This window comes from Sus scrofa, chromosome 5, assembly GCF_000003025.6.
Source record: "Sus scrofa isolate TJ Tabasco breed Duroc chromosome 5, Sscrofa11.1, whole genome shotgun sequence".
Taxonomy (NCBI): domain Eukaryota; kingdom Metazoa; phylum Chordata; class Mammalia; order Artiodactyla; family Suidae; genus Sus; species Sus scrofa.
In genome coordinates this window covers 94,608,320-94,680,408 of record NC_010447.5, presented here as the reverse complement: position 1 = coordinate 94,680,408, position 72,089 = coordinate 94,608,320, and positions in this window count along the sequence as shown.

Below are 72,089 nucleotides of genomic sequence, written 5' to 3'. Positions count from 1 at the left end.
TTCTAATGGAGGGAAAATAACATTGAACAAGTAAATACATAGTGGAAATTGGTTAGGAAGAAATAAAGTAAGGACAGATTTTAAGGAGCAATGGATCTGTTTGGATACTAAGGCAGACATGATGGCCAGGGAAGACTGCTGTGATGAAGGTCTTTCAAAGTAGAAATCAGATTGAAATGAGAGTGTGCGCAATTCAACCTTATGGAGGAAAAATATTTCAGGCAGCAAAGACTGCAATCTCGGAGTGAGGAAGAAGATTGGACTTCTCAAGAAATAGCAAGAAGGGCAGCATAACCAGCATTGAATCCATTAGAAGGAGAATACGTGAAGGCGGAATCACTTAGGTCGCCAGAGACTAGACTTTAAGTCGTGATTAGGATACCAGGTTTTGCTCTAAGTATGATAAGAGAAGTCTTTGCAGAGCTTTTTGGAGGTGAATGAATTCAAATTGAGTTTTTTATTTTTAAAAGATTACCCTGGATACTGTGTGGCGCATAAATTCCAGGAAAAGAATGGATAAAAGAAGACCAGTTAAAAGAAGATTTGGGGAAAATATGAGGGTGACTTGGATTAGGATTTAGAGAATTGCTCTTAGAAAGAATGAAATCTACAGAATAGATAGAAGAAACAAGCAGTTAACATACAAAGTGAGGCAGGTCTACGGGGGAAGTATAGGGTTCAAAAAGATACCTAGGAAGGCAATGCCTTTAGACTCAACTCCTAGGTTTCCATTTTTAGACCCCTACCTGCTGGATTATAAAATCCTTTATTTTCTAACTTAAAATCTTCTAGCATTTTCAACAAGCTCTGTTTCCCATCACAGAATACCACTGCACTTGACCCAAGTGAGTTTCCTTCTTTTTCTCAGAATAGGTCAAAAATTACCATTGGTTTTGGAGCCTTGACCATTTAAGAAGTTAAGGGGTTATGCTATAAGGGGTCTCCAAATCTATTTTTTATACTAAGCAATGTCTATAGACTGAAGAAATACTGTATCCTCTCTATATGTAAGGCTAAAATGCAGCTTCCATACTCATTAGTTGCAACCTTTGTAATAATGCTCACTAAATATTTTGAATATCACCCCTGCTTACAAAATCTATGTGAATGCAACTGTAATCATCCCATAGGAAATCATGTAAAAAGCATTCATAAAGTCACAACGGCTTCTTGAAAGCATGTGGTAATTCAGTAAAAAGGATGTTCAAATGGCAAGTATTGATTCTACAGTTGCATCCTTCATCTCTCTAGTCTAGTCTCCCCTATGGCAGCTAAAGCAAACATGTTAGAACTAAATCCAGATCTCCCATTCCGTTCAAAAAATTCCAATGACATCCCATCTCACTTAATGGCCTGCAAGTTCCTACATAGTCTGTTCTCACCCCCCTGCATTCTTTGTCACCTTCCATTCTGCCTGGTTCACATGATTCAAATCATGCCACACATGATGCCATTTCCTCAAGCCAGCCAAGTTCCAGTATCAAGGTCTTTGGCAAAACTGCACCCTAGCACTTCTGGAGTCATTGTTCTCTCTCCCTGGAATGTTCTTTTCCAAGATCGTGAGCTACCTTTCTCCCTTATGTTCCCATCACCTTTTCAGATATGTGAATGGATATGGTTGAAGTCCCAGTTAGATCCTTTTTATAGCCTGGTGCTTCCATCCCTCGCTGCTTCTAGTGTTTGCTTAATGAGACCTCAGCTGGGTCTCCTTTATTCAGATAACCTTAGACAAAAAGGCGTGCTTCTTCCCCAGGACATTCCATACCACTTCAGCCAAAAACTAAGTGACAGAGCTATAAAAAGCCAACTCTGCAGTGCAATTTGTGCTCCAGATCTCCCTGGGGTCTACCTGAAAGTCTCCAGCTGAGACCACATTCTTACTGAGCTTTTTACCCAGTTCTATCCTGCATATCTCACTTCCTTACTCTTGAGAACACCTCCCTCTCGCTCAAATAAATCCTTCAAACAAGAATCCTCATCCCAGGCTGTCATTCTAGGGGACCAGCCTAAGAGAGAAGACTTCCCGGACCACCATGCCCTCAGGCACTAACTGTCGCCTTTATCTTGCTTTACTTTTTACATAGCGTTATAACCATATCGAATAATACATTTTTAAATTTCCTTTTGTTTATTCCACTTTTCTTCCAGTGGCATATAAAATCTACAAGAGTGAGAATTTTTTTGTCCATTACTCTACTCCCAAACCTCCAAAACAACATAGTTCATTGTAGTTATCAATAAATATGCATTAATAAATGCATACATAAATAAAATAGGACAGTGAATTTATTTTATTATTTTTTAGTGCAGCCCTCTTCTTGAAAACTTGGAAACCAATAACCTGGATTAACATCACCTGCAATCAAGAATGATTCTGTTGGGACCATGTCTTCTACGTCCTTTCAAACTCTCAACACTGACTGTGATTATAATATTTGCTCACCAACTGAGAGTTGTTTCAATGACTCATTCTTCCCAAGACTTGCAGATTTTAAACTCAAAGTCTATAATCTTGTATCCTCTTAGTCATTCAAATGTCCTTCTGGATTCCTTAATTAACCTTTTTTTCTTAAATAATAATTTATGTTTTCAATCATCAATATTGCAATCAGACCTTAAAAGCCCTTCTTGAAAACATCTGAATAAAGTGTTTTTAATGAAGAAAATCATTAAATAATAAAGATACATTGTAACTATAGAATGGTCAATATAAGCACCACTTATATTCAGTCAGAAACAATCCCTAAAAGGATTCCAGAGGAGTTTCTTGAAAATTGATTTTAAAATAAGGTCCTAGCTGCTTCAGTACATAGACCCTATTTGGCTATAAATTTAGCCAGCAAAGAAATTGAGTTTACATCTGAGCTCCTTCATTAAAGAAACACTGCAGCCAGATATGACACATCAAAAATATTCAAATATCCAATTATGGAGACTGGCTGATTTTTAGCCCCTTCAGCTCACAGGCTCTCTAATAGAACTCAGCCTTGATGAGTATTTGCAGAAAACTGTCTACATTGTCAACCACACTCCACAAAAATGACTTGGATATAATTTGACTCTTACATATTTTTAAAGTCGGAAAGGATGTGAGTGAGGTTGCATGCCAACTCTGCAGAAGTCTTTTCATTAAGCAATAAATAAAGTTTGATTTCATTTTTTTCATAAAGAGACTTTGTGGTCATGAAAGCCCACTGTCTGCCCTATTAAAAATAAAGAAATCTTCTGGAGAGAATCTCAAACATATTCAAACAAAGGCCTTGCAAAGAAATTTCATTCTAATTTGGGAGTACATAATGAATGTACTTCTCTGCAACTAGCATTTAACGCCAGTGCTTTTATGGTTTATGATAAAACGTTTGTTTCTTTTCATTCAACAGAAAAGGTCAATGTGACTAATAATTAGAACTATGACTCTGAAAGCAGAAGACTGTAATTAGACTATTTTTCAACAAATAATAAAGTGTCAGAAAAAAAGAAAGTGAATCCTTGGTGTCAGCAAAACTAGTTTACATACAGACAGGGAAAGTAATTCTTTCTAGCATACTTCCAATCATCTAACTCAAATAATAAATATACATAACAAGCATAGGGTAGATATTCAAACTAAAGCAATGGTTTTCATCCAAGGGTAATTTTGCATGCGAGGTGATATTTGCCAAATTGGGGGAACATATTTGTTGCTATAACTGGAGGAATGCCCCTGACATTAGAGGGTAAAAGCCAGGAATGGTGCTAAACATCTTACCTGCATAGGACAGTGAACCACATCAATGAATTATCCAGACCCAAATATCAGGTCAATTTTAAAAAACATTGAGGTTACATCAAAAACCTTTCTGATTCTTGGAGTTCCCCTTGTGGCACGGCTGAAATGAATCCAACTAGGAACCACGAGGTTGTGGGTTCAAACCCTGGCTTCACTCAGTGGGTTAAAGATCCGCCTTCCCCTGAGCTGTGGTGTGGGTCACAGATGTGGCTCGGATCTGGTGGTGTTGTGGTTGTGGCGTAAGCCGGCGGCTACAGCTTCGAGTAGATCCCTAGCCTGGGAACCTCCATATGCCATGGGTGCAGCCCTAAAAAGACAAAAAGACAAAAACAAACAAGGGAAAAAACCCTTTCTGATTCTGAAATTAATAAGGTTTTAAATGGCCCACATTAATTACAGCCTTGGAGTGGAGTGATTGTCTACTGACGTTTCATTGTGAGAGACATTTGTAGCTGTCGTAGATTTAAAAAAAAATTAGGGGGTAGTAGACGCCTTAGAACACAGCACTCTGTGATAATATGGGATTCAGAACTATTAGATGTTATGACACTGTCCCTTAGGGCTGGATTCGTTTCTTAAGGCTGCCGCAAAAGTGCCACAGATAGGGGGGTTTAAACAACAGAAATTTACTTTCTCACTGTTAAAGCCTAAAAGACCAAGTCTGCAGGGCTTTTTCTTCTGAGACCTCTCCTCTGTGCTTATAAATTGCTGGCTTTTCCCTGTGTCTCCACAGGGTCTTCCTCCTGTGCCTGAGTCCATGTTCTAATCTCCTCTTCTTGAAAGGACGTCGGTCGTACTGAATCAAGGCCCGTGCCGAAGAATTTCCTTAAATGTAATTGCCCATCTCAAGCTTCTATCCCAAAATGCAGTCACATTCTGAGGTACTGGGGTTAGGACTTCACGACATGAATTTTGAGTGGGACGCAATTCAGCCCCTAACAAGGACTTTGGCCTATCTTTATCCTCTAGAGATAGAAAACATCCAAAAGTCAGTGTGAAAGCTTTCCAGCCTTTTCACTGCACTGAAGAGCAGGAAAGCATACAAAGGGAAAAATGAGAATTTTCTGAATCAATCCTTGCTTTTCATAAAATGACTCTGAATTTGCCCCAGGAAATAGTTATAGGAACTCAAAAGTAGCAAAAGCAATAACTTTCGATCATGGAACTAATTTTTATATAGCAAAAAATATTGCTTAAAAAATGAGTTTTATGCAAAGATCGTGTTGACCATGTTGGCTGAAACACCACAAATAGTGCCCAGAAGAGCATAAGACATCAATAATATTTGCTCATTGACTATGTGACTGGGTCAATGATGATTCTTTCTCTAAAACTCCACTACGTTTTGGATGGTAGTGTGCTTCTAACCTGCCTCCTACCCAAGCTTCAATCTTATCTCTTATCACTTGGTATGACGAATTTAAGATATAGTAACAACAAGTTGTCACATGCTCAGTTCAGGCTGTTTTCCTTCTTGCTACAATGCTCTGCTCTTTTCTTGAGAGGGATGAAACTTTCCTCTACCCTTCTAGGTTCTTTTGGATGGGCCTAGAATTAGATTGGCATGAGACAGATTAACAGGAAAAAAAATCAAACAAAAGTGTAATAACATGTATACATCCTGGAAAATGGAGTAACCCATGAAAATGGCCAAAGCCCACAACTTAAATACCATCTTCAGCCAAAAACAAGAGAATGTCAGTGGTTTGGGACTTCAAAGGGAAGGAAGACTATTTATATGAAGATGGAAAAGCAGATACCTGGCAAACAAATATTTGCTAGGCCATGCAGAAATGGTAATAAGAATATAATCGTGGGTTAAGCATTAATCTATCAATATAAGAAATTAATAATTTGTAAATTATTAAAATATATGAACTTCACTAGATTGTATGCTAAGATTGCAACAATTTCCAAATATGTTCTATGACCAATGAAAGAGTTTTGTCTGCCAGATAGATTAATATACTGAATTAAAACATGGGAGAAATTTTCAGGCAGTTTAATCTTTGTTTTTCTCTGTTTCATTGTATCCCAAACTATGTACTCTTTATGCAGACTAGAAATAATTAGAAGAGGAACAGCTGATACCCCTTCCTCAGCAGAACTTGACCAACTCATTAAATAAAATTGTTAAGTAAAGCAAATTTATAAAAGGAATAGGACAAAAAAAGGGAAGATTGCAAAAGGTGGTAAAAACTAATGATACTTGAATTAGTAGAAAACAAAAATAAACAAGACAGTATGTGATGAAAGGAACTGAGGAAAATAGGTATACTTTCAAATTACCTTACCCACAATTAACAGCAAACATTCTGGTCATTAACTTTAAATATGCAGAAATTAAAAGATGTACCTGCATAATATTTTCTACTAAAGTCATGAAATTTAAATGAATGTCATATTTTGGATCTTGACTCTATCCAGGGGAGGGGAAACAATATAAAAAAAAAAATCATTGGCCCCAAAAGCAAAACCATCTGGTAAAGTCATGAATGACTGAGTTGAACAGCAGGGGAGCCTACTGTTAATCATTTTTGCAGTCAATCGAGAATTCTGTAGAGAATACATCAAAGAGTAGTATAAAAAGTGCAGTGACCCAAATAAATTGCTTTAGAAAAATAGTCAAACTCAGTTAACAGATATTGTATTCCTATAAAACTGAATATTTTTAAGAATTCATAGAGAAAAATGTTTTAGTGCTATGATAGGGCTATTTCCTCCAGATTTTAAGAATTATCTATTTGATTATGTTTTTGATATTCCAAGAGGAGGGAAAATTTTTCTATGTCCTACTTCTAGTAACTACCAAGAGATATTTGTTATTAATGCTTCAATTCTGAAACATAGGACAAAACTGATCCTTAGTAAAAGATAAAAAAATCTTTGAAATTAAATACAATAAAACTCTTTTAAAATTAATATTTTATGTTGCTAAATGTCCTCAAGAATGCTTTTATTTTCTTTGCTTTCTTCCTTTTTATAGATAATAGAACCCTGTTAGTTTGGCTCACACAGAGTTGGGACTCCCTACTACTCACTTGGTTTCCCATCTTCATAGCAGCTATGTATAACCATGGGATTAAGTTTGGATCCAATGGGCTGTGAGTACAAGAGACAGGTGCAACTTCAAAGACAATGTCTTCAGAGTCGTTTACTCTGAATGTTCTCTTTTTTCTGCCTCCAATCCACATAGAAGTGAACAATATGCCCTACCATCAACGAGAATATTATCCTATGAGCAAACCTATATTCATAAATTATTCTCTGTAGTAGACCTATTCTAGCAGCCTTGACCTCTCTCCTCTGATAGAATATGAGAAAATAAATGTCAATATAATTTAAAGTAACAATCATTTGAGGTCATCTGTTATAGAGATTTACCTTGTACCTCATCTCAAGTAAAAATTTGGCATGAGATGTGAGATATTAAAATAATAAGTACTCAAAATCTGTGTTTTTTGTTTAACAAATAGGTAAATGATGATGAGGAAATAAATATTGACTCTTGAGAAGTTAGTGATCTACTTTATTGCCAAGAAAACCATTATAAAAAAATACAGTCTGCAACGGATTGAATATTTGTATCCCCTGAAAATTAATGTGCTGAAGCCCTGATTCCCAGTGTGATGGTATTTGGAGGTGAGGCCTTCAAGGGCTAATTAAATCATGGTGATGGAGGCTTCGTGGATTGGATTAGTTCCCTTATAAAAGGAGACACAAGAAAGATGCTCTCTCTCTGCTCTAGGAAGATACAGGAAGAGAACCATCTGCAAACCAAGAACAGGTCTCTCACTAGCACCCGACCATGCTAGCACCCTGGTCTCAGATCTCTAGTCTCTAGAACTGTGAGGAATATAAACTGATTGTTTAAGCTACCTAGTTTATGTTGTCCTACTATAGCACTCCAAACTAAGACACAACCTGGGAAAAACTGAAAGGCAGACAACATACTGGCTGAGCCTATTAGTGCTCTGGAAAACTCAGAATATTTATGAGGGATGTTCTTTCAGAAAATCCTATAAGAAAAAAAGGAGCTCATGTATGAATAGGCCAGTGTGAAACTCAAGATTAAAGAAAGGAGACTCCTTAATGGAGACATTTTTTGCCTTTGGCATTCTATCTGTTCTGACAGAGAGGTGTATGACCACACAGGGCTGGCAAGTGAATAGCTTTTGTGCTCTAAACAGCAAAACCTTTCTTTAAATTCCTTCTGAAAATCAAACTTTTTAGTCAAACATTGAATGTAGCCAGGGACAAAGGCCAAATTAACTAAGTATTCGATGCCTGTATTTTAAGACCTTACACTAGCTAGTATTAAATTGAAAGGAAGAAGGAGAGTTCAAGCATAGATACAGTAAAAATAAATACGTGAGAGACTTAAGGAGTCTTCATCAAATAACCTGAGTGTGGTGACTTTTACATGAATTTATTAGAAGCCCATAATTGCCCTTAAAACAGTGCTCATGAAGAGTGTACTCTCAAATTCCATTTTAGTTGCATTGCACACACACACACACACACACACACAAAGTAAGGGACATAAAAAAATTCCCAACCCTACCCCAGAGAGAAGAGTCAGGATATTTTAAGGAAAATAGACCAGAAATTTCCCCCCAGAGATCCAGACAAAGGTCTAGCTGAACCATTTACTCGAGGACTAGAGTAAGTATCTTAAAATTATTCATATCATATTTTTGTCGTGGCTATGGAGCAGTGACTGCTCCCATTCTTCCTACTTCACTAATAGGCAATTATCATGGTTACTCTGTTCCAGATCCACCTTGGTATAATGGGTGTCAGAGACACACGTCACTTTCACATGATGAGTTAGTTTAGATGGCAAAGGGCCAAGTTCACACTTGACAAGGAGAAAGACGCACCACTTAGTTTGGTCTCGATTTTTACGTAGATGGAATAACCTAAATGTTGAATGGAATGTTGACTGCCCCATTTGGAAAGAGTGTGGTCTACCTGTGGGAAGCAGGCAATCGTGGAGGGGCCAGAGAAACAGACTGAGTCAGACTGTCCACTGATATCTGTTCCCTATAGTAAATTTTAATAACAGAATTGTTGGGGTTTTAGCGGGTTGACTCTTCATGAAGCTTATAGATATACACCCAGGTTTTTTGGTTTTGATTTTGGTTTTGGTTTGGCTGTTTGTTTGCTTGTTTGCAGCTAAGCATAGCATTGTGTCTAAGTTTGGCCAACAGGATGGGAGAGGAATTTATGTTAAGTAACTTCTAAGTTGTCTCCCTAAAAACAATGATCTTTGGAGTTCCCATCATGGCACAGCAGAAACAAATCTGAGTAGGAACCATGGGGTTGCGGGTTCAATCCCTGGCCTCGCTCAGGGGGTTAAGGATCTGGCATTGCCATGAGCTGTGGTGTAGGTCACAGACATGGCTGGGATGTGGCGTTGCTATGACTGTGGTGTAGGCCCGCAGCAACAGCTCCAATTAGACCCCTAGCCTGGGAACCTCCATATGCCGTGGGTGCAGCCCTAAAAGGACAAAAGACAAAACAAAAAAAAAGCAAAAATAAACAAACAAAAAAAGCAATTCTCAATTTTTTTTCAGCTAGATTGTGGACAAAGGGTGGGCCAGCTTTGACAAAATAGACAAGTACAACACACTAGGGGATGATGGTGTACCATGGAAGGAATGAGACTGGGTCCCTGAATGACCTAGGAAACCAGAGCCTCCTCAACAAACCTGCACTGCTCGCTTCTGCCTATTACATACGAGAAAAATAAATTTAGATTTAAGCCCTTGTGTGTTGGAATATTTTGTTGTAGCAGCTTAGTCTATATCCTAACATAATATATAATTGAACCTAATAAACTCATGGCGGTAAAGGGCACTTACAATTGTAACATAAAGCCAAAACTATAAAGATATATCTCTGAAATAAAATAACAAACTTTTATAGAACAGACACGGTAGAATATTCTTTCTAGTGGAAGCAATGACAGTATCAAATGGTTTCTGGGAGACGTGCTGTGATGATGCCTTCAACACAGATGTTAGACTCAGGCACTTTTCATTTAATTTCAAAAGGTGCACCATATGTACATCTGTCTCAATAAATGATCATATTTTATAATTATAAGACTCTTTAAATTATCTGTCAAACAAATCCAGATGCCAAATAAGTGAAATTCTTCAGTGTTCAAAATACTACTCAAAAATAATTTATATACCTGGGAAATCAAAGTTAATGATTTGAAAAGTAATTCTGAATGTTCCATTATATGGCCAAGATGGTACAAAGTCTTGAGGACATAGAAAAAGACATTGTACCTACAATTAAAGATATTTTGCCTTTGTTGAAAATACAAAACTAACCTACTTTAAGCAATTAAAGAAACTTTTGCTATTAAAAATGAATGCTTCTGGTTATAATCCAATTAAAATTATTAGTGATAATACGTGATATTCTGCTGAGTTAAAAATAAGACATAGTTCCTCTCATTAAAGAACTTATAATGTGGGTAGGGTGGGGGATTGGTCATAGAATTGAGAAAGGAGAGATTCAAATATGGTCTCACACGTAGACGACATAAGTATACAGATAAACAATATAAGGCAGATGTCAAAAAAGAATGAAGAAAATGTTGTGTCTGGTCCTTGTATGTACTGGTAAATGATAGGCACCAAGACTAGTGTTTGGAGAAGGGCTAAGACTAGAAAACATATACTCATTCATTCATTCAACCCGTTTTTATAAAAAGCTCTGTGTGTGTGTGTGTGTGTGTGTGTGTGTGTAGCTAGAAAGCCCGGCTACCACCGTAATTGGGCTAAAACAAACATGATAGAGGGTCCTCAGTTTCCTCCTGGCCTTTAATACTTCTCTTTCCCCACTTTATGAACCTTGACTAACCGACAAAACTTAAGCCTTGCAAAAACAGTTCTCAGAAAGTCATATTCTAACAGTTATCAAGATAAGATTGTACCAACAATCCCAACATCCCAAGTCAATGGCAAAAAAAAAAAAAAAAGAAAGAAAAAAATAAGAGTATAGACTTTTGCTGCAAGTTTTGTAGAATTTAAATACAAAAAACCGTTAACCATAGCCAAACTATAAGGACACACAATTCCCTCTTCTCTCTCAATAATACTCCAATCTTTTTACAACTTAGATGTTACCTTTGATGTTCACTTCTAATCTGCATCAGCTGAGTAAAGCCTATAGCCTCTCTTTGAGCCACTTAAGTGATATTCTTTTTCACCAACAGTGAAGGAGGGTACCCTTTTCTCCATATCCTCTCCAGCACCTTCCTTCACTGTTGGTGGGAATGTAAATTGGTACAAGCACTGTGGAAACAGTACGAAGTTACCTCAGAAAAGTAAATATAGAACTACCATATAACCCAGAACTACCATATGACCCAGCAATCCCACTCCTGGGCATATATATCCAGACAAAACTTTTATTGAAAAAGACACATGCACCCCTATGTTCATAGCAGCACTATTCACAATAGCCAAGACATGGAAACAACCTATGTCCATCGACAGATGAATGGATTAAGAAGATGTGGTATATGTACACCATGGAATACTACTCAGCCATAAAAAAGAACAAAATAATGCCATTTGCACAACATGGATGGAACTACAGACTCTCATACTGAGTGAAGTAAGTCAGAAAGAGAAAGACAAATACCACAAATACCACTTATATCTGGAATCTAATACACAGCCCAAATGAACCTTTTTACAGAAAAGAAACAAAGTCATGGACTTGGAGAAGAGACTTGTGGTTGCCAAGGGGGAGGGGGAGGGAGTGGGATGGACGGGGAGTTTGGGATTAGTAGATGCAAACTATTGCATTTGGAGTGGATAAGCAATGAGATCCTGCTGTATAGCACTGGGAACTTGTCTAGTCACTTGTGATGCAAAACGATGGAGGGAAACATGACAAAAAGAATGTGTGTGTGTGTATATATACACATTCTTTATATATATGTATATGACTAACCTTGCTGTATAGTACAAATTGACAGAACATTGTAAATCAACTATAATAGAAAAAATTAAAATCTTACCAAAAATTTTTTTAAAACTTATATTCTTTTGATAGCACAGAAATATATTGATAAGCTTCACCCCCAAAAAAGTATAACATTGAACATGAGATCAGGAGCTGACAGATGCAAATCATTCACCTAGTAAGCAAGTCAGTCACTTGAAGTATCTAAAGATGAGGAGAATTAAGGCAACCTGCTTCTAAATTTGTGAACTACAATCTCCTGTAAGACTTACCTTCCTGGTGCCAGTACATGCTGGAGACATTATAGGCTTACGGCAAAATTCAGACATTATAGGCTTATGGCAAATTTCAGTTGCATTCAGAGTTTTATGGGTATTTGCAAATCCCTGGCACCACAGTCAGGGTCTTCTCCAGAGTCACAACAGGGATCTCGGAACGTACTTTCATTATTCTTCTAGTCTGTTGGAAATTTTCCCTTGTTTCCTAAGAACCTTTCTCCTTTATCTCCAGAGGATAATCTATAGTTTCTCTGGGGTGATTATTTTCACGCTTAATCAGAGGTGAACCTTATATTCTTATCAGATTATATATTTAATGAATATTTCCAAAAGTCTCCTATCATTTGCATCATAGAAGATCAGGCACTGTGAGGTTAATGGCGGATTTACACCTGAGGAATTTCAGGGGAAGAAAATGGTAAGGCAGAAATGATGACATCCTGACACACACACACACACACACACACACACACACACACACACACACTCTTAGCTAAAGTACCAGGACTTAAAAGCCAGCAGCATCCTTATTGGCAAAGCACTCAGCTTTGGCCATTCCAATGAGTATTCGTTGATATAAGGGGAGGGTAAAACAGCAAAAGTAAGTTTGCAAGAGTCCTTAAGTAAGACTGAGAAGTTCTCATGCACTTTTTTTTTTTTTTTTTTTTTTTTTTTTTGTCTTTTTTGCTATTTCTTGGGCCGCTCCCGTGGCATATGCAGGTTCCCAGGCTAGGGGTCCAATCGGAGCTGTAGCCACCGGCCTACGCCAGAGCCACAGCAACATGGGATCCGAGCCGCGTCTGCAACCTACACCGCAGCTCACGGCAACGCTGGATCATTAACCCACTGAGCAAGGCCAGGGACCGAACCCGCAACCTCATGGTTCCTAGTCGGATTCGTTAACCACTGCGCCACGACGGGAACTCCTCTCATGTACTTTAGTAGATAATGATGACATGTTGAAGGTTTTTGAGAAGTGTGTAATAGGTAGGAGTAGAGTCTTTATTTAAGAAAGTTAATCTAGAAATTATTCGCAAAAAGGGCTGGAAGAGAGATGATCATGAGGAACAGAGACCAGGTAGGAAGCTCCTGAAGTAGAAAAGGGGGAGAAACCAAAGGAATGTCCGAAATGTAAGATCTGTCCAAGTTTGCAACTGAGATGTTGAGGGGAAGGACAAACAGAATTAAAGATGATTCTGGAGTTTGCTGCTGAATAACATCAGTGCTATTGGAAGGGATGAGGAAGACAGGAAGAAAAGTCAGTCGTGATAAAATCATGAGATATGTGTAGTCATGTTGCCACATTCCTGTACTAAAAGGTTTATACTGAAAAAACGATTTTGATTTTTTTCTCTGTAATCTGGCCCTTTTCCAGAGACACATTCATTTCAAATTAGTAAGAGGGAAAAAAGACAATAACTAAATATGCTTTCTAGTTTAAGATTCGTTTGGAAACAGAGTCTCCCAGATAAAATATGCTCATAAAACTGACCACGTGCTTCTGGGGGAGGAGTACGGCTTATTACCATTAGGATATAGGAGAGCAAACATTAAACCCTCTGAGGTCTCACTCTTTCTTCTCCAGGGGTTCAAGAGTACTTTTGCCCTCCTGGGTTCTGGTTGGTCTGCTCCCTTCTGATGCTGAAGTCTATGGTTAATGTACCGCAGACACCATGCTTTGGGCGCAAACACTGTGCTCGTGGTATAACCACAACCTACCTTGACCTCAGATCTTGCTATAGAAACCTGGGTTTTGCTTGCAACTCTCTTCTGGCCGTGGTTAGGGTGGTCCTCCTTACAGGTTTCTCTTCCTCCCAACAATGGTGACCCTTTTCTGGCAAGAACCACAGAGGTACCATCCTCAGAACCATGTTTCACCTTAATAGGCTATACTGGCTATCTCACTCTCAAGTGGCTTTATACCAATTGCTTACTGGACCCCCTACAAGTATCCTCTCCATAAGTCTCAAATAGGAAACAGGAGCTTCCTCCCAACGTTGCTAGTATTTTCTCTTTTGCAATTCTCATTGGGGCAAAGCCCAGAGAAGGGGAAGTGGGGAACCACTTCTGGTGGCCTTAATTTCTTCTATCTTTCTTCTGTCCAAAATCCACCGGGCCCAGACTTCATTGAGGGCAGGGTCATGTTATGCAAGCTACAGAAAAGCTCCAAAACGGCCACTCCAGGATGTGTTGTTTATTTGAACACATGGGAGATATAGAAACAATGGAAATCTCCTCTCTAGAAAAGCTAATCACTGATTATCATTTGGAAACAATGGAAATCTCTCTAGAAAAGCTAATGGCTGATTATCATTTGGGGAGAAAATTATCAGCACGAACCTCAACTCCAGAAACCTTTTTTAAAACACACTTCTTTATTATTTCACATTTTTATTTTTAGGGCACTTTTTCTTTGGATTCCTTCTCTAACAAATCTAATCTCCCCCAGGCACACTGTTGCCTCAGGCAAACTAAGACAGTGGTCTTGTACTCTGAAAGGCAAAATCAAAAAGCACGTCAATAATCTTCAAAACGTTACTCCATTGCAATGTTTAGTTTAACCTACCCATAGAACATCTAGGGAAGTAAATCCCTTTGGTTTTCACTTGCCCTCGTTATGATTAATCATCACCAATGGCGTTTGACTATCAACCAGGAGGAATTTTATACCTTTAAAACCATGTAGTTTAAAGAATACACTCTGTTTCCTAGAAAATATAGTAAGAATTTGATATATCCAACCATAATTTTTAGAACCAAAAGTCCCGGGATTCACCTTTGTGTTTTAACAGTGCTAATTATTTTATTGTGCCAAATATAAATATCAGTGAAAACCACAGACAGATGGGTTATCAAACCTGGAAAGTCAAGGAAGGGATCAGAGGAAAGAAATAAGATGATCAGACCACAGGTAGGGGTCAACTAACTCATAGATAACCAAGGTCAAGGCAAACAGGCCCAGAACCAGACACAACAAAATCAGAGCCAAAGGCAGCAGAAGAGAGGACAAATTGTTCACAAAAGCAGTTGGGAAATGTTCAGGTTAGCAAAAAGACAATAGCAGCCAAAGGCCACCAGGCATAAGGGTAAATTAGTTTTAGGGAGCCATAGGGACAAGAGAAGGATTTAGGATTGATATTATAATCTTTTTTTCTCATAGGGACTGATGTGAGATGGGCCAGTGGATCACGTGAGACAATGATCTCTTTCCCTGCGCTAAGGATACTGTTGCCTCCCACAGCAATTGGAGATTCTGATACCCACCTGAGTGCATACGGCTGGAATTGAGAAAAGAAAAAATCAAGATCCACATATCAAACAGTTCAAGTGTCTTCAGGTGGGGTGACTGTTGGGGTGGCAGTACTTTGAGGGGCAAGTAGAGATGGACTCAGAATTCAGTAAAGCATGAGGGGATCTTGGGTGAATTGCCTGCGGATCAGAAGATTCAAGTCGTAAGCTGGACAGTGTTCATGCTGGAGCAGTGGGAATCAGGAATCCAGCGAAAACAGTGAGAAGCTGCTAGGTAGCCTCAGTCTAAGGATATTTCTATTATTAAGCAGTTTATTTTTCATTGAGAGAAATGCATAATAGTAAAAGTCTAAGTTCCATGTGATATCAGGACAACACAGGTTTCATCTGTCTAATCATTTTCCAACTTATAAATAAAAACACTGGTGACTCATTAAACTCTTTTTTAGTAACAGTTAACGTGAATTCAAATATCATCAGAAAGCACCTAAAATTCCATACGTTAGCAGGAACTGAGTTCTTAATAACACATTATAAGTGTTCTAAAGTATTTCAACATTTACATTAATTCTACTTTTTCTGAGTTTTGGTCAAGGATAAGAAGTCATATGCCTTCCTCTTCATACTTGTTACTTTTTCTTTTCTTAAGCCATAATTTCACATAGAATATAATATTTAACGCACCTCCTCATTCAACAAACACCTCTCAGTACCTCCTATTGATAGGCATTAGCTTCATGCTGTGAAGACTGTAAAGATATATGACATTTCGTCTGTGGCCTCAGAACTTTGGAATAAATATAACTGGAGTTGGGAGAGGATTATATGGTGATATTCCTGAATTCCATTTCTTCTGAAAAAGCAGACATTTGTCGGGACTAACAGCAGGTTTTAACAATAAAAAGCACACATCCTCAATAGTAGTATTTAAAATTTCAGAGTGACAAAACTGCATGTTGACAGGAAAAGGTAGACTAAATACAGGGAAGTTAAGATCTTTTATTTGCTTCAAAATGGGGTTTTTCAAACTGCCAAAGTTATCAGCCTGAGTTCCTTTAGGTGAGGTGAGGAGCTACAGAAAGAACTTCATTATTTATTATATCTTATTAGATCGTTCATAAAAGAATTTCATAAGTCGCAATGATCATTTTTCATCTATTTGGTTGTTTATGTAATCACCTGCTTTTTCAGTCTGACTACAAGCTTCTTTAGTATAAGGACATTTGTGTGATAACATGATTCGTCATGGCACCCCCAATCCTGGAAGAATCTTAAGCATGGGAGATAGCTAGTAAATATTTATTGACTGAATAGAATTTGGGTTAAATTCCAGGACTTTGAAAACAGCTTGAAGCTGGCTCAGATGAGCTCTCCACATCCACTGTAGTTAGGATTGCATTAAGGGCAATGCAATATCTCACTGAGTTCAAGGTCATCTTCATTTTGAGAGATGTCAAGAGATCAGATCGGTTGCAAGGTCTCGGCAAGATCTTCATCCTTTCCAGGTCATTCATGCAGTAAGCACACAGACATTTTTTTGAGGCCCCTTTGAGATAAAGAATGCTTTGGAGAGCAGAGGGTCACCCTTGACATTCTGCCTCGTGACACAGTAACAAAGCCATTTAACCAGCCGGCTTTGTAGAAGGTCCAGGCTGTTTTCTACGTTGTGTCAGATTGAGCAGTTCCCAAAATCAGCATATTCAGGTCGAGGTACGCTGACCTTCCGCCTTTGAAGCATGTTCTAATCCAGTCTTCCTGGGGATATACGTGATTCATTTCATCTTGAATTAGTTTTCTCATTGTCTTTTAGTACTGAGTTTTTATGTAATAGTCTAGAATAAACTCCAGAGATCCCAGCAAGGGATTGTATAACACAGAAAATCATTGCTTAACTGACACTCATTCTGGACCCCTGCCATTTGTGTATAACTGCTTGTTTTTGCCCTTCACATGAACTGTATATAAATAGACTCAAAATAAACTCATTATGGAGTTGGAAGTTGAACATATGTCTGAAATGTCACAGCATTCTTTGCAGCCCATGTAAGATTGTCTATAGATTACCCCTTTTAGTTTCAATAATAAAAGTTTTTCCTTTGAAGCAAAGTTCTAGGGTTTAAAGCACAGCTCAACATTTTTTTCATATAGAAACAACATTTTTTAAAGTCTTATTTCCTGCCAATGTGGTACCACTGGGAATTTTATAATAGTTAAATCACAAAAATATATGCCATAACTCTCTTAGCACAAACAGTTTTTTTAGGAGTTTAGCACCAATCTTTGGCTTCTTTTTGCCCATACTGCAGAGTGTCAATGGTAACATAAATCAAATCTTTTCTAAATATGTGTGTGTATATAGTCCTCAGTATAAATGTATTCAGCAAATAATTGTGAATGGAATTTAATTTTCTAGGAAAGAAAAACAACTATATATGTCAAATAAAACTTTGGGTTAAGACTGTATTTTTCAGGTTCAGACTACTGACTATCTTGTGATCTCTGTATTTACATTCAAAGCTGCTTTGGAAATTGAAGAAACATATTAATCAGAAGTGCCTATATTTTGCTTTGATGACACATAACACCAAAATCATACTGGTAAGATGTAACAAAAGCTTATTTCTCACTAAGATAAGGTCCACTATCCAGGCCACCTTGATGTTGTCATCGTTCCTTCTCAGTTGCTGTGTTTAGGCTTCGCCAGAATAGAGGTGGACATGGACACCACCCTACCTGCTCTAAAGTAGTTAAGCCCTGAAGTAATTCCCATCATTCTCAGTCACAGGCTATTGGGAGAGACGAGTCACACAGCCCCACTCAGTGCAAATGCCGTTTTTCATTAAGTGCAAAAAAGGAGAGGAGAACTGGTGATATTGGTGAACGCTAATATTGTTCGCCTCAAAACTCTATCATAATAAGACAGATTTGACTTGAAGATACCCCTCTCTGCACTGAGCTGACGAATGTCCCCTCAAATTAAGTCCACTAGGAACCTCAGAATGAAACTTTAAGAAAAATCTTTACAGATGTAATAAGTTAATATGAGGTCACACTGGATAAGGATGGGCTCTAAATTCAGTGCCTGGGGTCCTTATAAGAAGGTCTTTTGAAGACACAGAGGGACGCATAGAGAGAATGCCATTTGAAAACAGAAATAGAGATTAGAATGATGCATTGACAAATCGAGGAATGCCATGGATTGCCAGCAAGCACCAGAAACTAGGCATGGAACAGAGTCTTCCTCGGAGCTTCAAAAATGAAACAGTCTTGATGACACCTCGATTTCAGACTTTAGCCTGCACAACTATGAGCGAATAAAGGTGTTATTATAAGCCACCTAGTTTATAGTAATCTGTTAAGCCAGCCCCAGGAAATGAATATCCGACCTCCAACACAAGGTGGTATGTAGAGTTCCATCACCACACTGTCATGCTTCTCACACACTGTCACACCAACTCCTTTGTTTCTCACACACTGTCACACCAACTCCTCTAAGAGGCTCGACCCTATTTTAACCACGTAGGATATTCATCTTGAAGGAACAGTCATAAACTATCTGGCACTGCCTTACTTAAACTCAAGAGAACATCATTTAATCATCAACCAAAGGCTCAGTCTGCTTTCCTTATGTTAATATTCCATTGTATTTGCTCTGGAACTCTGGGAATTCATGTAGAATTTGAAGTCTCCTAGGAAGCTAAGAACAATCAGAATAGTAGTAATATTCTGCACATTTTCTTATACGTTTACTGGTTCACTGATGAGGAAGAGCTTAGGTATATTGAGCTGGGGATTAGATTCCAGCTAAATACTTACAAGAATATAAGAATTTCTGTCCCAAGGTCACTACTTAGCAATTTCACAAAAAGCTAAATGGGATGTCAATGTAGGTTATAATAAAAGTCAGATTAATGGGAAGATAGAAGCAAAATACTCAAATTATTCCTTCTTTCAAAGATATACTAGACACCCTATAAGACATCATCTCTTTCTTACTAAGAATATTCGTATTCTTTACTGAAGTTGCAATCTTCCAGCCATACATAAAATCATGTCATTTCCAAAATGTTTTTAGAATATTTTCCCTTTCTAGGAATATTTTTCTCTTACTGTTTGCAATGAATCAGAAAGAAACCGCAAAACACTGCAGTTTCTATTGCATCAATTAAGTGACATTACTAGTTAGCGTCACTTTACCAATGCAGTCACCTCTGAAGCATGCTTATTGTTCTTTGCTGCATCTTATTTCAAACTCATTTCTTTCAATGTCAGCATCTGAGCCTTTGTAGTCTATCTAGTCATGTGGGAGAAAAATCATTGAGATGGTCTCCTGCAATACTGAAATATATCCGGACACTTTTATCTCCAAAGTACTGTCATGACAGCCATTTACATAGTAACTCTAAGGGTTTAATGCACTTCAACAATGTCCTCTGATGGGCAAAGGCTGATGTATAAGCTCCATATTGAGAATTACAATCAAATATATCATTTTAAAGTACCCAAGTGGATGCATGTGTTATTCTGAAATCCATAACAAGTGTCATCACACCACAATAGCTAGAATTTTCATGCCTATATTCCCACTAAGCCCACGTGGTTTCCCTAATAGTGTACTTGTTTTTAACATGACACTACCGAGACTGAAATAGACTGAAATTATTCTTTGCCATGATTGCTATTAGGTGAAACCAGAGCATTAAAATTAGTAGCCACGGGAGAGGGAGACTAGCCTTTTGATCTCTCTGTGGAATACAGTGCTTTCTTGCTTTAAAATGTGGAGACAAGAATCAACCCCAGTTTTCTTTATATAATTCATGTAACTAGGTGATTCATTTCTTTCTCCAATTCGTGGAAAACTCAGCTTTCTTCCATGTTTTTCCAATATTTCATTCAAGTATACATGTTGAGTATTCTTTTTACTATTTAAGAGAGTTTAATTTTTTACAACTCCTGTATATTTTTCTTAAAATGAATGTGTTTTCTTAAAAAAGATTTTCTTTATATATTATGTGCAAAGTTTACTCCTACATTTGGTTTATACTGTGAGCTTTTAACTCTTGATTTTCATGTAATGGATTTGTATACTGTCTACTTGATTATGTCTGTCTCATGTTCCCACAATAAAGAAAAGCCCTTAAGGTCAGGAAGGAATAATGTAATAGACTCCATGCCTCAGCATTATCGGACTTTTTTTTTTTTTTACTCTCATGATCCTAGTAACAGCAGTTGGGAATGATAATGTTAAAAAAATATGACTTGTCTGGCTCCTAGTTTGCAGTTTTACAGGACTGTAAGACAGGAGGAAATACATATATGTTTGAGTGACTTCTGTACACACTTAGCAAAGGTAATCCATGAAGAAGGCACACAAAACACCTTCCTGCCTAGAACTTACAAATAGGAAAAAAATTTTAAACAAAAAAAAAATTTTTTTTTGAGCTTGCGTGCAAAATTGGCCTGTTTATGTCATCCCATTCCTTATCCATCTATGTCACTTTGAAGTTATTTCCAAATGTTTAATAATGACAATTAAGTGTTCTTTGGGATTAAGTAATACATGACAGTAAATAAAATATATACTATACTATTTATTTTGTATTTATTTTTAATGATTTCTATTTTTCCATCATAGCTGGTTTAAAGTATTCTCTCAATTTTCTCCTGTACAGAAGAGTGACCAGTCACACATACATATATATACATCCTTTTTCTCAGATTATCCTCCATCACACTCCATCATAAGTGACTGGATACAGTTTCCAGTGCTATACAGCAGGATCTCATTGCTAATCCATTCCAAAGGCAATAGTCTGAATCTATTAACCCCAATTTCCCAGTCCATCCTACTCCCCCCCTCCTTGGCAACCACACATCTATTCTCCAAGTCCATGATTTTCTTTTCTGTGGAAAGGTTCCTTTGTGCCATACATTAGATTCCAGATATAAGTGATATCATATGGTATTTGTCTTTCTGCTTTTGACTTACTTTACTTAGTATGAGTCTTTAGTTCCATTCATGTTGCTGCAAATGGCATTATTTTGTTCTTTTTTATGGCTGAGTAGTATTCCATTGTGTATATATACCACATCTTCCTAATCCAATCATCTGTCAATGGACATTTAGGTTGTTTCCATGCCTTGGCTATTGTGAATACTGCTGCAAAGAACATGTGGGCACATGTGTCTTTTTCAAGGAAAATTTTGTCTAGATATATGCCTAAGAGTGGGACTGCTGTGTCATATGGTAGTTCTATATATAGTTTTCTAAGGTACCGCCATACTGTTTTCCATGTAGTTTTGCCAATTTACATTCCCACCAACAATGCAGGAGGGTTCCCTTTTCTCCCACACTCTCTCCAGCACTTGTTATTTGCGGACTTATTAATGATGGCCATTCTGACTAGTGTGAGGTGGTACCTCATAGTAGTTTTGATTTGCATTTCTCTAATCATCAGGGATGTTGAGCATTTTTTTTCATGTGCTTATTGGCCATCTGTATATCTTCTTTGGAGAAATGTCTATTCAGGTCTTTTGCCCATTTTTCAATTGGGTTGTTGGCTTTTTTGCTGTTGAGTTGTATAAGTTGGTATATGAAAATATATATTATACTATTTAATTTCTAACCTATCTATACTAGTTGATTTTGATTTTCTCTAAGGCACTCTTAGGCAAATAATAAACCACCTACCATTTAAATTATATTCCAACTTTCAAATGTAATTAAGAGGAAATCAAGAACAAGATTTTATTTTCCCAGAGCCCTGAGCAAAATGAGCAATGTTAATATTAACCAATGTTAAATATGATGTGAAATTATTATCATTTACTACTTCATACTATGTGTATGTGGCCAGCCTATGTACATAATTTATTATGCTGCAATTATCAATGCAAAACCCTTTTGCATGACCTCTTTAAAATTCAAATCCAAACCATCAAATATTATATTTAATAGTGTTTACCTGTTCTTAATCTGCAGAATGACAATTAAAAACCATAAAATAGTGATATAAAATCTATAATGAAAAGAATTGTTTCCCTCTGAGATTTGATTAATATTATGACAATCTGTTTTCTTGTTACCATACATTTTAAATGAAGCAAGTGATGTGTCTTGTGCCAATTTTTAAAAACTATCTTTTGAATTCTTACCAAAAATAATAATTCTGGCGAAAACTCAAAGACAAAAATATTTAGTAGATTTATTGAAACAGATTTTAATATTTATATTAGTTGAGACTTTTTTGATAGGTGATGCGATTCTAATATGACATCTGCAATAAAAGGGCATAGCATCTGAGAATATGCCTTAGGAGCTTCATGGAATATAGGACTTTAAAAAAATATTTTTGAAGATTATAGGAATCCTCATTTTAATGTTGGATGAGATGTGAAAAGGAGCTAGTAATATTCTTAGCAATGAAATAGAGAAATATGTATTTTTTTCAATTTCTGTGGTAAGAAATTTAAAGGTAGGAAAGGAAAGATGGGTTAAAAACATTCTAAAAGTTTAAAAAAATGAATTTTATTATGTGATTAAGTTCAGTTCTTAACTGTCTGTAATATTAAGCATATATGTCTCCTTTCAAATAATACAACTTCTAATTACTGAAGTTATTGTCCTAAATTTTTTTTAAGAAAATCAGTATTTTTCCATTTGGGTGGATTAAAATATGTAGAGAGAAACTGGGCTAACAAGGAAGTTGACAGGAATATAAGCTTTCAGGATGTTAGGACCACTGCAGAAAGCTTGGCTAAATCTTCCCCTTTCCCATAAGGACAGAGAAAATGAGAAAGCGGTATAATTGTTCATATCACCAGTCAGATAATTGAAGGTAGAGCCCGGGGACAAGAACCCCAAAATCATGCATATTCACAGCAAGTCTTCTAGAATATCAGCAATTAAAATTTTTAAGAGCTTACACTTGTTATTCTTCTCTTAGGAAGTTAATCTTTTACTTGGCAGAGAGTGGAACTTGCGAGAAAATCCTCCTTTCGGTAGGTATATGTATAACTCACAACTAGAACCCAGATGTTAAAATTAGTTGCCCAATTTTGTTTTATAAATACAACTGAAGCATTTCTATGTGGAAATGACAGCATGCCTACCAAGGTTGCCCAGGACCCTAATCATGCAAAACTTAAATTTGTCGTTCCTTGTTCAAATTTACTACTTTGGCTACAAAGATGATACAAGTTCATGGTGAGTGAATTGAACTCTTAAAATAAATGTAAACATGGATGCCCTTAACTATTGAATAAAGATCATTAATCTATATTGCAAAAAGGCAACTCTGAAAGAGAGATTCTGGTCATATCTATAATAGCATCCAACTAAATTAAAATAAATAAAAGCAAACTTTAAAATAGCTAAACAAATGAGATTCTGGGCATATTGAAAACAAATAATGAGAATATTTTCCTAAGTACATAGCTCTAGAGAGAATAAAGAACTTGACTAAATAACTGAATTTCGAACATGAATAGAAAAGGGAAGCATTATATATAACACACTTACACTATTATTGTGAACTATCAGCCAAGTCCAGCCCACTAAGTTCAGCACATCCTTTGGTCTGACCCATCCTTACTCACTTTTATAAATCTGGCTAGCCCAACCCACAAAAGTATAAAACAATTACTCACAAGCTTAGCCATGTCAGCCTCTCTGGAATTTCCCCCCTCCTACTTCTTCTATTCTGGCTCGTTTTCATCACCCCTGGCTTTTCGATTGCTCCGGATTCACTCCAACCCCCACTCATCTTTTGACAATACAAACTGGTCAAGAAGAACTATGTTCAGCCTCAGATTTCTCTCAAAGATGATCCTGGATCTCCTCATTCCCACAACCACAGCGACGCACAATGTCTACCCAGCAATTCTATGAAACTAACTGCCTGGAAATCTTCCTCACCTAGAACAAACAAAAAAAAAAAAGAAGGCTATGTCCATGGGTCAAGCTGACCCCAAGAGTCTCTCCTCTCTGGGAGCAAAGACTGACACTTCTTTGGGGCTGGTTCACATCATTCTGTGAGATGCAAACAAGAAGGTTTTATTTTTGTTTTTGTATTCTGTCTTAAAACTTGGCTTGAAAGATATAAAGCATGAATTGACAAGAAGGAGGATCTATGCCATTACACTAAAGCTTCTCTTGTGAGAAATAACAAGTAGAAGAAACATTAGATTGTTAGTTTCAAAAGGAAAATGGGCAATTTTGTCATAAATGGGAAAAGGTAATATAAGCATGCCAATATATCTGTTTCATGTTGATTTATATGTTTTGTAATTGTGACCTTCAAAAATTAATGAGCAGTGTTATATTAACTCAACATAATTTCGATCACCTAGATTATATCTTATACTTGTGGTTCATTTAGCCTAGTATCTCAAAATATTAGGCATATGCTTAGAGCATTTCACAATAACTAATGTCATAAATGATAACTACCAGTTACTAAAAATTTTTGTAAAGTGTTACACTATCTTACCATGAAAATTAAATTTTAAAGTAACGAATTATCCTTTTGGCTATATAGTATGATTAATCACCTGGATAAACTCATCCTTATAAGTTTTAAATAGGTTAAGTCATGTTTTAACATGAGTCTCCAAATACTTGAAAACACATGTGACTAGATCACGTAAGGGAACACTGATCCGGGGGAGAAAACATCAATTCTAGTGCTGCACCGACCACGTTAAAAGTATGTGAACTTGGGCAAAACTCCTAAATTCTCTGGAACTCAGATTTCTTAAGTATAAAAATGGGATAACACTTCACATGTAGTTTCACAGGATTACATTGTGAGAATCCAATGTAAACACTGATACAAAGATGTTTATAAAACCTTAAAGAATAACATAATTACTGATTTTTAATGGCTTTTATTTAGTTTCCAATCTTTATGTAATTATCTTTATTCAAATGGACAATTCCACCTCTCTCTTCATCTTTATTCACCTGTGTTTCACATCTTGACCCCTTGCTCATGTACAAATCAGTAATCATTACCTTTGTTCCCATTTTTCTATTGAGACTCTCCAGTAATCTCTCTCTACAGCTTTCCTCCTGACAAAGAATAAAGCCAAAGCATTTAAATTGTTGCTATTCTTTCTATTTCTCATCATCCTGCTCAGGTAATCACCAGCATACTCTCAAATATATCTTATAAAAAAACTGCATTTTCAGTGACTCTCTTTTAAGTAATCATATATGAAAAAAATGTCAAAAGTATTTAGAGTCTTGGTAGTTTCCTTTCACACTTCCCTTCGTTGCTTTCTGCTTCAGCAAAATTATTAACTTCTAAATCATTTGGGAAATAAAAGAGCTGAGAATCATTTAAATGGAAAACTCAAGGAAAGACTCATGGAATAAAAGTAAATTGGTTTATTGTCCAAAAGTAATTCTTGGTTGCATTAATGAAACTCTTCTAAACTTTGAATAAGCAAATGTAAACTCAGTGAAGTCATACAGACTTAACATCTTTGTTTCATATATTTTTTTAGTAGAGCTATGAAAATTAAAATTGGATGCAGCAAGTGGAAATGGACTTTTTTAAATCAGACCAACAATAAGAAGCTACCATGAGAATCTCAGAAAACAGAGTACTAACGGTAAGAAAAATTAAACTACTAAAATCAATTCTAAAGCATATTTGTGGATGTGATTACGAGGCAGGGCCAAGAGCCTGTGGCACTTTTAAATACAAAACTGTGTGGGAGCACTGACATGAATGATTATGAGTAAACATCTACATCTCCACCTCTCCAGACCAATTTATAGGTAAAACAGAAAAAATATCTGATAATCATCATGTTTTCGTGTACCTAATGCCTCCCAGACAGACTGAATATTTAACATGGAAGATGGCGTTGAAGACAGTCAAACCCACAGGAGTTATCAATTAATATCGAGTAATAAAAAGGAATTTCTAATCACATATGCTATAAGTATGGCGATACTCAAGACTGTGGAATAGCTGGTAATATCTCATTTTCTTCATAATAAGATTTATTTAAACTTTTCTCCAGTAGTATATATATCTAATTAAAACAAAGTTCGTTAAAATAGATTTTTCTCTAATTTGAAAGAAAAGCTCTTTTCCCGACTTAGAATAATAAAGCCTGGAATAATAAATACAAAGAACATTGTAATTATTTAGTATATCTGTTGTTTCATAGATAATAAAGAAAAAAAGGATACAAGCTGATTTAATGATCCATTAGACCCCAGTAGAAAGCCAGATCTAAGAATCACATGACTTCCGGAGTTCGGTGCTGCTTCCATTACAATTTGCTGCTTTGAATGTCTTCTGTTTGCTTTGTGATTTACTGTTTAAATAAGTAATGATATTTAATTATACAATTAATGAAAAATTCTCCTACAGACTAAGATAGGATTTCCATTTCTTATTTCTAAATTGGTTGATTTATTTTTACAAGCAAACTGTTTGTTTCTTTTCTTTTCTTTTCACCTCAGCATTAAAAACTGTTAAAAGCCCACTGAAATACTTTCCCAGAATGTTTTGACTTTCCAATTTTATTTCCCTACCAGTACTACATACTTTCAATAAATTTTCCCTTCAATTCTAAGATTAATGATTGTAACAAGTGGATTAAATATCTTTAAGACAGGTTTTTGTCTTAAATATGCAGAAATAGAATATAAGCTAAAAATGATGTCACTTTCTAAGCCTCTTTACAGCAACTATTTCATGTTATCAGTTCAGCCTCTTTTTTTCCCTGATATGCGTGGCAGATACTATGATAGACATATCCCCACAGATATTTGCAAAATCATCCAAATTCACAAAGTTGTACATTTATCCTTCTCTTATCAACTTAATGAAACACATAAGAATGTGAGTGATATCATTAAACATAAACCTTAAATTCCATTTAATTTACTAAAAGAAAAACATATTCACTAATATGCCTGCTTAAGTATTTTTAGCTACAAAAAACTTTCAATACACCACATACCAATTGTGATATCGCAGGATATTTTGGCATGTATACACATAATTATCCTCTAGAATGATAGTAATTTGATAAGAGAAATAGGAAAGATGACAATAAAATTAGATTAGCGTTGAATACTTAAGTATTTATCTCAGAAAAGGTAATTACTAAGTAACAAAACAGAGGCTCTTGCTTCTGGCCATGATGAAGCAACTGGTACCAGACTTCCCTCAGACTGTAAATAATTTTCAAGTGCACAATCTGTATGCCACAACTATTTGGAGGAATAGGAAATCAGCCAGTGCAGAACTGTAACCAATGTGAATGAGGAAGCATGGCAGGTGATCCCTATGTTTGATCTAGGTTTATTCCAGGAAAACTTTTTGGACCATAGTATAGAACAAAAGAGTCCAGGCAGAGCACGACGATTTAGCTATGGTGAGAAGGCAAAGATTAAATTTAGGACAAGAATCCACAAGGTCTAGCAGAGCGTATCTGTTACAGAGTTGTTAACTGAATGGAAGTATTAGAGGTCCTACCGTATTGAGACATATTCTAACCCCAGCCAAGCAAGAATAAAGAAAGCTCAGAAAGTACTTTGGGCATCTGATGGAGAACTCTGGAAGGCTATGTTTTAGAATAAAGGCTCAAAACCTAGTGTAAGAACAACATACTAGGACAAAGTACAAAACCAAAGTAGATCAGCTCTAGTAAAGAATAGCCCAAATCTATCTGAATCAAAAATGCTTTCCATCATTAGTCCACAAGGAGATGTCAATGAAAAGCCCTGAGTGAAAATACCTCTTCACTCACTAGAGCAGTTAAACTTAAAATGATCGTCAGAACCAAATGTTGGCAAGGATGTAGAGCAGCTCTCACACATTGCCGGTGGGGGGATGAAGTGGAACAGCTACCTTGGAAAACCGTTTGGCGTTTTCCGTAAAGTAAACACACAGCTACCCTGTGACTCGGCTTTCCCACTCTTATGTGTATATCAAAGACAAATGAAAACATGTGTCCCCAAAAGCCTTCTGTTACGCTAAGAGAAATAAGTCAGAGAAGGACACATACCATGTAATTTCACCCCTTTGTGGAATATAAAAAAAATCAAAACAAAATAAATGAACAAACCAAACCAAACAAAAACTAAAACATAAATACTAAGAATGGAGTAGTGGTTACTGAAGGGGAAGGGACAAAGACACGTGGGGGAGAACAAAATGGGTAAAGGAATCAATCCTAAGGTGAGGAAGGGAAATAAATTTTTAGGGATGAGGACGTTGTAGCATATACCGAAGTGAAATATAATAGTGTACCCTTGAAACACATATAATAACGTTACCTCCACTATGAGGACAATTTTTCAATTTAAAAATAAATTCCTTTAATTTTAAATAATTCAATAAGGGTGTGTATGGGAAATAAGAGATATAAAAATAGTACATTTGTTAAAAACTAAAAATGTAGAAAAGAAAGATTACATGAGACAACATAAATTAATTACATTGGGCAAAAGAAGCTAGAAATAAGTGAGTACATACTGTATGACTGATTCCATGTATGTGAATTTCAAAAATAGACAAAATTAATCTGATATAAAAATCATAATCTTTCTTATCCATGACTATAGGACTTGCCTGGGATGTTAACACAAGGGAACCTTCTGAGATAATGGAAATATTCTACATCTGGATACAATATTCATGGTTTAATCATTTGTTACAACTCACCAATACGCACATGTAAGATCTGTTCATCTCAGTGTATGTATATTTTACCTTAATTTTAATAGGGAGAATTTAAGAGGATCATAGAGGAAATTTTCATGAGTCCAAAAAAGCCCTAAAGGGACCTAATTTGTTTTCAAAATACTCTTCTGTCTTACTACTGAACAAAATTAGAATGAAAGAAAATTAATGGGATACAAGCTAACTGAGATGGAGAAAGACTTCCTTAAGAAAAATGTTGAGCTCACAGAGGATAGATTATACACCCATGAAAGCAAAAATGAGAGCTTGGAGGCCAGAAGAAAGAGAGAAAAACAGCTGATCCTTTTCTATGAAGGAGAAAAACAAGGGAAATGAAATGCTACAGGTGTATCTCATTGGATAAACATATAGAAGAAAGAAATTCTTCTCACAGTCTAGAAATTCAAAAGCTGAAGAGAGATAGATGATCTTGAAGGTAGTTGAAAAACTTAGAGTTCTCACTCAGGTCTTGGTACATAGGTTCCAAAAACATCAAGAGCAGCTTCAGCTTAGAAATCTGCTGAGGATGATTCCAGTAAAATACAAAAATGAGGGAAATTTTTTTTTCTTTTTAGAAAACAAGTTTATATACATAATTGTAGAGCAAGGTGCAGTGACAGCAGCCAGTAAAAATGACAAATGGTGATGTACACTGGGTGTAAAAACTATGTCACTAGACAGAGTTCACATCTGTTGGCAACTTCAGGGTATCAATAATAAAATTCAAAGAGGCAGTAAGAAAACAAGAATTTAAACATGCTATTTAGGAAAGAAAGACACTCAATAAGACCTAACACAGAAGGCTTACATAATTACAAATGCATGAAGCCCCCAAGTGCTCCTGTCTGTGAGAAGCGGTATTTTTTTCCCCTTAGATGTGGTAAATGCAAAGTGCCATTCAGTTTCCTAGACACCATGTGACCTAAAACCGAGAACACGTTCTCTGCTTTCTTTCCCTTAGACGCAATTAACTCCCTCCTGTACTCTTTGGCCATAGAAATGCATCAGCTCTTTTCTTGCTTTCTTCTCACAGACCATTGGCAGGACTGGTCCCATGGTCCATACTAACTTTGAGTGGTTATATAATTCTCCCAGAAGTCCCAAGAGTCCGGAGGCAAAATTAATTCTAGCCAATGGAATATTTTCACAATGCCTAGGAACATGGAATATGGAGAATACTTGTGGTTAAGAAATCAACCTCTAAGGTCAGAGTGCCTAGGGTGGAATCTTGACTCCATTACTCATCAACCAAGCAACTTGGGGGCAAATTACTTAATTTCCATGTGCCTCTGTTCCTCGTCTGTAAAACATGGATAATAATATACCTGTTAGGTACAAATGTCAAAAGGATTCAGAGAAATAATACCTGTAAGCATTTACCACAGATCCAGGCCCATAGAAAACATGCAATACAAATGTTGAATACAACGATTTGACTGTCCTCTAGCTGGACGACGCTCTACCAAGTGGAGATGAATAATAAGCACTGTGCTAACTTGTTCTGAGCCTTCAACTTGACTTCACTTCTCAAACTGAGAAATATTGACCCATTTTTTAACATTCAAGAAGAATAGGGAGATCTTGCTAACTCACTTCTCTGAGTTTGAAGAAGTTTCGGCTAATAAAACGGAATGATTTGAGAAAGCAGGTATTTCTCAAATTCAATTTAAATTCATTTCAATTTAAAAAAATAATAGCAGGGAGATGGGATTAAGATGGTGGAATAGAAGGACTGGAGCTCAACCTCACTCCTAAAAACAACAAAATTCACAACTAAAGACTGAGGACTCTCCACCCAAATGGACCGGAAACCTTAAAAAAGCTATCCTACTCCAGAAGAAAAAGAGGAGGACACAAAAAGAGGTAGGAGGGGCGATTTCACGATATAAGCAACCCCATACCTCCTGGGTGGAAAGCTCCACAGACTGAAAACTAACTGGTTCACAGAGACTCACCTACAGGAGTGAGAGTTCTGAGCCACACATCAAACTCTCATGTGTGGGGATCTGGCACAAGGAGAAAGAGCCCCAGAGCATCTGGAATTGAAGGCCAGTGGGGCTTGTGCACAAGCCAACTAATCTATGACAAAGGAGGCAAGAATATACAATGGAGAAAGGACAGCTTGTTCTATAAGTGGTGCTGGGAAAACTGGACAGCCACATGGAAAAGAATGAAATTAGAACACTCCCTAACACCATACACAGAAATAAACTCCAAATGGATTAAAGACCTAGGTAGAAGACCAGACACTATCAAACTCCTAGAGGAAAACATAGGCCAAACACTCTCTGACATAAATGACAGCAACATCTTCTCAGATCCACCTATCAGAGTATTGACAATAAAAACAAAAATAAACAAATGGGATCTAATCAAACTTCAAAGTTTCTGCACAGCAAAGGAAACCCTAAAACAACACAAAAAGACAACCCACAGAATGGGAGAAAATCTTTGCAAGTGAATCGACTGACAAGGGATTCATCTCCAAAATTTATAAACACCTTCTGCAGCTCAATAACAAAAAAACAAACAACCCCATCCAAAAACGGGCAGAAGATCTAAACAGACAATTCTCCAAAGAAGACATACAGATGGCCAAGAAACACATGAAAAATTTTCAACCTCACTCATTATTAGAGAGATGCAAATCAAAACCTCTCTGAGGTAACACCTTACACCAGCCAGAATGGCCATCATCCAAAAGTCTACAAACAATAAGTGCTGGAGAGGATATGGAGAAAAAGGAACCCTAGTACACTGTTGGTGGGATTGTAAATTGGTACAACCACTGTGGAAAGCAGTATGGAGATGCCTCAGAAAACTAAACATAGAACTACCATTTGATCCAGCAATCCCACTCCTGGGCATCTATCCAGAGAAAACCATGACTTGCAAACACACATGTACTCCAATGTTCACTGCAGCACTATTTACAATAGCCAAGACATGGAAACAACCTAAATGTCCATTGACAGAGGAGTGGATCCAGAAGATGTGGTACATTTACACAATGGAATATTACTCAGCCATTAAAAGGAACAAAATACCAGCATTTTTTGCAACATGGATGGGCCTAGAAACTATCATGCTAAGTGAGGTCAGCCATACAATGAGACACCAACATCAAATGCTTTCACTGACATGTGGAATCTGAAAAAAGGACAGACGGAACTTCTTTGCAGAACAGATGCTGACTCACAGACATTGAAAAACTTATGGTCCCCGGAGGAGACAGTATGGGGGGTGGGGGATGTGCTTGGGCTGTGGGATGGAAATCCCGTGAAATGAGATTGTTATGATCATTATACAACTACAGATGTGATAAATTTATTTGAGTAATAAAAAAATTAAAAATAATAATAATAGCAGTCACCAATTACATAGTTGCCATTTGGTATACACTTGACATAAATTATTTCATTCAATCTTCACCACAGCTAAAGGAAACAAGCACTCTTAGTAAATGCATTCCATGGATAAGGACATCTTTGGCTGAAAGAGATTATAAAACAAATTTCTGGGTCACAGAGGCAGCAAGTAGCTAACCAGGGTATAAAATGGATCTACTGACTCCATGAAGCCTTGAGTAAACTACTTAACTGTTCTGTACCTCCAGTCTTCCCATATGCAGAACAGTTAATCTCATCCTTATAGAATTTTCTCAAGGAGTGAGTGAGTTAGTATATACAAACTACTAGAAGAGTGCCTGGCACTGTGGTAATTCTGGTCAAGTTGAGAGCATCAGTGACCAAGACGACATTTCTACTAAAGAAATGGCTACCAGAAATGGTAGTAATGATATGGGAAGACTCCTATTTTACCTAATTTTATTAGTAATAACATTACAAGTTAGTAGCATAGAGTTTACACTCATCATAAGACAAGCATAAAAATCAGAGAATAAAAAATAAAAATCAGAATAAAAATCAGAGCTTATTTTGGGAGTTCCCATTGTGGCTCAGCAGGTACCTGACATAGTGATTTCAATCCCTGGCCTTGCTCTGTGGGTTAAGGAACCAGCATTGCTGCAAGTTGCAATGTAGGTCACAGATGTGGCTCAGAACTGGTGTTGCTGTGGTTGTGGCATAGGCCCGCAGCTGCAGTCCCATGTAGACCCCTGGCCCAGGAACAGGTGCAGCCATAAAAGAAAGAAAAGAAGAAGAAGAGGAAGAGGAGGAGGAGGAGACAGCAGTGGCAGAGGAAGAAGAAGAAAAAAGAACATATTCGTAAGTTAATATAAGAGATCCCTTTGGGACTCCTAAAAAACCTGGCAGTGGCTAGGAAAGGGGAGGTGAGGAACCAGGTATATTTTCAATAGACTGGAATTTGAACCAATGAAATTTAGGTTTATAAAGGATCCATGCCAAGGATCTGGTTCATGGATATTTTATGACAACTTAATCAGTCCTACTAATGAAGAATCCACATACCTACTGCATGTAAGCTAATTGCCAGAGTATGCCAGCCATCCAAATGAAGAATTAAGAAACACACTCCCAAGCAATAGTAGAACATTACTCAACCTGGTGTATGTAGCCCAAAAAGCCAGCAGCATTGCTTAATAGGATTATGTTTAATCTGAAAGGACACCACTAGAGATAATGTAAAACACTGAATGGCCTGAAGTGGCAATGAAATTATTCAGCTCCTGGACTGGAGGAGCTCTTAATCAGGGCCCCTGGAATGCTGCAGCAATTTAATAAGTTTAAATTGGTTTCACTTGGATAGATCCAGATTTGTGTTACAGACGTTATCCCACTCTGATCTCCTGTCCAGGTTCATCAAAAGGGGGATCATGCCTAAGCAATCTGGAAATTTAAAAAGAAATAAACTCCAAAGCTTGAATCTGAAAAGAGAGATATGTCAGACAGAAAGGCTTACCAAAGCATAAGCCTGTGGATGTGCTGGTTTTAGACAAAAACAAAAACATCGCTAATGCTAAAGATTATTGGATTTTTTTTGTTTCATTTTACTGAATTATAACATTTTAAGATAAAGATGTTAAGTATATATATTTGAGACGCAGCTATAAAAATCAATACATTCAAAATTAGTAAATTCAAGTGGATCCAATAGAGATGCATACACAATAAGTATATAAAGCATCAATATAAATGCAATATTTTTAGGGGGTCAGAAGTTCTACACAAGCAATCTCTGCTCTTAAGCTGTAGAGTGAAAAAAGTCATATCTATACTGCTGAACTGAAATAGGATTTTAAATGCCTATCATCATATATAAAGGAAGCCATCTCACTTCCAAGTGGAGAACACTGAACGGAGCTACAATTAGTTGATTAATTATTCATCAGTGTTACCAACTCTCTTACAAAGTGTGAAATACACTAAACAATTGCCCACATCGTCTCACTTTCACAAGGGCATCTGCTAAGTGCCTATTAAATGAATGTAACTAATCATGGTATGTGTGTGTAAATTGTGCATAAAAGTATCAAAATTCAAATCACCACTCCATTTTACCCATTAAATCAAGCAGGTGGTCTGAAGAACATTTTAGAACAATGAATCTACTAAGCAACCTCTATTACCAGCTAAATAATTTTCAGCAAAAGTCTTAATTATGTGCAGGTGCAGATGACTGTACCCATAATACAGTTAAATGGCCACATCTAAAGTATTAAGTGTATGTAATTTTGGAGCTGGGGATAGAAAGAAAGAAAACTAAATTTATTTACCCAAGTCTCTGAGATGCAATAACTTACTCCACATCATAAATGTCCATGATAGTTGGAGTTTTAACCTAATTCACTATGACACTTTCTCTACCTCACTATGTCTTTCTATTGTACATAACCCATTGAATCTATTTTAATATGCCCCTCCTTGAATTTTGACTTGCTTCTTTCTTCTGGGTGCCCAGTTCAAATACTTTACATTCTAGTTGTTCTCAGTAAGTATACTCTCTTTTAAAAATATAGCCATGCATCTTCCAGATTAATGATGGTATAATACAAAAATATCTACTTCCTTCTCTCTCAAAAACAAGAAAATTGAAAACCTAGGACAGAAATGCAAATCCATCTTTGAAAAAAACTTAAATGGCACCTGTGAACCCAAACCACAAACTATGAAGAATATGGGAAGAATATGTGAGAGAGAGAAAATTACTTGCCATAAAGGAAGAGGAGCAATCCTACACACACGGAGAATGGGTGCTTCAGTGGGCTTGACTCTGCAAGCTTCAATGTTTCCTCAACTATAAAATGGGAAAGGTAATAGCACATAGCATAGCACTGGAATAAGAATAAAATGAGAAAAGAAATATGGTGTGGGGTGTAGAAATACCTACAGAAAATATCATTGGATAAATTCACTAGAGAGTGTGTTAGATAATAGTTCTACCAGGAGCAGAGAAAGGCAGAGAAGAGATTTGGGGCAAGGTAAATGAAAAAGAACAAGCATGCCTAGCAAGCAAAAGGCCTTGCCTTGAGTCCATCAGAAATCACTGGTGAATGACAGACATGGCTCTTCTCTCCCTGTGGCTCATCCACTGCCAAGGAAAATGACTGATTCAAGAAGCGAGGCCAGAAGATAGTTTAACCACCAGCATCAAAAGCATCTCTTGGAGTTCCCGTCGTGGCGCAGTGGTTAACGAATCCGACTAAGAACCATGAGGTTGCGGGTTCGATCCCTGCCCTTGCTCAGTGGGTTAACAATCCGGCGTTGCCGTGAGCTGTGGTGTAGGTTGCAGACGCGGCTCGGATCCTGCGTTGCTGTGGCTCTGGCGTAGGCCGGTGGCTACAGCTCCGATTCGACCCCTAGCCTGGGAACCTCCATATGCCGCGGGAGCGGCCCAAGAAATAGCAAAAAGACAAAAAAAAAAAAAAAACAAACAAAAGCATCTCTTGCCAATCCCTAGCCAGTATCCCAAAAAAGACTGTTCATTTCAACACTTTCTCTCAGGAAAATTGAAGCCACAACAAAGATACTACATCCTCCATTAGCAAGAATAACAAACAAAATCTAAATACTTTCTAAAAAGAGAGAGAGAGAATCTACTACTCTCTCATCTTTCTTTTGGGAATTGAGTAAGTCAACTGAGGAAAATATAGTAGAAAGAAGAACTAGCCAGCACATTGTCAGTCCTTGCCTCAACTTAGGTCAAGAGAGTTAAGCCCGAAAGTTAGACAAAATGAGATGACAGAAAAATATACTGGAGATGAACGAACAAGATAAAACCCACAAGAACAAAACACTGAAGAGGATACAGGCAATCTACCTAAAAATAAGCCACAGTAATGATAGTAAAGATTACCCAAGATCTCAGAAAAAGAATAGAGGCAGAGACCAAGAAAATAAATGTTTAACAAAGAGTTAAAAAGTTTAGAGAACAGAAATGAACAGTACATAAACTAAAATGAAAAATAGGAGTTCCTGTCATGGCTCAGTGGTTAACGAATCCAACTAGGAACCATGAAGTTGCAGGTTTGATCCCTGGCCTCGCTCAGTAGGTTAAGGATCCGGCATTGCCATGAGCTGTGGTGTAGGTTGCAGACATGGCTTGGATCCTGCATTGCTGTGGCTCTGGCGTAGGCCAGCGGCTACAGCTCCAATTAGACCCCTAGCCTGGGAACCTCCATATGTGGTGGGAAGCAGCCCTAGAAAAGGCAAAAAGACAATAAATAAATAAATAAATAAATAAGAAATGAAAAATACACTAGAAAGAATAAATAGCAGAATAACCGAGGCATAGGAATGAATAAGTAAACTGGAAGACAAATTGGTGAAAATCATTGCCATAGAACAAAGAGTGAAAAGGAATGAGGACAGCCTAAGAGACCTCTGGGACAACTTAAACACACCAACATTCACCTTATAGAGTCCCAAAAGGATAAAAGAAGGGACAAAGGACCTGAGAAAATATTTGAGAAGATAACAGTGAAAAATTTTCCTAACATGAGAAAGGAAACACTCAAGTCCAGGAAGTACAGCATCTCATACATGAAAAAACCAAGGAGGAACACTGCTGAGATATATATTAACCAAACTGACCAACATTAGAGACAAAGAAAAAATATTAAAAACAATGGAAAAGCTTCAAATAATACACAAGGGAATCCCCATAAGGTTATTAGATTATTTTTCAGCAGAGACTATGCAGGCCAGAAGGGAATGGCTATAGATTTAAAGGGATGAAAGGGAAAAACTTATAACCAAGAATACTCTACCAAGCAAGACTCTCATTCAGATTGAAAAGAGAAATCAAATGCTTTACAGACACATAAAATCTAAATGATTTCATTACCATCAAATCAGTTCTACAATAAATGCTAAAGGCAATTCTCTAGGAGGAAAAAGAAAGGCCACAACTAGAAACAAGAGAATTATGAATGAGAAACCTCACTGGTAAAGGCAAATATACATAAAGGTAGGAAATCACTGGCACAGAAATATATCAAAACCAACAAATGTGAGGAGAAAATACAAATAGAGGATTTCGGAAATGCATTTGAAATGAAGAGACCAGCAACTTATTTCCCACATTATCATGCTCTAGCATAAGTGACTAGACAGGGTTCCCAGTGCTACACAGCAGGATCTCATTGCTAATCCATGCCAAAGGCAATAGTTTGCATCTATTAACCCAAAGCCCCTCATTCATCCCACATCCTACCCCTCCCCCTTGGCAACCAAAAATCTATTCTCCAAGTCATGTAACTGGGTCACCACGCTGTACAATTTTTAAAAAAATTTTAATAAATAGTTAAAAAAAAAGAGAGAGCAGCAGCTTAAAACGATCTTAGATATATAGACTGCTTTATCAAAACATCATTAGAACTGCAAACGAAAAAATCTGCAATAGATAAACACAATAAAAAAGAAAAAGCAATTCAACACAACATTAAAGACAGTCATCAAATCACAAAAGAAGAGAACAAAAGAGGAAGGGAAGAAAAAAGACCTACAAAAACAAATCCAAAACAATGAAAAAAAATGGCAATAGGAACATACATGTCGAGGGGGAGGCAGGATCAAGATGGCAAAGGAGTAAGATGTGGTGCTTACCTTCTCCAACAAACACATGAATATGTAGAGTGATTCACACAGAACACCTACTGAATGCTGGTAGAAGGCCTTAAGTTCCAGAAATGGCAAGAAACCCTCCACATAAGTGGGCAGAACAAAAGGAGGAAAAAGAGAGAGAGAGAAGAAGGAAAGGAAAGGAATCAGGATGGGACCAGCACTACTGGAAGGGAGCAGTGAAAGGAAAGGAATCTGCAGTCTGGGAGGCCACCTAAATGACAGGGAAATCAGCTGAGACAGAGAGGGAACATCAACGCCTCAGAGAAAAGCACAGCAGCCAGACTGAGGAGGGCAAAGCAGAGAAAGAGAGCCACACAAACTGCTGGTACCACTCTCCGTGGACACCACAGCCTGAGACACTCAGGTGGGTGCTGGGTATTGAGACTGAGGCTCCAGAGGTCAGTTCCAGGGAGAGGACTAGCACTGGTGGTGTAGAGACAGCCTGAGGGGCTGGGGAATGGAGGGCTACAGTCAAGTGATCACAGAAGGGGGCCTAGGCCTGCAGGAGCAGCAAGGCACATTGATGGAGAGGGCAAGAGGAGAAGAGAAGGGGCAGGACTGCGGTAGGAAGATCTGTGAACATGTAGGCTCTTATCTTTTTTTTTTTTTTTTTTTTAAGAGTCACACCCACAGCATATGGAGTTTCCCAGACTAGGGGTCTAATCAGAGCTGTTGCTGCCTACCTCTGCCACAGCCACAGCAATGTCAGATCCAAGCCACATCTACAGCCTACACCACAGCTCACTGCAATGCTGAATCTTTAACCCACTGAGCAAGGGCAGGGATCAAACTTGCAACCTCATGGTTCCCAGTCAGATTCATTTCTGCTGTGCCATGACGGGAACTCCCACATGCAGGCTCTTGGACATAGGCTCTCAGACACGGGCTCTCGGGTGGTGGAAGTCTCTTGCACAGGCTACAGGTGGCTAAGAAGGACAATATTAATGATAAAAGGATCAATTAAAAAGAGGATATTATAATCATGAATATATACCCCCTAATATAGGAACATGCAAATACATACAACAAAGACTAACATAATAAAAGGAGAAACTGATGGGAATACAAGAACAGTAGGAGATTTTAACACCCCATTCACATTAATGGACAGATCCTCTAGAAAAATAATAAATAAGGGAACAGAGATACTAAATGACACAATAAAACAGATTTAATTGATTTGTCAGACATTATATCCAAAAAAAAAAACAGAATATACATTCATGTGTGCACAGAACATTCACTAGGATTGATCACATATTGGGCAAAGAACTAACCTCAAAAAATTCAAGAGTATAGAAATTATTTCAAGCATATTCTTTGACCATAATGGCATGAAACTTGAAATCAACCACAGGAAAAGAAATGAGAAAAAGCTGATTACATGGAGACTAAACAACATGCCACTAAAAATCCAGTGGGTCAATGAGGAAATCGAAAGGGAAATTTAAAAATACCTCAAGACATATGATACTGAAAAAAACACAACCATTTAAAATCTATGGGATGCTGCAAAAGCAGTTCTTAGAGAGAAGTTACTAGCAATACAGGCCTTCCTCAAAAAAAGAAGAAACATCTCAAATCATCAAGTTAAGCTAACACCTAATAGAATTAGAAAAAGAACAAACAAACCTAATGTCTGCAGAAGGAAGTAAATCTGAAAGATCAGAGAGGAAATCAATAAAATAGATGTTCAAGAAACCATAGGAAAAAAACATAGTAAAACCAAGAGTTGGTTCACTGAAAGGGTAAACAAAATTGACAAACCTCTAGCCAGACTCACCAAGAAGAAGAAAGAACCCAAATAAACAAAATAAGAAATGAAAAAAGAGAAATCTCAACAGATACTGTAGAAATGTAAAAACCATAAGAAAATAGCAAATTTGACAACCTAGAAGAAATGGACAACTTTCTAGAGAAATACAGCCAACCAAAAGTGAATCAAGAAGAAATAGATCAATTGAACAGACTGATAACAAGAAGTGAAATTGAATATGTAAAAAACAACCAAAAAAAAAAAAAAAAACTCCCTACAAACAATAAGGAAGCCAGGAATAGATAGCTTCACAGGCAAATTCTACCAAACATAAAAAGAAGAATTTATATCCATACTTCTTCAACTTTTCCAAAAGGTTGAAGAAGGAACAATCCCAAAGATTTTCTATGAAGCCAACATCACCTTATTCCAAAACCAAAGATACTACCAAAAAGAAAATCATAGGCCAATATATTTGATGAATATAGATGTAAAAAATCTCAACAAAATTTTAGCCAAATGAATCTAACAGCACATAAAAAAGATCACACAGCACAACCAAGTGGGATTCATCCCAAGTTCACAAGGATGGTTCAAAATGAGCAAATCAATCAATGTCATACACCACATTAACAAAACAGAAGTCATAAGGCACATGATCATCTCAACCGATACAGAAAAAGAATTTGACCAAATCCAACATCCATTCACAATAAAAATTCTTACCAAAGTGGGTATAGAGGGAACATTCTTTAACATAATAAAAGCCTTTATGACAAACCCACAGCCAATATAATACTCAATGGAGAGAAGCTGAAAGCCTTCTCACTAAAATATGGAACAAGAAAAAGATGCCCATTCTTGCCACTTTTATTCGACATAGGATTAGAAGTTCTAGCCACAGCAATCAGACAAACAAAAGAAATAAAATGTATCCAAATTGGAAGAGGAAAGGTAAAATTTCCACTGTATGCAGATGACATGATACTATATATATAGAAAACCCTAAGGACTCCACACAAAAACAACTTGAACTGATTAATGAATTCAGCCAAGTAGCAGGATAAAAGATTAACATTCAGAAATCAATTACACGTCTGTATACAAACAATGAAATATTAGAAAAGGAATATAAAAATGCAGTACCCTTTAAAATCACACCCCAAAAATTAAATACCTGGGAATACACCTGACCAAGGAGGTGAGAGACTTATACTCTGAGAATTATAAAATGTTAATCAAGGAAATTAAAGAGGATTCAAAGAAATGGAAAGATACTCCATGCTCCCGGTTTGGAAGAATTAATATTGTAAAAATGGCCATACCACCCAAAGCAATCTACAGATTTAATGCAATACTTATCAAATTACCCATGACATTTTTCACAGAACTATAACGAACCACACAAAAACGTATATGGAGTCATAAAAGACCCAAAATTGCCTAAGTAATCCTGAGGGGAGAAAAACAAGCAAGGGGTATTAACTCTCCCAGACTTCAGACAATATTACAAAGCTATAGTAATCAAGACACTGTCATACTGGTACAAAAACAGACATACAGACCAATGGAACAGAATAGAGAATCCAGAAATAAACGCAGACACCTATGGTCAATCAATCTTTGACAAAGGAGGCTATACTATAAAGTGGGGAAAAAGAGAGTCTTTTTCAGCAAGTGGTGCTGGGAAAACTGGACAGCCACACATAAATCAATGAAACTGGAACATACCCTCACACCATGCACAAAAATAAACTCAAAATGGCTTAAAGACTTAAACATAAGACAAGACACCATAAAACTCCTGGAAGAGAACATAAGCAAAACATTCTCTGACATCAACCATACAAATGTTTTCTTAGGTCAGTTTTCCAAGGCAATAGAAATAAAAACAACAAAAACCCCACAATGGGACCTAATCAAACTTACAAGGTTTTACACAGCAAGAAGGGAGAAAAATAGTTGCAAAAGATTCAACAAACAAGAGCTTACTCTCCAAAATATACATAACTCATAAAACTCAACAGCAGAAAAACAACCCAATTTTAAAAATGGCAGAAGATCTAAACAGACATTCCTCCAGAGAAGATATACAGATGGCCAACAGGCACATGAAAAAATACTCAACATCCCTGATTATTAGAGAAATGCAAATCAAAACTACAATCAGATACCACCTCACACCAGTCAGAACGGTGATCATTAGTAAGTCTACAAATAACAAATGCTAGAGAGGGTGTGGAAAAAAGGGAACCCTCCTACACTGTTGGTGGGAATGTAAATTAGTACAACCACTGTGGGAAACAGTATGGTGGTACCTCAGAAGACTAAATATACAACTACCGCATGACTCAGCAATCCCACTCCTGAGCATATATCCCAGCAAAACTTTCATTGAAAAAGATACACGCACCCCTATGTTCACTGCAACTCTATTCGCAATAGCCAAGTCATGGAAACTACCTAAATGTCCATTGATAGACAAATGGATTAGGAAGATGTGCTACATACATACACACGTTGGAATACTGTTGTTTTGATTTTACCGAGAGTTACAAAGTAACTGTTTATAGCTGTTAATATTATTATCTTTCTAAGCTATAACTAGAATATATGATTATGTACCCACTAACATATATGATTATGTGCCACTTGGGGTGTGTTGGGCTTTATTGTGCTGTGGATGATAGAACACAGCAGACAGTCAATTGTCCCAAGCAAATGCAGTCAACTGCAGATGAGCAGTAGCTTAATAATACCTGGAAAATGAAGGAAGAGCGTATCCTCAGGTGGAAAAGATTTGAGCATGTCCAGATTCCTTCTAATTAATGGTGATGACCTCTCCTCCCGGAACACGACTTTTTAAATTCCTATGAATTTACATAAAGGAGCTTTACACAAAGAGAATGGCAAAAACAACTATGTCATCAAAGTGTGCCGGATATAGGCATGGTGGATAGAATACAAGAGAACAGAAACTAAGAAAAGCTATTTTTTCATTTAAAAGAGATAGATTCCTCTGTCAAATCAAAGCCTCTGTTTTAAGTACTAAAAACAAACCTGCTTATATGGTGTTAGGCTTGAATCATTCTGTGTATTTCTGGAGTACTCAAGATGAATACTGTTCAGGATCTTGGTATGTCATGGGAGGTTGTTAATTAATATGCCCTCATCGAAGCAACAGACTGTAATTCTCTCTCCAGTCATTAGTTGTATGAAATGCATTAATCATAAGAAGGACAAATTTGGAGGGGTGTAGTTTTATCACTAATATGGGGGGGATAATTCAGTACCAGCCACAATGAGAAATCAATCTAAAGATTTTAAAAGCTTTGCCTTGTTTCCTTTGCTCTCTCTGCTTCCCCTTCTAAAATCAATAGATATATTCATTTATTTCTCTACTATTCATCAGACCTGCTTTCAAGGAAAGATCAATTATTCACAAATTATTCTCAAAAGAGCCCCCTATTGGGTAAAATACAAAAATTCCTTTAAAGAAATAGCTTTTTTCCCCCTTGTAGACATAGCCAAATTGCCATAACCATGAATCACCACATCTCTTGAAATGCAGAAATATTGAGTCCAACACATGGTGTAAGTGAAGGCTGAGTGAAACATGGCTTGTTTATCAAAAACTGGAACTTCCCTGTAACTGGGAAGCAGAACCTAAATATAGACTCTATTGTCTAACTTCCTTGCATTGAGGTATATTCATTTGAGCAGAATTTGCAAACAATGAGCAACAGTGATGTATATATTTTGGGGGCCAAGGTTTTTAAGAAAATGATAGTGAATTCTAAGAGAATGCTGATCAGTTAGAAACATCTACACTTGACAGATATGTAAATGAGAAATAATATTTGATTGTGCTAAGCCAAAGAAATTTTGTTCTTGATGTTTTTGTTTCAGCAGTATCATGAATATATTTTTTAAAGTTATAATGTTATTTGGTTTTGGTATTTCTTTTTAAGAAAAAGGTTTTGACTGCTATGAGCGCATCTCTAAAAGTATCTCAGGGCAGGAAATTTTTGATGTTATAAACATTTAAATCTTACTGTACATAAATTAACATTTATTGATTATTTGTCATTGCTAAGCCCTGTTCCAACGCTCATCAGTGTATTATATCTTCATGTAATCTGATACTCTAAATGCTATTTTTATCTTCGTTCAAAAATAGGCAAATAGTGACAAAAGACACTAAATAATTTGCTTGGGATCACCCAACATTTCTTTACCATCAAGGTTTAATAATCCAGTATACAAAAATGGAGTTTTAAGGCTGTCAACGAAATACTCTCATTCAGTATTGGGCAGCAGCAATAAATTTTTAGAGTATCCAATGAGTATAGAGTATACAATATAAGAACCAGTTCATCATTTGACTTTAAGTAAGTACTTGAATTTCTTGGGTTAAAAAAAAAGGTAATTTAAAATGGGAAATGTGAATAGTTTTTAATTCTCTCAGAACTTTTCTAAACCTCAATATCTGAGAAATAAATAGCCTTTGACAGCATTAATGTGGTTTCCTTTCCCATAGACATTACAAATTAAAGAAATTTTGCTTTGATGAAGGTCATTACATAGTAAAACAGCAACAAATGTCCTTCAGGCTAAGTAAATCAACATCCTAAAAATCTATCTCTGTAGCTCAATTTAGATGTCTATCCTGGGAAGCCTGATCTTCATAGAAGGAGGTTCCAGAATGTACTCTAGGAAAACACACCTTTTGAGTAGAAATCAGCAAGAAATCAGTAGAAATCAGCCTACGTAATTGCTTCTTTTAATTTTTGTTCCTGTTTTATTTTCTGGCTTATTTTTTTCTTATATGATGCCATTATTTCAGTAAATCTGTTTCTTTTGAGAAAATCTCCTTTGAATCCCTGAAGAGTTTTAAATTTTTTCCCGATGCTTCATATACCGGCATTTTATTGCATTTTCTGAGTTATAAACATAAATTACCTCTAGGGCACTGGTTCTTAAAGTTTGATATTCATAAAAAAATCATCTAAGTTTATTAAAATGTATATTATTTGATTCTATCTGAAACATTCTGGTTTTTGTGTCTGCGGTGAGGAATCTTTAACAAATTAATTTCAATGCAGTTGGTCAAACTTTACAAAAGGAAATTTGTATGCAACTCTACCCTAATTTAGTTGCACTAAAGATCATAACCTGAAAGCTATTGTAAATTCTCACATCTTAAAACACTACAAACACTTGCAGGTAAATCTATTTCTTTTTCCTTCAACATTTTTCTGCTTTCATTTACAAATAAACAAAATGAGTGAAAGCCACCCATAATCCTTTCGTGCACTATTGATCAGGTTTGATATAGGAAATGTAATCACTGAAATTGCTGTCTGTTGGTCTAATACTGATAAAATATTGATGTAAGCTTACCACCTGTTTCTATGGATACAGTCAAATATTTTTACATTTCCATTACAGGTCATGTGAATAGCCAACAGAAGTATATGGATTTAATTTTATATGGAACAAGAAAAATAAATAAGCAAATATTTCTTATATTAAACAAGAGAGGTTTAAAGTTGAAATTTATTAGAAATATAATTCAATACAATCCTGGTCTAGTAGTACATGTAATTTATACAGAAATACTTTTATAAGCTCATAGCCAACTAGAAAGCTATGAGTTTAAAATCATTAACTTGTGTCTGGAAGCTCAGGCATACATATAATCTTTTTTTTAGGACTGCACCCATGGCATATGGCGGATTCCCAGGCTAGGGGTCCAATCGAAACTGTAGCCACTGGCCTACTCCAGAGCCACAGCAATGCAGAATCCAAGCTGCATCTGCGACCTGCACCACAGCTCATGGCAACGCTGGATCCTTAACCCACTGAGCGAGACCAGGGATCAAAACCGCAACCTCATGGTTCCTGGTCGGATTCGTTAACCACTGAGCCACAACGGGAACTCCTATAATCTGAATTCCATTAAACTAGTTTATATAGATAGATGATAGGCAGCGAGATGTATGTATCTATTTTAGCAAAAAAATTTACTTTCCATAAAACCAGATTATTTTTTCATGTTCCTGTTTCTCCCCAAAGTTAATTTATTTCCAAAGAATTCAGTCTAGTCAAGATGATTCATTTTACCTCTGATTCAATAATTTTGAATCTTGCTTACAGCAAGTGTAACTAAAGATTAAAGCATAGGGCAAGCACCTAAAAAAGGCTTCAGACAGATTATTTTTAAAATATTTTTCAAGTTTGTGTTCAGAAGAAAATCTGATTGCCCCACTGGAAAAGGGAAGATATTTTTAATAAACAATAATAAACTATTGTTTATTATTTCAAGAAATCTGTTACACTCAGGCCCCAAACTTGCATCCCCAATTAATGAAAAAAAAAAAAAGATATTTGCAGTTAATTGGACTGATTATCCTTTTCAGAATGGCCACCATTTATTTTGCTCAAGCAAAAGTATACAAACCTAAAGAGCTTACAAATTTTCCTTCAGCCACATATAATAAGCTCCCTGGAGAATTTCTGTTAACTATAATTTTATCTGCATCTCCCAACATTTCCAATGGTACTTTGGGATTTCAACGATATGTTAATGATATTTATAGATTGACATTTCAGGTAACTTCCCCCAGCCTAACCGTTAATATAGTATTAAGTGTGTTAGCCAGAATATTATTGAAATATATGGGTTCCAGTTTGTTAGTGAGACAAATGAGACCGTAATATATTCAAAAATAGGAAATATCAACTGCTATGTGAAATAGTAAATTAAAAAGGCAAGGTAAGGAAGATACGAGTGAGGGCATGATGGTATGTCTTCCCTAATAGCTACAGCTAACACCTTGAGTTCTTGGTTTTTTAACTCAATGACCACCTGCATAGTTTGTGCCTAAGAATACTGTTATTTGCATACTTACCTCGTCTTTCAGATTATAAACTCTTTAAAAGCAAGAATAACGTTGCGTTCATTTTTGCTCCTTCCTCAGTTTTTAGAAATGTATATACTGTAAAGAGCAGTATTGATTGGGTTTAACAAACATTAAATTGAAGGTAAAAAGGAATTTGTGCAGCTCAAGATCTTAAAAGTGTAGACATCCGCAAACTCATCAAAAGGAAAGGATGATGATGAAACTGAGTGGCTGATTTTTGGCATTAAGTGTGGTTGGGGAGTTCAAGGAATTCTAAGAACACGTATTAAAAGACGGGATTAATATTTTAAAAATCTAATTACTAAATAAGCTTAATTACTAAAATAATGTCCAAGTTTGGAATAATACGGAAATATGGAATACCTTATGGTAAGGAGTGTTTAACTTTTTGAAATAAGTATAAAGTACATATGGTGATAGACAATAATCATAAGAAAAAGGAAACGGGAATGATTATACGGAGCCGACCATAAAGAAAGACGGACGAGTCAGTGACGTGTCATATCTATGGTCTTGGAAGCAACAGCAGAGAGCTTAGAGTTACTGTCCTCACTTCTCTTTCATCAGACTGAAGATTCTTGAACAGCAGGACACAACACCCTGATGAAATGTGGAACTCTGTAACTCCACCACCAAAGGAGAGAAGGCTGCCAATCAAGGCCCCCCGGGGGGTGCATCTGGAACCGGGTATGGGGCAAGCTGGAGCTGGAGGAGGCAGTTAGGGCTCCCTGTGGATTGGCACATTTGCATAATATCAGTTTCTCAGGTCAGGAAAGTTAAGGACTGTCCCCAGGGGATGGTACCTGACCCCGGAGAAATTAGGATGAATGTTCAGTGGGCCTGGAGAATGAGAGGGCAGTGAGAGACCTGCCTAGAGTGTGGATTTAATCAGCTAATCAAGAACTGATAAGCCTCTAGCCAGAACTTCAAAATTAGAACAAAACAGCTCTCTCTATATAAAGCTTTATATATATAAGACAATCTTGACAACCGAGCTTAGTGGAACAGAGGAGAAGCTTCGTTCCTTTCCAGGTTAAAATTCATAGTTAGTTGCTCCTTAGAAATCTTGTCAGAAGACCTGATCTCTTTAGAATTGAGGAGGTATATTAAGGGAGTGTCTGGGAGTATTTGATCAAAGTCTACATCGTCATGTATAAACTTTAACAAATATTTGAAACACAGAATTCAATTTATGCCTTGAAGCGTCAGAGAAATAGTTTTAGAAGATAGTAAAGTAATACTATAAAAAGTGACTATCCAGTACGGGGAATTCTATAATCTGGATCCTAAATGTATTAACTGCAGAACCGCTGTCAACAGGTCCCCACTTGATTTAGAGTATATTGATTGTAGGTGGGATATATCCTTAAGCTGTTACACGGTACCCTGAAGAAATGCTCCTCTAATTATTACTGACTTCTCAGAATGTCCTCTTTGCTCCAATCACCCACACACACACACACACACACACACACACACACACACACACCCAAACTTCTTTAACGCTTTTACTGGGAAAAGTAAGTTATCTATTATAACAATTTTGATAATCTCTTTGTGAGAGAGGATTAAATATTAATAATTATAGAAATGGTTACAGTATATCCTAAATATTTGAGATTGATGTTCATAAAAAAAAAATCAAATATCCCTGATGTATTAGATTTAATACTGATCCAAATGACCACCAGTGTGACCTAGTATAGCAATACTTTATATACCAATATCTATTTTATTCTTAAAAATGAAACTAGGATCAAATAAAATTGTACTGAACAGGTTAAACAGCAAGGAAGATTTAATTCTAGGCTCTTGCAATAGGATATAGAAATTGAACTCAACTCCACTGAAATAAAAGCAAGAGAGTTTTTAAGCACTAAGCTGAGCTAGTGGAAAAATAGTGAAGGACTTTGAAGGAGAGGGAGATGTGATTAGACCATCAGCGTTTGCTAATTGGCCTTATCTACCTTGTCTACCCTCCCACAGAGACTGGGAGATAGAGGTGCTATTTTCTTTATGACTACACTTCAAAGATGGCTTCTAGGTGCTAAAGAAAAATATTCTTGTGTTGTAATGTCAATGAAAAAAATGTGGCCTGCCATATCGGTAAACAAATGATGTTGTAGCCATCAAGCTATCAGTACAACCTCCTAGATGATGCACCTTGAGGGAACTCAAGATAGAAAGGACCACCCCCTACACACACACACACACACACACACACACACACCAGTCAGCCACTACAGCCACCCCCAAGGTTAGGGTGAGAAAGCACAGTATCCTGGCCTCGGATAGCTGAAGTTCATATCAAAGGAATGATTTCAGTGAGTCCAGACCTTTGCATCTTCCCATACAGAGAAAACCACTACATTCTTTGATTTGAGAGATGTCCTTTTCTCTCATTAAGGTAGTCTTTTTGTTAGGCTTCAAATCCCCTTCAAGGAGATTAAATTCAAAGCCTCAGGCCAAGACAAGAATTACCGGACCCTTATCATCACCTCGCAGGTCTCTTTGTAATGCCCTTCCCCCACCTTGAGTAACAGGTCCTACTCCTGCCTACTTCCTACTAGGAAAGGTAGGTGGCCCACTCCTCACCCTGCCTCTACAGGGGCAATAAGAACACAGGCAGACACAACATCAAAGGACAATAAGGGGAACTTCCCTATAATCTGCCCACTTGCAAATAAGGTATCCCACCTGAGACCAATCAGATCAAATATGCCCCATCCAGAGACCCCCCTCCAGAGACCACCATGGACGGTGGGCCGGAGTGGGAGAAATCAGGCTCCCATCATGTCCGCAGCAGGGGGATATAAGGGAAACCCCAAGAGGGGCCAGTCCCTACTCCCAGGATGGCCCAAGCTTTCTCTCTGAGCTCATACCTTCACTTTAATTAACTTGCTTGCATCACTACCATTTCAGTGATGGCCGTCTCCAAGGCAACCCTGACTCAGGGCAGTTACCCTTTGCACCTGCCTTTCAATTCTTTACTGTGCACGGGCAAGAACCAAAGAAATACTGCAGCCCTAACATTTTGATGTCTGATTACCTGGTCTTTGTGGCAAAATTCCTATATATCCTGGCTCCTGCCTTACCTCTTCAAATCAATCTGAGATGCTCTGTCCCATCTCAGCATCTCACAGTTCTCATTGAGTCCTAAGTTTTGTCTGCCAAATAAGACCTAACTCTCAACTTTTAGGCTATACTTTTTTTTTGTTTGTTTTTTTCCAGTGAGCTGTAACACTGGCTAGAGGCTGAGAGAAGACTTAAATCAAGACACAGGGAAATAATTTACCCCTGCAATAATTTACAATCCTAAGTTTTTTAAAGTAAGTATTCTAAGAGAAACAAAGTCAGGGGGCTACCATCAGAAAGAAACCTATGCAAAGTTTCGTCAAGCTGATGGCAATATTAACATCATCTTGGTCATTGCGTAGAGAAATTTTTACCTTTTCTACTATAGTATAAATTTCAACTGCGTGTTTTCTTAGCTGTGTAAACTAATGTCTCTTTGTACAATATTTACTTATCACTTTATTTACATATTTACCAGATATCTACTACATGGCACACACAAGATTAGCCAGGGAGATTGTAAACTTTAATAAAGAATTTAAAATATTAACAAAACAAAGAGGGAGGAGTAAATAAATTACTTCGGGAAGGTAAGAAAAGTGCAGGTGCCAATGACGTGTTCTTCTAAGTTAGGTGTGTATTTAATTTTCATCAATAATCATATTCCAAATGAATTGATGTAACTCACTTTAGAATACTTGAAATTAGTCCTTTTACAAAGCATTTATTTTTTCCTAAGTCATCTATCTTCTAATTTTACATTTTAAAATCAGATGTTTATTCAAGATACATTCGTATTCTGATATTTTAAAATTTTATGGAATTTATATATATACATATATATATAAATACATGTTATATTTTCCAGTATTAATTTTATAAAAGAAAATACACTGTTTGTTTGACTTTTTATTTTCTATGTTGGTCTACTCTTAATCGGGATTGTTGCTGTTGTTGAAAACCAACCCTAAACATTGTCCTCTGCTTTTCTGGCTATATATTTTTGGTTTCATTTATGAAAATGGAATCACTTCTGCAATGCATACTTTTCAATGGTTTCCCGCCCCCTCTTAGCTCAACTAAGCTAAATCATAGATGAATTTAGTTTTGGTTTCTGGTCTTTTCGGTCATTCTAGAAAAGACAATGTTACGTACAATCTTCCTGTTGTTGACTTATATATACGCATATAAATAATCCATTGCTCCTCAGTTAAAGCCAGGCTCCTGAAAGACCGAGCAGGTGGAGAGAGGACTGCCATCCACCTTCAGCGATGAGACCTTTAAAAGGGATTTTTACAGGAAGAGATTTAAAACTCACTTATTTCATTAACTATGCACGTAGTTATAACCAACAAATACACTGAAATGCAGCAATGGAGGGGCCAAGGAGTCATTTGTCTGGTTTATTTCACAGCAATGGCTTTTCCCTTCATACCGCCCTTATATTTTTAAAACTTTTTATGTCACCCACCCATCACATTGTAGAGTTTACAAAGTGTACCATTCACGTTACAACAGCCAAACTGAACCAACTAAACGTAAACTAATAGCTCACACCACTCATGTATTCATTGAATTTTCTTCTTGTTATATGATGTATAAAAAACCTTATAAATTATTGAATACTCAACAAAATAACTGAACTTGAATTTTCTAAAACTACATATAAAAATTTCAAGTGTTCTGAGACCTAGGCTTTTCATTTGAGTGGTAAGGGGAAAACAATTTTAAAATAGAAAGTAAGTGAAATTTTTCATATACAAAGTCAGTATTTATTGATTTTTAACAGAGTAGTTCTTATATATTTACAGTGCCACCTAGCGGGGAAGGACATTAGACCAGGTGTGTTTCAGCCGCTCTAAAAAGGCAGTTCCTTAAGTTTCCATTTTTTCTAGTAACTAAGTTGCAAGAATAAAAGCTAAGATAAAAGAAGATAGCTGTAGTTCTGACAAAGGAGCTTCTGTGCAACATGGAGGGAAAACATAGTCACTCTGAAAGCTAATGGCGTAATTTTGCAGTTTGTTTTCTGAGTCCTGCAGATTTTCTTGGCGTAACGATTCTCAGTGCAGATAATTGTCCATTCTCTTCCACCCCACTCGAAGACACTTGACCAAACTCCAGCATGGCTTCTATCAGCAGTGTCGAAAGTCCAATTATTTTCACTTATCTGCTGAAACAGTGGCATCTTGGCTTGGTTTGGCTTGGAAATACTTCTTTTATTTCTAACTAAACCCCACAAGTTACCATCTAAATTCGTTTTCTTTTGTTCTCCCCGCTCCGGGGAACTAGAAAGAGAATCTCTGGATCCCTGAGTTAAAGCTAAAGCACTCTTTAGATAAAGTAGGCCATTTTACAGATGACAAAACTTAGGCTCATTTTTTCTTTTTTAAAGTCAATTGCTTAAATCGAAAGAGCTAACTAATGCCAGAACAGATTTAGTCTCTAGGACCTGATTTAAAACCTAGCAGTCTCTCTGCTCCATAACAGTATGTCTCCCTTCTTTGTGTCTGGTCATCTTCTTAAGAGCAATTAACTACCACGCGATGTGTTGTCTGCCCTTGGTCTGCTCCCCTGAAGTTTCATCATCATTAATCTCCCCTCGGACATTCATCAAAATTCCCACCTAGTCCTTCCTCCCCAGCATATCGTACCCAGTGCAACGTGAACCCAGCAAGGTCCCTCAGTACTTTACCGCGGGGCTTCACCCTTACCAGCTACCTCCCTAAACTTCTTTTCTCCCTGTTTGTGGATCTGAGATATGCTCACCACAAGAAAATTGCCTTTGTCCTTTCGAGGCTGACAATGCGTTTGCTCCATTTCCATTATACTGAGTAAATCATCCTGATTTTAATTAAGTTGAATTTTAGCAAAGGAGAGCAGAAAATGTGGCAAGGAATGACTCACCCTGTGCAAACAAAGCATGAGCCTTCTATTCTCTGATGGTTCATGGAGATATAAAGATAAAATCTTAGTCACAGAAATTGTAAGATCTATTTCGTGGTGTCTCCTACAAAGTATTAACCATGCTTATACCCGTATCCCAGTCCTCACTGACTTCAATTATACATGCCTTTACCCAACAGCTAAATGACTTGGCATCCCATTCTTATTGTTGCTAATTTCAATTGATCAAGCGCAAAGTAAATTTTATTATTATAGAATCATGGGTTCTAGTCTCTGTTGCTGTTCCTAAGTTCACATTCCTACGTGTACCTAAAATATCAATTTATTCAATTGAGAGTTTTCTGAAGACATTGGCTGCTTTCAGAGGTTCCATAAAGTCTTCCAAAGCATCAGACTAGTATCGTTTCCTCTCCCCTTGAAGCCATTGAGAAACACTGACCTGTGGGATACTGATACCTGGAGCCAGGTGTTCGTTTTATGCCACTCAAACACACATGAGATGGCAGGCAAACACTCTGGTATCAACAAGGAACAATGACAAAAAATAAATCACGGTGTTTCCAAGAGATGTGTGAAAGAAAATTCATGAAATTGAGAGATGTATAGTAAAAACTTGGAATACAATCATGTAAGACAAAAGATATCACTTCAGAGGAATTATTACTTATGTCCAACAACATATTCTATTGTGACTGCCTTTATTTCTCTGACTTAAAAAATATATTTAGTGTCCAATTCACCAATTCTTTCTTGCTTTTTTTTTTATCTTTTTCTTTTCATGGCCGCACGGAATTTCCCAGGCCAGGGGTTGAACTGAAGCTACAGCTGCCATCCAGCACCACAGCCACAGCAACACCAGATCCGAGTCGCATCTGCAACCTATACCACAGCTTGCAGCAAAGCCAGGTCCTTAACCCAGTGAGCTAGGCCAGGGATCCAACCTGCATCCTCAGAGACAACATCAAACCTCAGGTCCTTAACCTGCTGAGCCATAATGGGAGCCCCACGAATTACTTCTTAATATGTATAAATCATTTTTAAGTCTAAAGTTATGCATACTAAAACAAAAAATGTATATTTTTTGATCAAACAAAAAAATGAAAACAAAAAACCCACAAATCAGAGGTTCTTTTCATTAACAAATAATTCCTTATTGAAGAATAACTGCAGCTATTAGGAAAATATCAATATGGGTGCGAACATGCTTCTAATAGTACAAGGAGAAGGCTGTATTTTAGTTATCTACACTCTATCTCTTCCACTAACCTAGGTCTTTTGAGGGACTACATCTTATCTTCATAACCTCATCATTGAACAACTTTTCAATCACTTGAGTTGAATAAATGTTTGTCCAAATAAACCACACCCAAGTGCTTACTGAATTGGTAATCAGTCATGAAAACCTTAAGACATCTTTCTCTTATAAATTCAGTAACCTCCAGATGTTAGCATTCCAGTTTTATGTCTAATATCAAACGTTACACGTGCCTTATAGACCAAAATATAGTCACTATTTTTTGTTTAATTTTGCACACGTTGAATTGAATCTGATATTAATAAAGGAGAGTGAAAACCCCATTTTGTTACTCCAACTCGTTCCACATGTTCCCAACTTTCAGCCTTTGATGACATTCTTTCTTAGCCCTGTATGCATCTCTTCCCGTCTCATCACCCACCTTTGGCTACAGCTATTACCCAACACACCAGCCCCAACTCAAATCAATCATACCTCACCAGTGAAATGTACCAGTATGTCCATAAGCCCTGAAATAAGACGGAATTGGGTGTAACTGCCTACGTGATGCTTCCCTCATCTGTAGAATGTACAGCATCATTGGGAGGAAAACATCTAACACGGCAGCTAGTAATACGGATTCCTGGCACTTTTTGTCTTGTGGTCCAGCACATCATTCCTGACACCTGCGTAAATCAACAAACTAGTATGAATCTCTAGGTATTTGCCCCAGATTTCACTAAATTTCAATCTTCTGTTCTCACCATTACCTACCTAGTTTTATGTTTATATCAGTGTACTCTTTTCTTGATCCTTGCTTGGTTATTGTTGCTGTTGTTATCACTCAACTTTGGTTGGTTTCTTGAACTCTGTGCCTACATTCTCCTCAGCCCTGTCAACTTGTAGCCATTCTCAGCTTTGCATAAAAAACTCTTCCTCCACGTCTCACACATTGTTTTACTCCCACAGCATCAGGGAAGGAGGACTTGGGCAGTAAGCACTGATTTTTGAGCAATTATTGGCAGTGAATCTGAGAATTATCTTCAGTTAGAGACTCAACGCCTTTTCTGTATAAGAAAGTTTGATTTCAAGGTGAAATGAGTATCCGTTTTGGATACTCCAGTATTCCAAGAGGAAGTTCCAGAGAGTGAAGACTTCTGGCAAAAAGATGGGCCTGCTCTGGAGAAGCGGCATGAAAACAGAGACTAAAGAGGTGTGTTACTTCAGATAATCATAAAAGACCCCACAGAGGCGATGATATTTGAACAGAGACCAGAAGAAAGTCAGGATGCAAACCATGTGATTATCTAGGAGACAAGTATTTCATAACCATGGAAGAAATTCCACAATTTCCTGATGTTGACTCGATCTTACTATGCTTAAGGAGCAACAAGCAGACCAGCTGCCTAGGGCAGAGTGAGTCAGGATGAGAGGGGTCAGAAATAAAGTAAGAAAAGCCAACTGATATAAGACCTTGTAGGTGATGGTGCAGACTCTGGATTTAATAGTAAGCATGATGAGAAACTACTCAAATATTGAAAACAGGAAAATGACATTATCTGATTTACATTTTTAAATTTCTATTGTGGCTCAGTGATAAGGAACCTGACTAGCATCCATGAGGATATGGGTTTGATCCCTGGCCCTTCTCGGTGCACTAAGGATCCAGCGTTGCCATGAGCTACAGTGTAGGTTGCAGACATGGCTCAGCTCTGGCTCTGCTGTGGCTGTGGCATAGGCTGGCAGCTGAAGCTCCAATTTGACCCCTAGGCTAGGAACGTCTATGTGCCACAAGTGAGGCCATATGTTTTTAAATTAAAAAAGAAAAACAAAAACCCTCTGACTGAAATACATGTATCGCATTCAAAATCTTATATGTAAAATAAAGAAAGCATTCAGGAGTCATATCCAAGGCCCTATGGAAATCAAAAACAGGATAATAAATTTTAATACCAAATATACATAAAAACAGCTTCTTTTCCTCTAGTATTTTCCTAGAATTCACTACTTCAATTTATGACTCAGGAAAATAAACTATAAACATATGCATATAGAAAGAGATATAGAAATACTACATAAATATGTAAATATTGTTGACAGCTATTTTACTTCTCATCAACTTACCTTGAATATTAAATAAGTAAACTTAATGTGTATTAATTGAAGGACAATATTTTTATCAATCCCCTTTTGAGAAAATATTTTCATTTTTTAACTAAGTCCTTTAATTAAATACGTTAGGTGTTTTGAAAAAGTAAGCTTGAGGAATGGCACTGAATGCTCTTTCACGCTTAAAGGAAAGGCAAAAGTGCAAAAATAACTGTAACCTAAAGGTGAATTAGGTAGGGCCAAGCAGGTACAGGAAGAGCAGTAGGAAATGAAAGAAGTTAAACGTTATTTTTATCAAACACCATACAAACACTTAACAAGCAATAACCATGTGCGACATGGCGAGGTCACGGCAGGAGTTAGTACTTAGGGTCAAATCTTTAATTCTCTATCAGCAGAGCTGCTGTCATCATAACATCCCAGGAAAGATATTCCAGGGGTTACTTGTTGAGTTTTTCTCTTCCTCCTGGCAAAAAGGCGTAGAACTGAGTGGATCACATTTCTGAGTGCGGGGTGGAAGGAAGAATCCATGCTAGGACCTTGGCTCCACCTGCTGTTGGTCACTCAACCTTGAATAAGTCATGAAACTGTTCTAAGTCTTAATTCTCTTGTGCCTCAAATGGCCATAATATTAGTTAACTACATCAAAAGCATGACTGTAAAAAAGACAGTTCCTATAAAGTACGTATTCCCGTCTCTGAAAGGTGGTAAGCATCTCGTAAATGTTATAATAATGTGATTCTATCTGGGCCGCCTTGTGCTATTGCTATCAAGAGATAATGATAATCTCGGGGAGTCTAAATAAAAAAAAACAACGAGGAAGAAGAAAGCGTTGGTTAAAATGTGAATTTTTCATGGCAGACAAAAATTCTATTTAGTTAGGAAATATATAAAATAGCACATATCTGCTAATGAAATTTTGACTATAAACGAATTAACTAGTAAATACAAGCACACATGCTAAACATAAGTTTTCCCGAGGATGTTTTAAGGTAAAGAAATGATACATCTCAATTTTAAAGCGTATGAATTAGGCTCCTCCTACTACCACTTCTGTCATGACAAATCCAATTGATTTTTCTGTGACTATCGCAAGGGTCATACCTCAAGATCTTTCCCGCCCATCAGCACCCTACCAGAATAATTCTGTTAACACTTTCTCATGTTATTACAGCTCACTTAAAACTGAAAGTAAGGCAGGAGAGTTCACAGAAGTCCCTCACAAAGCCCTTAGCCTTCCCTGTCGCCTGTACTGCAGCAGCCACCTAAAGTCTAAGGGCTGGGCATGGAATCCGAGAAGATGAATTTTCAAAGCTCCACAAAGGTTTAGAACTGATCAACAAGACATGAAGGGAACTCAGTGGTGCTAAAAGCTGCCTAGTTAGCAATAAAGCATAAAGTGATCTCTTGATTCAGGCGATCAGATCCTGAGCACTGTTAAAAGGAAAAATCACAATTCTTCCCTCAAAATATTTGAAGCTAATGATGAGCTGAATTTAACTGAAGAGGCAATAAAGCATAAATACAGTTTAACTACGTACTATGTTGACTCATCCCTCCACCCCACACACATATAAAACTAACATCCTAACAAAAGGAGAGGCATTCCTTTTTCTGAGGGTAAATATTATTTATTTCAGTCTCTGCTTTCCTTTTACCCCCATAGTGTTAAGCATACAATAAAAATTACAAGATATAAGAAAATATTACCCATTGTCAAGAGAAGAAATAGCCAGCAGAAACAGTTCCAGAAATAAGGCAGTTGCTGAAATTATTGGACAGGGGCTTTAAAGAAATTGGTAAGGATATTAAAGATATATTACAAAAAGACATCATATTAAATTATTTTGTTTACATACTTAATTAATTTGCTTGGTTGTGTGCTCCAAGCCAAGAATAGAGGAAGTTTTTATTTATCTGTGTATCCACAGAATAAGTCCATTGCCTGATAATGTTCAATAAATCTTTTATTGAATAAAATAAATTGACAATATATTTTCATATCTTTGGAAAAACACAGGCACACATACCACATGTGATGACAGAAAGAGTAAACAAATTAAATGATGTATGTAAAGTATGGCTACTCCCAAATATTTCATAAATCCAACAGCAGTCTACACTTGTGTGAATTCCCCCAATAATTGAGTATCTCAGTTCAAGAAATCTGTGAAAAAAATATATTGATAGATTGGTTTAATTTTGAGGCTGAAGGAATTCCATAGTTTCAGGTATTGGGGGTTACATTTCAAGACTGGCAAATTCACAGAGGAGAACACTCGCCAATCAATAACTACAGGCCATACTCTTTAGCCAGAGGATTAAACTAACACCTATAGGTAGGATCTCTTGCAGTGACGGATTTACTTGTAACCAATTCCTAGGTCATTAAATACGCTGAAATAATATAAAGGGGGTTAAATGAATACCTTTAGTTTCAGTTATAATTTTTCCCTTTTAAAGGAGAGTGAGGAGTATCTATCTATCTATCCCGATATTTTTGGCATAATGTTCAATGTATGTAAAATTTCTATAATGATACTCCTCTGAATCCATGGAAGGAAGTAGGAGATTAAGATAAGGGAATTTGGGTTACAAAAGAGAGGAAATTGAGGACGGACCCCGTTCGCCTTCTCCCCCCAGTGAGAATCTGGGAGGATAAGAGAGACTAAAGTAGGATAAAAGGGCAGATTTCAAGGTTCTCATTTTTCTACTTCTCATGACCAAGCTGCACGGGGTTAGTATTTTATCCCATCACATATAGGAATGGCCAAAAAAACAACGCACCCACTATTGGCCTATCTGGGGACGTTAAGTCTTCAGACGTCCAGCAGCCAGCTCAGTGTAATGCCCATTGTGGAACAGAAGTAGTACAGCTTTGGCAGAAAAAGAGCCTGTGCAGTACTCTGACTCCATGACATGCACATTTTAATGATTCAGAGTTTCCCATGTACCCCGGTAAGAAAAGATGAAGGATCTGGGAGCAGTCAAGGTTTGTAGCATGTGAGGGGGTTGTGGATAGAAACACTGGCTTTGGTCATAGTTGCTACCTACCACTCAAAAAACGCCAGAGAATACCAGACCATCAGTTTCTCAGAATAGGAAAGAGAGCATTTAAGGAAATCAGCCTCTTTTCCCACCACCCCAAATCATATAGGCCCCTCTATACCACCAGATACCATCTTGCATAGAAGCAGATTGTTGGGGAAGAAATTATAAAAACCTACTTTTATTGAAAATGACCAGACATTCTCCATGCTGACCTATAAACACATAGGGTAATGTGTTCACAAGCAGTGCAGCTTTACCTAGCAATTTCTTCTGAGATGACTAAAGGAGGGAGGAATGTTTAAAATCAATCAATAACACAATGTATTATTTTTCTTATGAAATATAGAACAAATATTGATGTAACCTCTGCCTGACTTTACACCCAGAGCCAAGGTCTAGGTGTCTAATGCCACACATACTAACAGAGAAACTAGAAGGAATAAAAATTCACTTGAACTAACAAGTAAATAGCAATTCTCTTAGGAAGAAAAAGCAAAACAAAACACAATTTTCTCTAAACTGTTGGAGACAAGACAAAAGAATCAATTCATTTTGCTTACTAAAGCAAAAGTCTTATAAGACCCATCTGTAAGATTTTATTATAAAATCTGCAAAAGGCAAAATTTTTATTTTCAGAGTTATTGGGTCTTTCTTCTTTCTTTATCTCTTTCTTTAACCCAAATCCATGTGTTAAATGCAAATAGCTATATATATTTTAATTTTATGACTGCACTCACGGCATAGTGAAGTTCCTGGGCCAGGGATTGAATTTGAGCTGCAGCTGCAGCTGCAGCAACACTGGATTCTTTAGCTCATGGCACAGGGCCAGGGATCAAATCCACACCTCCACAGCAACCCAAGCCACCAGAGTCAGATCCTTAACCCACTCTGTCACAGTGGAAACTACAATAGCTATATTTAAAACAAAACAAAACAAAAAAAACTACCTTGTCTGAGGAAAAAAAAACAGTCATTTCAGAAAGTAGTGTTGGTAAAGCTGGACAGCTTCATGTAAATCAATGAAGTTAGAATACACCCTCACAGTTCATACAAAAACAAACTCAGAATGGTTTAAAGACTTAAATGTAAGATAAGATACCATAAAACTCCTAGAAGAGAGCAATAGGCAAAATATTCTCTGACATAAATTGTACCAATGTTTTCTCAGGTCAGTCTCCCAAGGCAATAGAAATAAAAGCAAAAACAGGCAAATGGGACCTAATCAAACTTATCAGGCTTTGCACAGCAAAGGAAACCATTAAAAAAGGTAAAAAGACAAACTATGGACTGGAGAAAAATATTTTCAAATGATGCAACTGACAAGGGCTTAATTTCCAAAATATACAAATATCTCATACAATTCAAGGACAATGACAATAACAACAACAACAAACCCAATCAAAACATGGACAGGAGACTAAATAGACATTTCTCCAAAGAAGATATACAGATGGCCAATAGGCACATGAAAATTTGTTCAACATTGCTACTTATTAGAGAAATGCAAATCAAAACTACAATGTGGTACCACCTCATGCTAGAAAGAATGGCCATAACTAAAATGTCTACAAATAACAAATACTACGGAGGGTTTAAAGAAAAGGGAATCCTCCTACTCAGCCATTAAAAATAGTGAAATAATGACATTGGCAGCAAATTGGGAGTATGTATTTTGAAACTTCTATAGTAAATTATTGTAATTTTCTATCCGTTGAACAAAAAGAAAACAAACCACCTCCCATTTCCTTTCTCTACTAACCCATTTATATCATGCTTTATAAAATCTTCAATAGTCTGGGTAAAGAAAAATGGGTATTTTTCTTCAAGTAATTTTTAAAAGCATTGGTTAACTATGAGCTTTGAAAACAGATAGAAATTGTTTTGAGTTCTGCCCTGCCAAACTCTGCTTGTGTTATGTTGGGCAAATTACTGCATTTTGACATCCTCATCTAAAAACTGAGTACCTACTTTACATAACTGTTGTTTGGTCCTTGGACTAGCAACACAAATCTCTCAGGTGCTTGTTTGAAATGCAGATTCTCGGACCTGCTTGACTTAGCAAACCAGAATCTGCATTTTAATAAGATCCCCCAGGAGATCCATATGCACAAACACCGTGTTTAACATATAAAAGAATGATCAGGAACTATTATCTGCTGTTGACTTTATTCATAGTAATAATATGTAAATATTATTGCTTGAAATAGAGGGTGATAGTCAAGACTCATGTAATAGTCAAGACTCTTTAATTTTCTTTTTTTTAATTTTTTAATTTTGTCAGGGCCTAAAAAGTACAGACTATAGTGCAGATTCTGTGGACATTAATAACGAAGAGCACACGCTTCTCATCCTCAAGGATCTCGTGTGATAAAATATAAGCCAAGTACATCTAATAGAAATAACAAAGTGTTCTGATATAGCCATGGAGAAATGAGTTACAGGGGAAAATGGATAAATTGAGACAATGCCACTTTAAGATAGTACTTTTGAACAAAGAGTAAGTTTTACTTGCCCTGAAAAAAAGACAAAAGAGGAAAAAAAAAATCACTCTGTGCTCAGCTAATAGTATTTGTGTATACTTGGTCTTATATCAAAAGGAACCTGAATGTTCAAGGGTTTAATGTTAACTCCAGCCAAATGTCCTTTGAAGTTGCCCTGCTGTGACTAGGTGATACGGAGGTCACATACCGTTTTAGCTGCAATAGCAAAGCTCGGTGGGAAGTACAGAATGAAATTTCTTCCCACTTATCTCTAGATCCTCAATCTAGGTTTCTGAGAAACCATACTCAGGCAGCAAATATAGCTTAATAATGACTTTTCAGAATCCACACATGAAGGTTAAGGCGGGGAAAAAAAAGCAGCACATTGACATTTGCCATTTTACAGAATAGAGGTGCATCCCAAGCGTTTATACAAGGAGTGTACCTTGCCTAATATACCAGTGATGCTCCAGAGGCCACAGTAGATGCCTATAGGATGGTTTAATATCCGGTCCACAACTGATTGTACTCTCCAGTTAAAGCCACATACAAGGATTGCCCAAGGCAAAGAGATGTAAACACTGGAAATTCACCATTTCAATTACAATGCCTTTATTTTCTTTTCTACTCTATAGAGCTGACTTTTATAAAAGCTGAAACATTCACAAACTGGAAACTTGAAATTCGTCATAGAAAAGTATTTTTCTACAATGCCAAATACCAAGATATCGTCCAGACATGAATGGTTACTAGTGTTCTATCTGTACCATACACTGTATTAGAAACTAAAAAATGGATGTGAAAGAAATAAGAGGACTTTTCTCTAACGGTGATATTTACTGGAAGTATATATGTAGCAAGGAGGGAAATACAGAGTATTTTACCTTGACTTCAGATACGCAGTTTCCATTCACTTTTCATTTTAAGTTTCATATAATTGATATCTAAAAAGTCTGGGCTCCATCAAATGTATCCATACTTTGAAGACTCCTATGACATTTAAACAATTGATTTACAAGTTTAAAACAATTTAAACTAAAATTCAGCCACTGTATGTCTTAAATGTATAGGAACAGAGTATATTTTTTCATAACCTAAAATTCCTTATATATGGCAAGGGAGAAATTCATTTAAAGATATCATGAACCAGACCTCAAATATCTTTATTATTAAGAATGAGAGATAACATCAAGTGGATGCACTTAAGCAATTCAATCCTTAGTTTCATATGCCATTCTTATACAGAGTGTCATTTTTAAAATGATTCCAAAATTCAAAATTATCTGTTTAGTTTCTAACACTGTATTATCATTCTGCTTGAGCCCAAAAAAGAAGTTGTAGAAACTTTATTTTAAATGTCACGGTATTGTCTAATTTTCTTTGAAAGAATCTTCCTAAAGCACCTGTGAATAATTGTGTTAAATTATTCATCGTGGAAGTTAATTTGACAGTTAATTATAATAAAGGAGAGGGTTTTCTGAACATAAACCAGGACTCTAATGCCTAAAGGATAAACTACACTGACAGAATTTGTCCTTGACCATGGCCTTAATCCCAAAATTAACATTTCATACTTTTAAGAGCTAAAAAAGAATAATGATGTTTTTGACAATGCAGGGCATACTTGTGTTTCTCTGGGAGAGAAGCATGATGTAGTGAGTTGAATATGCTTTGGTCCGAATTCCCAATTTCAACTGTCATCAGCTGTGTGATTGAAGCAAACTGTTTAACTCTCTGAGATTCATAATTGTTTTCATCTATAAAATGTTGATTAAAACACGCAATTTTTCACTTTGTTGTGCCAATTAAAAGAAACGAACAGCTGCTACATCTGTCCCTGAAATATAGAAGGCACTCAGTAATTGTTAGCTCCCTTCCTTTCTACCTCTTCCTTCAGAGTGAGGGAAGGGAATATTTGTCGTTTCCTCCAGAGAATTTTTTTAAAATGCTATTTTATGACATTTATCCATTAATTATATTTTTCACATGCATCGGCTCTTTCCGTGTTTCCAATAACCTTATGCTGGGGCAAAACAGATCCTTATTACTTTTTTACAGGTAAAGGAACAGGTTCAGGGAAATTAATTAAATTAACCACATGCCCAAAACTAGAAAATGAGATAATCAGATATAAACACAGGTCCATCTGATTTTAAAACATATTCTCTACCTCCTATATCACTCCCAAGCCAGTGGTTTTATACACAGTGGTACAAAAATCTCCTTGACTAAACTGTAGAAAAAGGAGAAAAACTGGTATAATCAGGGAGTTTTCCTAAAAGTGGAAATATTCACAATTTTTAATTCATGAGATTATCCTTTTTAAGGATAAAATATATTTTATTTTAAAGCAGTAGTGAGATGGTAGAGATTTTTTCTCTTGTCTTTTTCAGCTAAAATTAGACAATGTCATGCCTACATGTATCCTTTTTTTAAAAAAAATTTACTAGACTATGAAATGCAGAAGTTGAGAAATGTTATACTACAGCATGGTACTTTATTACTCTCACTAATAATTTAAAAATAAAATTGCACTGAAAAAGCATGAGACTTCCAAATGAAGCTGGCCCTAGGGAATGTAATATAATGATGTGGATAAACCCTACTTCCATCAGATATAAACACAAAACTCTAAAAAGGGCATTTAGACTTTTGAGTAGATTGCAGTGGACGTAGCTTCAGCAGATCTGTGAAATCTGATGGCGTCAATTGTAACAAGCTTTATGTTTATAGGACAGAAAAGACCCCAAGGACATGACTGACTATTGTCAAGTAAGGCAGCCCCCAGTGGAAGCACACCTACCAAGGGGCAGCAGTATTCATGACGAATGCTGCAGTGAAGACAGGGTCAGAGTTATCAGACCACATTAGGGTTAGCAAGACACTAACACTACACTGCTGTAGGATTTTCCAGATTTTTTGCTATATGTCAATTTATTTTCAATAGGATGAAATTCTCCTTCTTCATTTATTCTTGGACACCCTTCTTGAAGTATCTAGCTGGGAAAATAAGGATTAAAGTGCCTGAGATTTAGTAACTTAGTATTAACACTTTTGTATATATACTGTCCTTCCTTTTTCCCCAGAAACAAGGCTAGGTTGCCCTGGCACGATGCTCGTTAAATACCCTGTGCATATCATTTTCATTGCACCTCCATTCTATGGCACATTTCCTTCTTTATCTGGGGATATACATCAGTGGTATGTGGCACATGACTGGCACTCAGAAAGTGGGTAGATTGGGGAAAAAAAAAGGGAAAAAAAGAAAGTGGATGGGTGGATGGATGGATAGATGGTGTCTCTAGCACAGGTACATCTTGAGCAACTTTAGTGGCTTCCTTCTGTAGGTATGAGCTCCAATAATGCAGTCCTTGGGAGTCCCTACAGAGGGCAACACCAACATATTTCAACAGAACTTCAGAGTCATTGAAACACCCTCAGTATTTGAAGACCCATATTCCAAATTTGGTCAACATTTATAAAATTCAAGAACGCTTATAGTGACATATGATGTCACTGGTTTAATAACTATATAATCTTATAATAAAAAAACAAAGATGGAAGAAATACCTCATTTGACATATCTTTGCGAATATTCAGTATATTTCCTTGATGATGTAAAGAACTATGTGTGGCCAATCTTTCAATATATGATACTAAATACATTCACAGGACAAGATAAAATGCATACTATTATTCTTAACTTTAAAAGCAAAACTAGATAGAGCAGGGTAGTTAAAAGCTCATGTGGAAGTAGAATCTACTTTCAACAGACTTTTTTTTTTTTCCCCTCAGTTATAAACAGCAAATCTCAAAATGGTTTGGGGGTTCTTTGAAATAGAGAAGTTAAAATGACATAAAAATTCAGATTATAGCTCAAGACAAAGGGAGATAAATCATGCAGTCTATGCTTTCACGATTGGATTTAGCAGAAGCCCTTGGGACAATGATATAAGTTTCAATATACCAAAAGACAGACTTTTAAACGTTGATAACACAAATATGTTGAAAGTGTGAAAAAATTTTCAGCATCATTGTTTAAAATACTGCACCTTTCCCAATTGAAAAAGACATGCCAAAAACATTTTCTAAGAGTTCCCGTCATGGCACAGTGGAAACGAATCCCACTAGGGACTGTGAGGTTGCAGGTTCAATCCGTGGCCTCGCTCACTTTACCCCTGTGATGTGCTTGCCTAAAACCCATAATTCTAATCTAATTATGAGAAAAATATCAGAGAATTCCAATAGAGGAATATCCTATAAAATACTTGCTCAAAACTTTCAAGGGCATCAAAAACATAGACAAGAAAAGTCATAGACAAGAAAAGCCTCAGGAGACATGATGAGTAAATATTGTATATTGGTTGGAATCTTGTAACAGAAAAGGATATTGGTTAAAAACTAAAGAAATAAACTGAATTAACTATGGACTTTAATTACTAATGTATCACAAATAGTTCATTAATTGTAACAAATGTCAGTGGGAGACATAAGTGAAGATTAAATATAATCTATTTGGTATTCTCCATTTTTCCATAAATCTAAAACCAAAAATTGTTAAAGCCTATTGAATACAATTAAAACTGGTTAAAATAAAAATTTTATATTAAGTATATTTTACAACAGTAAAAAAATCCATTATAAGAATAAATAAATAAATGACTCAGAGGCTAGAGCTAGAATTCTTCTCAATTGCTAGGGCCACATGGTAAGGAATTATGTTTGGACAAAGTCCCTCTGCCCTCCTTCCCCTTCCATTTCCACTTGAACACCTTCTGTGGCAGAACCTAAGGAAAAGTTGGCTGTCAAGTGAGTCTGTGAGGATGGTTTTCAGTTCCAGTCTCCTAAACTTAGAGTTATTGGGGTAGAGCTAAGATATGTTAGATAAACCACTAGCATAGCTGGCAGGGATTGGTCCAGGAACTTAACGGATGTCAGCAAGGACCACCTTTTGACTTTTCTCACCTCCAAGTTGCCTTCATTCTTAGGTAAAAAGCTCACAGAGGCTCAAGGTCCACATTCCAGGTTCAAAAGAGTGCCTCTTTTTGTTTGTTTGTTTGTTCATGCTTGCAGTATTCTGGGATTGGTTTTTCATTAGACCAGATTGACTCAAATCATGTGACATGCATGTCTAATCATGTTGCTTTGAGAAAGTTATGATTCGATTGGTCATGCTAGTTATGTCTCCAGGTAAAGCCAATTCCATCTAATTTTACTACATAAATTGATAGTGTATCCAACTCTATAAGGGAGTATGCAAAGGCATTGTGACGATCGCAAGGGTCCAAAATAGCTTTATAAACCACGCAAAAAAAAAAAAAAAATTGACTTTAATATAGGGGATAGGGAAGCATTATCTTGGGCAAACCAGATGGTTAATCATCCAAAATTTAGAAAACAAAATGTGTTTAATTGAGTAAGATCTGCCTGTGGAAAGTAAATACAGATATCTGATAGGCAATTATCAACTGAGAAACTAAGAAAAGAGGTATTAGCTGGAAATATACATATAGAAGTCACTATTCTACAGGCAGGAGTTGAAGTAATGTAGATGACACCAATCAAGACAAACTGCATACAATAATAAGAATAAAGAGGAAAAGAAGAAGAGCAGCAGGAAAAACTGTAATAATTCTAATGAATGTAAAAATTTAAGTAGATGAAAGGGAGTCTGCAGAAAGAATAAGAAGGTGTTTTTAACGACAAAGGAAGACACAGAATAGAATGCCTGAGACATCAGTGCAAGTGTGATCATACCTGCAAAAAGGACCGATCTCAGACCTCGGATGCTGCTGCGGAGAGGCAGCCATTGATTTTGATATTTAGGAGACCATAAGTGGGGTTAGTAGGAGCAGTATTATTTACTGGATGTTTTATTTATAGTTTAATTTATGTAGAGCTGTAAGGATTTGAAGAATCAGTAAGAAGAGAGGAAAGTGAAGATAATAAGGCTCTTCCAAAGACTGCAGAGCAGCAAGTGATGAGCTGAATTCAGTCCACTGAAGTCTTTTAACAGATCTGCAATGTGTTTTGTTTTAGGTTTTGGTTTAGTTTTATTCATCAGTAGCGTTTAGTATAGAAGACATTTTAGATAAAATCTAAATTCCCAGGATCTCTTGGATAAAGAGAAGCACTGACATCTGAATCTGCTTTTTGTGTGGAACGAATCAGCCCTGACAGGGGCTGATGGGCACCAGCTCTGCACTTTTCCACTGTCTCCCCAGGCTTCCCATCTCTCATTGCCATCCACAACTTGGTCCCTGCAGACATTTGAGTGACAGACCCAGGCATGACACATAGACGTATAACTATCTTTAAAGGATGATCAGTCCAGTGGAAGTGTTGGCTTTATTTTTCTTTTTAAAGATGAGAATAGCTTGAGCCTGTCGATATGCTAATTAGAAGCAGCAAAGGGATAATTATTGAAGCAAAGTCAAAAGGTGAGGGGGCTTGTGATATCGAACAATGACGGAGAAGGCAAAGCTGGATGAGCAGGATTCCTCCAGAGAACATAGCTGGATACATAATGAAACTACAGTTTAAGAATATGACACTGAATATGAGGTAACTAACCTCACCTGAGATGAAGAGTCGTTTAAACCTTTATTGTAGCCCTATTCAGATCACAAGTTGGCAATTAAAAAGATAATAAAAGCTCTGACATTTTCAGCTATACCAAGAAACTAGCATTAAGTTTTATAAGAGGCTCAAAACATAGCTCATGGTTTTGTGTTTCTGATGAATTACACCCGACAGACCTTTGCTGCTACAGTGTGCTTTCACCCAAAGGACTGGAGAATACGTGTTTATATAGTCCAGAGAGTTTGTAAATCAAGACTGCTGTACCATAAAATGATCCATTTCCCAGCCTTGCCAAAGTATACTTTTTTTACACATACATATCCTTCTTACGAAGTAAAAATTCATTTTTGTTCTGGTTGATGTACTGGGGCTGAGTGAAACCACAAAGTATATTACCTGAGTTTCAGTTTCATGTGAATTAGTTTTTTTAAAAAAAGTGGTTGACAGTGGCATGAGTCTAAAGACTGGGCTAGAAACTGCAAATGCTATATACTAAACCTCTGATGGGTTTGGTATATCACCCAGGCTCCTCCAAAAAAAAGTACACATACTAGATGGTTTGTTCCTATCAGCGTGCTAAGATGAAATCGGTCAATCTAACGTCAGCCTGATCCACAACATGGCTTGATTTATGTGGATGAAAGAAGTGAAAATTCAAGGCCATCTATTAACATCGTATCTATTTGGCAGATCACATTGTTCACTGGCTTATTCTGCTTGGTTTGGGGTAGTCGCTCTCATTCCACAATAATGATGGGCTAAGCGTTTCATTTGCCTCGATGTCTCTGTTGGATCCACATCATGTCAGCACTGCATCATTATGGATTCAATCATGTAATAACTAGGGTATAGGAGTCTAAAAGTTTTCCTAAAGAAAATCATGGCTAGATATAGGCATGACTAAAATCCTGTAATTTTTCTGACTTTAGAGAAACTAAGCTTTCATAGGTATTTCCACAAGGATATTTGAAAATGGAAACACATTGGGATCACTATGGCAATATTAAAAATGGCTATATCCAAAAACGTCAATGGTCTGTAGACCTATAGCCCCTTAACTGAAAAATTTTACAGGAGAGAAGGAAAATATGTGTGTTGGAGGATGTGACATGAAAGCGAAAAGGAAAATGTTGAATCAGTCACCTCCTCATTTTCAAGTGATTCTCTTCAATCATATTAAAACTATACAGGTCACCTTAATGTAATCTTATCTAGCAACCGGCAAATGAGCTTAAAATTTCTCCATTTCTCTTGTGCATACGCCTCTGAAGTATCCTTAAAAAGAAAAATTTGGGGCACAGCATGCATTTGTTCTTAACTCTCTTTAAAACTGACTCACAAAAGAGAATACTAAACAGTCTTCTATGACCCACTAGGCTCAGTGGGTCAGAGGGTCTAAGAAAAAATGTGAGATTAGACAAAACCCCTTGCTCTTCTACCCATCTTTTATAAATGTCTCTCAGTCCTTTTAATTTAAACAGAATTTTGTTCTCATGTTCTTTTCTCAACACAATAACATGTCTTTACAAAGGCTTTGATTCTTTTCCAAAGATGAGAGAGCAAATGAGAAAGTTATTGAAACTGAGGAAGAGTTATGATTCAGTTATATCTTCGTAGCCTGGATATGTTTTAGAATTCCCCAGTCTGATGTCCTAACTTGTAACCTCAACCATGTGATAACTTGCTAGCCTTTTCAGAATTCATAGTACCAATATATCCATCCATTTCCATCTCATGAGGACTGACTCAAAAAGAATCCATTATGTATCTACTTCCTTTCTTCATTCCAATCTTTGTGCCTGTATTAGTTTTCCATTGCCTCTGTAACAAATGACTACAAATGGAATGGATGAAATAACACCAGTGTGTTACCTTACAATCCTGGAGCTTCGAAGGCCAATGTAGGATCTCCTTGGATAAAATCAAAGTTTTAGGAAGGATCCTTCTGAAATAACACCAGTGTGTTACCTTACAATCCTGGAGCTTCGAAGGCCAATGTAGGATCTCCTTGGATAAAATCAAGGTTTTAGGAAGGATCCTTCTGAAAAATCTATGGGACAATCTGTTTCTTTCCTTGCTTTATCTAGCTTTGAGAGACCTGCATTCCTTGACGCATGCCCCACTTCAAATCTATATACAATGGAATGTTACTAAGCCATAAAAAGAATGAAATGATGCCATTTACAGCAACATGGATGGACCTAGAGCTTATCACACTAAGGGAAGTTAGACAGTGAAAAATAAACATCATATGGTATCGTTTATATGCGGAGCATTAAAGAAAAGGATACACATTAACTTATTTGCAGAACAGAAACAGCCTCATGGACTTTGAAAAACTTATGGTTACTAAAGGGGACAGATGGGAGTGGGAAGAGATGAACTGGGGGGTTGGGATTGGCATATGCACACTGAGGTATATGGAATGATTGGCCAGTGGGGACCTGCAGTATAGCACAGAGAACTCTACCCAATATTCTACATTAATCTACATGGGGAAAGAATCTGAAAGAGAACAGAGTGTGTACATGCATAGCTGAATCACTTTGTTGTACAGAAGAAATTACCACAGTGTTGGAAATCAACTACACATCAAAAAGGAAAAAAAAAAAAAAAAAAAAAGGCCAGCAAGTCCTTCTCAACCTTGCATGGTCTATCATCCTGTATCAGTCTCTGATGCTGAGTCTTGTCAGCTCCCTCTTCCACTTTTAAGGACTCGTTATTTCTTTGGGCCCACCAGAAAAATTCAAGATCTCTCCTTGTTTTAATGTCAGCTGATTAGCAATCTTAATTCTATCTTAGACTTTGATTGCCCTTTGCCATGCAACCTAACATATTCATAAATTCTGGCGATTAGGGTGATATCATGATTGGGGGTAATTATTCTGCCAACTATAGTCTCTAAAAGTTCCTCCAGCATTTCCTCCTGAACTCATATAGACGCAACTTTTATGCATCAGAAAAAGATTTCATTTCATTCTTTCAAAACGTTCCCAGGGTAGTAGCTTCTTGACAGCACACCATTGTGAAAAACCACTGACTAGGATTCCGAAAGCTAAATCCAAGCTCTAGCTACACCACTAAATAGATGGAGATATTAACATTTGTGAACCTCAGCATTTTTGCTTGTAAAACAAAGGTAATAAATAGTTGAAAACTTGACCATCTCCAGAATATTGTGATGACCAAGTGAGTTAGTGACTTGGAAGGTCCTTTAAAATGATTAAGTTGGACAAATGGCCAGGTCAAAGAACAGTAAACTTCAGAGACACATTGACCTGTGCTGAAATCCTAGCATTTTCATGTGACCTTGGGTTAGTTTCATACATTTTCCAAATAGATTTTTCTATCTACAAAATAAAGCTAACCTCTCAGGGGGCATTAGAAGAATTAGTAAGATAAAACATGTGAAAGTACTTAGTGCTGAAAGTGCCTTCTAAGCCCTCCTTGTTTGCATAATTAATAAAGGATTGTACTAGTCTGATGATTCAGTTTTTCAAAATTTCAAGGGAAGCGAGACATACCTTATTGCTCACCTCTGGCTAGTACGTGGTTAGCACAATTTATTTATAAAATATCTTAAAATCCTTTTAATCCCCTTTTAATCAGTAAAAGTACCGGCTTTTTTTTCTATCAATTTTTAACAATATATTAATGCCATTTTTTTCTAGTTGAATTTTCCTTTTTATTAACTACTTAAGTTCTATTATTTTCTTTTAAGCCATTTTCTTTTATTTTCTCTCTCTTTTTTAAATCTCTTTAAGGCTGCACCTGTGGCATATGGAGATTCCCAGGCTATGGGTCAAATCTGAGCTGCAGCCACCGGCCTACACCACAGCCACAGCAACATGGAATCTGAGCCACATCATTGACCTACACCACAGCCACAGCAACATGCAATCTGAGCCACATTTTTGACCTAAAC